The 70,810-nt window shown below is 43.7% G+C and overlaps 5 protein-coding genes across 7 annotated transcripts in view; 4 read left to right on the top strand and 1 right to left on the bottom strand.

Annotated features, from left to right (window-relative positions):
• The window catches only part of LOC142369348 (high affinity immunoglobulin gamma Fc receptor I-like), a 1,698-nt gene extending 321 nt beyond the window's left edge, over window positions 1–1,377 (top strand). The window contains exons 2-5 of the mRNA XM_075451683.1: window positions 19–63; window positions 231–488; window positions 573–818; window positions 1,010–1,377. Coding sequence (XP_075307798.1) covers window positions 19–63; window positions 231–488; window positions 573–818; window positions 1,010–1,164 — 704 coding nt within the window. The 3' untranslated portion in view covers window positions 1,165–1,377. The remainder of the gene's footprint in view (window positions 1–18; window positions 64–230; window positions 489–572; window positions 819–1,009) is intronic.
• Window positions 1,378–8,443: 7,066 nt separating this feature from the next.
• On the top strand, window positions 8,444–11,115 carry LOC142369349 (high affinity immunoglobulin gamma Fc receptor I-like). Its single transcript, XM_075451684.1, has 5 exons — window positions 8,444–8,497; window positions 8,786–8,830; window positions 8,962–9,207; window positions 10,433–10,678; window positions 10,870–11,115. Exons 1-5 carry the CDS (start codon window positions 8,467–8,469, stop codon window positions 11,022–11,024), a joined length of 723 nt encoding a protein of 240 aa, XP_075307799.1. The 5' UTR covers window positions 8,444–8,466; the 3' UTR covers window positions 11,025–11,115.
• A 3,450-nt stretch (window positions 11,116–14,565) lies between these two features.
• On the top strand, window positions 14,566–22,459 carry LOC142369344 (high affinity immunoglobulin gamma Fc receptor I-like). 3 transcript variants are annotated; one of them, XM_075451679.1, is made up of 11 exons: window positions 14,566–14,619; window positions 14,908–14,952; window positions 15,084–15,329; window positions 16,555–16,815; window positions 17,023–17,133; window positions 17,241–17,294; window positions 18,350–18,424; window positions 18,831–18,869; window positions 19,642–19,704; window positions 21,536–21,617; window positions 22,069–22,459. In XM_075451679.1, exons 1-11 carry the CDS (start codon window positions 14,589–14,591, stop codon window positions 22,085–22,087), a joined length of 1,026 nt encoding a protein of 341 aa, XP_075307794.1. In that variant the 5' UTR covers window positions 14,566–14,588; the 3' UTR covers window positions 22,088–22,459. The 3 variants fall into 3 exon arrangements, with proteins under 3 accessions (XP_075307794.1, XP_075307793.1, XP_075307795.1); XM_075451678.1 differs by having other exon boundaries at window positions 21,533–21,617; XM_075451680.1 differs by having other exon boundaries at window positions 21,533–21,621.
• A 7,365-nt stretch (window positions 22,460–29,824) lies between these two features.
• LOC142369342 (L-amino-acid oxidase-like) lies at window positions 29,825–67,492 on the top strand. Its single transcript, XM_075451676.1, has 8 exons — window positions 29,825–29,856; window positions 30,022–30,080; window positions 32,589–32,818; window positions 33,235–33,344; window positions 33,444–33,645; window positions 62,990–63,058; window positions 63,246–63,382; window positions 65,583–67,492. The coding sequence occupies exons 2-8, from the start codon at window positions 30,050–30,052 to the stop codon at window positions 66,376–66,378; spliced, it is 1,575 nt and encodes a 524-aa protein (XP_075307791.1). The 5' UTR covers window positions 29,825–29,856; window positions 30,022–30,049; the 3' UTR covers window positions 66,379–67,492.
• A 1,590-nt stretch (window positions 67,493–69,082) lies between these two features.
• LOC142369345 (endonuclease domain-containing 1 protein-like) lies at window positions 69,083–70,195 on the bottom strand. The gene is made up of 2 exons (XM_075451681.1): window positions 69,880–70,195; window positions 69,083–69,759 (listed from the first exon to the last, which is right to left on the bottom strand). The coding sequence occupies exons 1-2, from the start codon at window positions 70,183–70,185 to the stop codon at window positions 69,139–69,141; spliced, it is 927 nt and encodes a 308-aa protein (XP_075307796.1). The 5' UTR covers window positions 70,186–70,195; the 3' UTR covers window positions 69,083–69,138.
• Window positions 70,196–70,810: the final 615 nt, after the last annotated feature.

Raw genomic sequence — 70,810 nt, 5'->3', positions numbered from 1 at the left:
TTTCTTTTGTCTATTCAGTGATGGCTGTGATGATCCTGCAGTGTGAACATGCTCAGAGAGTCGGTCAGTACCAGCTAGCACGAACCTTATCTATTCACTGCTGTGTTTAGAAATGCTGACAAAGTTGTCAGAAAATGTTGAAAGGAATAGAATATGCTTTTAATGTTTTTCTGTAATTGTAGAGGCGTCATAAATGTCTCTCTGAACCATTCTCTTATTCTTTTTCTCAGATTCAGCTTCTCTTCATATCACTCCAGACAAACTGCAGTTCTTTAGCTATGAACAGGTAACTTTTCGTTGTGAGTCAGAGTTTAATGACGGAGTCATAAAAAAGCTTGAGGGGAAATTACAATCTTGTAGCAGCACTCATAAAACCCCAACAAGATCAATCTGCAGCATCAAAAATCTTTATTTGGAGGACAGTGGAGATTATGTGTGTGTGGCTGGAAGATGGGACGTGAGCAACATCATCAGTATCGATGTCACTGGTATGTTTGCACTGACACATCGATGTTTTTGATGAATTCATCAAGATCTTAACATGAGATGGATGTCAAACCCTTTTTGTTCAGATGGCTCTGTGATCCTGGAGAGTCCTGCTCATCCTGTGATGGAGGGAGAAGCTGTGACTCTGAGCTGCAGAAACAAGATGATGTCCTTCAATTTCACAACTGACTTCTATAAAGATGGAGTCCACATCAGCAGCAGCTCCGCAGGAAACGTGGCCATCGGCAGAGTTTCCAAGTCTGATGAAGGACTCTACAAATGTAACATCCCAGGAGTCGGAGAATCAGCAGAGAGCTGGCTGGCTGTCAGAGGTGAGACCCTGAAAAGGTTCAGTGATGACAGAGACTGTCAGTGATTACTAACCACAGTAATTGCTGCTATTGTTGTTGAGCCGTTTAAAATAATGTGTCTTGTCAGATTCTGATTAAAAATGGTTCAAAAAGCCTTTGAAACATTTCAGCTCAGTTGTGTTTCATGCACATTATCTGCATCCTCTTTGCAGAGCAACACCCACACACTCGTCCCTGTCACATCTACGTCGTCTTAAGGACCGTTTTCACCATTGTGATGGTGGCTCTACTGCTGCTGCTGGTCGGACTTCTTCAAAGTGAAAAACTCAGAGCCACCATACGGAACTCATTTCTTCCCAACAAGTGAATGGAAAAAATAAGTCAATCAAGTCAGTGATAAATAGAAGGTGGTTTCAGTATTGAGATAATGACTTAGGAAATACCATGTAAATATCATCAGTATCTACAAGTTGTTTTTCTTTTTAAATTCACTGCGCCTGTTGCTGTTAAAAGTAAGTTAACTGATACACTGATATATTCGTTGATATCTAGTTTTAGAGCTGCATGTAAGCTTGAAGAAGCACATGGGTCATGTCATGTGAAATAAAGATCTTAAAAATAAACTCGTGTATCACGAGAATGTTTTTTTTAAACTCAACTCTGAAAGAATACCACAGCCTGTCTGCGTCTCTGTGAACGGACTCTCTGCTGCTTTGAGAGAACACGTGAACGGTGACTTACACTGTGCTGAAATAAAATCTACTGAAACTAAGTTCAGTGGTTAATACAATGAGATAGTCCAGCACATGTACTTAATTTTGGCTCTAACACAGACACAGGAGGCAATAGTTGTGCTTGCTTGGTGCTGTTTCTGTCCGAGGGGCAGAAGCCTCAGCCGCAATCTAGGCACAAACTCCCCCTGCTGGTGCAACAGAACAATAGCGTCAACAAAAACTACAACTCCCAAACTGCACTATATTGCCAAAAAGTATTCTCTTACCCATCCAAATAATTAAACTCAGGTATTCCAATCACTTCCATGGCCACAAGTGTATAAATTCAAGCACCTAGGCATGCAGACTTCTTCTACAAACATCTGTGAAAGAATGGGTCGCTCTCAGGAGCTCAGTGAATTCCATCGTTGTGGCGTGATAGGAAACCTCCAAACTTCACGTGACCTTGAGATTAGCTCAAGAACAGTGTGTAGAGAGCTTCATGGAATGGGTATCCATGGCAGCTGCATCCAAGCATACATCACCAAGTGCAATGCAAAGCATCTGATGCAGCGGTGTAAAGCACGCCGCCACTGGACTCCAGAGCAGTGGAGACGCCTTCTCTGGAGTGACGAATCACGCTTTTCCATCTGGCAATCTGATGCACGGGTCTGGGATTGGCGGTTGCCAGGGGAACGGTACTTATCTGACTCAGGAGCTGGGCTTGGCCCCTTAGTTCCAGTGAAAAGAACTCTGAATGCTTCAGCATATCAAGAGATTTTAAACAATTTCATGCTCCCAACTTTTTGGAAACAGTTTGGGGAATAGCCCCTTGCTATTCCAACATGACTGCACACCAGTGTACAAATCAATGTCCATAAAGACATGGATGAGCCAGTTTGGTGTGGAAGAACCTCACTGGCCTGCACAGAGTCCTGACCTCAACCCGATAGAACACCTTTGTGATGAATTAGAGCAGAGACTGTGAGCCAGGCCTTCTGTCCAACATCAGTGTCTGACCTCACAAATGTGCTTCTGGAAGAACGGTCAAAAATTCCCATAAACACTCCTAAACCTTGTGGAAAGCTTGTCCAGAAGAGTTGAAGCTGTTGGAGCTGCAAAAGGTGGGCCGACGTCATATTAAACCCTCTGGATTAAGGATGGAATCTTCCTTTGGTTCATATGCGTGTAAAGGTAGATGAGCATCTACTTTTGGCAATATAGTGTATGATAGTAGCCTTTTTCCACAGATCAATTGTTATAGTACATTGAAAGATATCACATGATCAAATTCTCTCTGAATATTTTCTTAGAAAACAAAAAGAAATTAATGGATTGCGGATGGGATGATCAGTCTCTCCGAGCCTCTTAAATGATGACTTAAAGGAGGAGTTAGCGGTGCAGGATGAAACCAAGTAATTAGGGGATCTTATACAGTTGACCATTTGTTTAGATAAGAGGCTCAGGGAGAGACGTAGGGAGAGGGCAGAATTCTCGACGTTCCTCCCCAATGCCTGGTCATCACCCTGATAACAGAAGTCGCTTCACCGCTCCTCCTCCAGTGCCTGGGTTTTTCCCGCAGCTATCTACTACACCTCCACGGGAGGAACTCATGCAGCTAGGTTGCGCCTGATTAACCCCGACCGAACGACGTAGGCGAGACACAAACAGCCTTTGCATTTACTGCAACCAGGGAGGTCACATTCTTGCCTGGTGCCCATTGCTGCAGAACCGCCGGCCCCCCTTGCACTCCCAGAGGGCCCTGGTAAGCCGATCTTCCACTCCATGTACTGCTGCCTCTTCACATGTCCATCTCAAAGGTGCGTTACTCCGGCGTCACTATACCATCCCGGTTTCCGTGCTGGTGCACAGTGGGGCTGATGAGATTTTTATAGACTCGACATTTGTCAAGGAACAGAACTTAACCCTCCGGGAATTAGACATACCCAAGAAAGTGTTGGCTATAGATGGCTGACGAATCGACCTCATAACGCATAAGACTGAGCCTGTTAAGCTTCTCCTATCAGGCAACCACCAGGAGTATATTAAATTCTTTGCAATAAATTCTCCTGTGACTCAGGTGGTGATGGTGCTCCCCTGGCTGAAGACCCATAACCCACATGTGGACTGGGGGACCTCTACGATGCGAGGGTGGAGCTCTTACTGCAATGCTCACTGCCTTCGCTGAGCAGTCATAGGTCTACTCACCAGGTCCCCCAACAAAACGTAGAAAATAGACTTGAGTATTGTTACCCAGTAACACCATGACCTACAGTTTTTTTTTTAGAAAGGACCAGGACCAGTAAGGATCCCCAGGACCTCAGTAAACCTGAGAGGGAGACAATCGAAAATTACATGACGGAATCCCTAGACACATGATTAATTAGACCCTCATCGTCTCCACATGGAGCTGGGTTTTTCTTTATAGAGAAAAAGGACAAATCATTCTGCCCCTGCATCAACTACGCGGAATTAAATGACATAACAGTAAAGAACAAATACCTGCTTCCACTCTTGGTCTCTGCTTTTGGTCCTCTGCACGATGCTGTCATTTTTACCAAACTGGATCTTCGCAGTGCCTATCATTTAGTCAGAATCCATGAGGGCGACAAATGGAAGCGTTTAACCCTCTACACACCATAGCGGCCGCCGCCGGCCGGCATGAAAATACACGTCTTACTACGGGAAAATGATGTTGCTGAACTGTAACTACACACTTCACTAGTTCACAACAGCTTAATGAACAGATTGTTGTATTAAAATATATATGTTTGTATTCAATTATTTCGAGATATTGTCATGTTTTTGAGGGATTTCTTTTGGCCGCAGTTGAGACTGATATGAGAGCGGAGGTTCTGCGTTTGGGCGCAGCTTCACTAGCCGGCTAATTGTGCTATCTACTGTAGTTATGTTTGATATTGGTTCGCAGTGTGCTAAGTATTACTTTGTAGCTACCAGCTTCGTTCATTATTACTCGATTACCTCAGCCACTCAATTCAAGAAAATCAAGATCAAGAAAATGACAGCTCCGAAAAGACCGCGGATGTTTACCTGGCAATTTGCACCGGTTCGCAATTGTCCGACTCGGATTTCAGTGACACTAATGTAAGTTGTAAATGTGATTTAGATAGATATACAACCTAAATTTGAGACGTAGTGGCCAACCTTGTCACCTACAGCCGTTTTGATTAGCCATGCTAACTCCAGCTGATTTATCGTTAGTTATTTGCGAGCTTGCCGGTCAGTGTCCTTCAACGGAGCATACACCCGACTACACCTGCACCAGACTACACCTAAACTAATAGATAATAAAGCAAAGATGATGATGATCATTACCTTATCTGTTGGTTACCATTGAAGATCCCAAAATAGTAGTAATAGTTGAAGTAATTTCCAAATCCAAGTCCTTCCTTATTGTAGCGATGTAATCCAGTGACAGTGCTAGCAAGAGCAACTCGAAACGCTGAACTCCGGAGAGGAAATGTCTAACGAAACTGTAGATTTTTTTTTTTAAAAGTCTAACTCCTTGTTTGCTACTGGTAATCTAACTACCTGCCTGGTATAAGTAGCCTACACATGTTTCCCGGTTTATGTAAGGCGCCTATCAACAAACATTTCAAGTGATGTCGTGCCTGATTATAATGCGAGAATTTCAAACCGGACCTGTCCCCATCATTCGTCCACCGAGTGATAGCCCCAGCATTTAGGTTGCCAGAGTTAGACTACGATCAACTCGATCTTATAAATGTAATTGTGCAAACGTATTTGAAATACTTAATACATTTTGTGGAAAATTGTTTGTGGTAGTCTTGTCATGGTACTGTAGTGAAGTTCTGAAGTGGGCCCAAACTTTTTTCTCTGAGGAAGGTTACCAAATAGCTGCCCCTATTTCTCTGCATCATAGCCTATCGTCTATAATAATAATAACAATAATAATTTAGTTTTAAATAGCGCTTTTCAAGATACCCAAGGTCGCTTTACATTACATGTAGGCATGTGTGTAATTGTGTGTGTGTGTGTGTGTGTGTGTGTGTGTGTGTGTGTGTGTGTGTGTGTGTGTGTGTGTATGGCAGGGGGTGAGGGGGGAAATTACACTGAATTTCAATAAAAACAAATTTCATTACATTCACTTTACTTACATTTTATTATTACTGAGGTCGTTCAGAATCACCTGAGATGTTGATATGTTATGCAAAATAATACTTAAATATGCCTACAGTGCTATAACTATCAATTTCAAGTTAAAAAGAGGAGTGAATATTTGTTCAGTCTCAAAATATCCTTTTTGATACAGTTCAATGGTCGTCTATGGAATACATGAATGAATAATTCCTAATGGATCACATATCATTTGAAAGAGCCATTTCCAATCTTTAAATAGAAAGAAACTTACAATGAACACTTGTCATTAGTTTTCAAGTTATTCTTGGTTATATGAAATGTTTCTCAAATTGCCCATTTCTTTCAGAATTCTCAGGAATCTGGGGCATTGTTGTAAAATTCTGTTGGGGTCTAGAGGGTTAATACTCCCTTGGGTCATTTTGAATATTTAGTTGAGCCTTTTGGAATTACTAATGCCCCAGCAGTTTTTCAAGCCATGGTAAATGATGTACGGCGTGATTTTTTAAATAAGCATTTGTTTGTGTATTTGGATGACATTTTGATTTTCTCCCGCGCTCCCAGTGAGCACGTGGAGCACATCAGGGAGGTGCTTCACTGGCTATTAGAAAACAAACTTTTTGTCAAATCTGAGAAGTGTGATTTCCACAAGTCCACGGTTGCTTTTCTGGGCTATATCATTGAGAAGAGGCAGCTGCGTCCAGACCTTGCCAAAAATTAAAGCTGTGGCAGATTGGCCTACCCCTGATTCAAGAAAGCGGCTGCAGAATTTCTCATATTTGTTCATTTGTATCGCAGATTTATTAGAATTTTTTTGCAAGATTGCTGCTCCACTGACTCAGCTGACTTCTATTAAAGTGCCCTTAACCTGGAGTCAGGAGGCACAACAGGCTTTTAGAAAGTTAAAAATCTATGTTCAATACTGCTCCCGTTCTTGTCCACCCAGATCCCAAGAGACAGTTTGTCTTGGAAGTTGACGCCTCAGACTCAGGAGTGGGGGCCGTCCTCTCCCAGCGCCTTCCTGCGGACAATAAACTTCATCCTTGTGCTTTTTTCTCTCATCAACTCTCCCCTGCTGAAAGAAATCATGACGTGGGGAACCGAGAGTTGCTGGCGGTCGCCATTCATAGTATCGACTGACCACAAGAACCTGTCGTATCTCCGCTCTCCCCACCAGCTGAACTCCCGCCAGTCTCGTGGGTTCTATTCTTGGGCCATTTCAATTTCACCCTGACCTACCGACCTGGCCCCAAGAACGATAAGCCGGACGCTCTCTCTCGTCAGTTTACTCTCACAGATACAGATGAGGCCGCAATGGACCCCATCCTCCACCCCTCCTGTGTGGTGGGTGCCATCAGTGGCAGGTAAAACAGGAGGTCCTGGAGGCGCTTCAACAGCACCCGACACCCACAGACTGTCCACCGGGCCGACTCTTTGTTCTTCCACTGGTAAGAGCCTCAGTACTCCAGTGGGGGCATTTTTCTAAAATCGCCTGCCATCCGGGTATGCATCAGACCATTGCCCTGATTTGCCAGTGCTTCTGTTGGCCTTCCGTGACCGCTGACATCAGGGAATTTGTCATGGCTTGTGCTGTCTGTGCCCGCAACAAGCCCTCAGACAGCTCCCCGGCCGGACTCCTGCAGCCGCTGCCCATCCCACGCTGTCCCTGGTCCTGCATCTCTGTGTCACTGGTCATCCTCCATCTGAAGGTAACATGACTATACTTACTGTTATTGACCGTTTCACTAAAGCCATGCACCTGGTCAGTCTTCCCAAGCTTCCATCAGCCTTGGAGACCGCCGACCTTCTCATTCAGTACTCACTTGTAGTCTCACCTCTGGTTATCATCCTTAGTCTAATAGCCAGGCAGAACGGGTTAACCAGGCAGTGGAAGCCTCCCTGCGCTGCATGGCATCACGTCTCCCGGTCTCCTGGTCCACTCACCTGCCCTGGTTGGAGTATGCCCTTCATGGTCACTCATGGTTTCCAGTCTCCGCTGTTCCCAAGTCAGGAGGTGGAGGTGGCTGTACCCTCTGTTCAGGCCCAATTCCGTCGGGTGCGCGTGAGGCTCGGGCCGCATTGGAACGGAAAGCTGCCAAGAACCGACGTTTAGCAGACGGACACCGCCTCCCTGCCCCGGAGTATCAAGTAGGGCAGCGGGTCTGGCTGTCAGCCCGGGACCTTCCACTCCAGGTGGTCTCCAGGAAGCTGGCGTCACGCTACATCGGCCCCTATCCCATTGAACGTGTTATCAACCCCAGTGCCGGCAGCTCTAAAGGTTCACCCTGTGTTTCACGTTTCTCTCCTCAATCCAGTGGTGGACACCACCCTTCACTCCCTGGCCAACCCCCCTCCTCCCCCTCGTGTCATTGACGGCCACCAGGGAACTTTGGCCAGATGATTTCCATTACTGAGTTGGATTCTCTGACCTTTTATGTCCCTCCCAAAGTCGATTACCTTCATTCACTGAAATAACTTGCCTAGGAAAAGAATTGGCTTAACATGTTCAGCATATCTTTGGTTTCCCGATTATGAATATGAATAACTCTGATAAACATACTTAGTTTTCCTCTAGCGCCCCCATGGTGCTGACTGAGAAGTTGATCTGTTGCAATGTAACATAACAAAACACACAAAATAACAGTAAACATTAATTTGACATTTTCTACAGGCAGGATTTGTCCTCCTCTGTTCTTTGCCCCACTTAGTGATGACAATAAAACCCCTTTTACCGGCTGTGGTTCTATGAAAGCTGTTACAGAAATAAGCCACACAGGAAGAAACCCTGTTCAGTCACTTTCCACGCCCGCCTCACGTTCATTCAGCAGCAAGACGACATGGAGGTCACAGCTCTCTGCTTCAGACTGTGTGAGTACGCACATTTATCTCCATTTCCTGCTCATCCAGATAAAAAATAAGAGATAAAGAGGTTGTTTAAAGTTATGAAGGCTGTTTAAACGTCTGTGGCGTTTCAAAAGTTTCCTGTAGACGAACCTTTTGTTCATGTCTTTGATCTTACATATTAGACTTAAAGCTGAAATGCGACACTTTTTTCTAACAAATACACCTTCAGGAGTTCCTGTTGAAGTTGACAAACCTTATATTGTAATAAACATGTGTCTGTCATGTTTAATGTCATTTCTTTTGTCTATTCAGTGATGGCTGTGATGATCCTGCAGTGTGAACATGCTCAGAGAGTCGGTCAGTACCAGCTAGCACGAACCTTATCTATTCACTGCTGTGTTTAGAAACGCTGACAAAGTTGTAAGAAAATATTGAAAGGAATAGAATGCGCTTTTAATGTTTTTCTGTAATTCTCTTGTTTGTCTCAGATTCAGCTTCTCTTCATATCACTCCAGACAAACTGCAGTTCTTTAGCTATGAACAGGTAACTTTTCGTTGTGAGTCAGAGTTTAATGACGGAGTCATAAAAAAGCTTGAGGGGAAATTACAATCTTGTAAAACCCCAACAAGATCAACCTGCAGCATCAAAAATCTTTATCCGGAGGACAGTGGAGTTTATGTGTGTGTGGCTGGAAGATGGGACGTGAGCAACATCATCAGTATCAATGTCACTGGTACGTTCACTGGAAAAAATCAAAGTCTTACCAAGTATATTTATCTCATTTCTAGTTAAAATATCTCATTACGCTTAATACAAGACACAACTGCCTAAGTACTATTTCAGCCAGATATAGGGACTTGTTTTAATACAATACATTTTGAATATCCTGTTAAAGGGATACGCCACCCCCAGGCCAAATTAAGTGTATCCCCGCATTCCAGACATAAATAAGTGTGTGGGAGCGTTTTCCTGGCGACCCTGACATTGTCCGAATCTCACAGCACTGACCACTGCTTGGTTACGCGTAATCCCTCCATGCTAGCGTCGCCAATCGAAATATTTCGCCCAACGTGAATTAATTGACTTGATTTACCTTCTAATTACTGTGTGAGTGGTGTACTTTCACATCGAGTGCAAATGACTGTGTAAATCAACACGGAAGGCTTGGTTTGCTCATGTCGGTTTGGGAACTAGTTTCCGGTGCGGACAACACAGCCGACGCACACTCCCCGCTACCTCATTGGGAATCCCCACCCCCGACTTCCTCAAACAAACCAGCGTGAAGCAGCCAGGGAAAAAATATAAACCAATACCGTGTTTGCGAGGAGCATTTCAAGCCAGAAGACTATGACCAAAAAAATGACCCACGCTTCGCAAAGGATGGTGCCAAGACTGAAACGTACAGCTGTCCCATCTGAGTTCGAAACAGAGGTTGAGCGGAGTAATATTTCGATCGGCGACGCAAGCATGGAGGTATTACGCGAAACCAAGCAGTGGTCAGTGCTGTGAGATTCGGACAATGCCTGGGTCGCCAGGAAAACGCTCCCACACACTTATTTATGTCTCGGGAATGCAGGGATACACTTAATTTGGCCTGGGGGTGGCGTATCCCTTTAAGCGAAAAAGTCTTCAAAACAAATTGTTTTGAGTCGGATTTCATATGAAACAAGCTTTTTTTTACATTTGAATTGGTTTTAAAGCTAATTTCAAGATCACTTTTATCTAAAAAAAAGTCCTAGATATCACATCTTATTTCAGGAAATCTTGACAAGCCGATTTTCACTGGTTCCATTGGCAGATTTTTTTGCTTATTTCAAGCAAAAACGTCTTGTATTTGTTGTTTTTCTTACTTATTTTTGGAGGGGCATTTTTTCCAGTGTTTGCCCTGACACATCAATGTTTTTGATGAATTCATCAAGATCTTAACATGAGATGGATGTCAAACCCTTTTTGTTCAGATGGCTCTGTCATCCTGGAGAGTCCTGCTCATCCTGTGATGGAGGGAGAAGCTGTGACTCTGAGCTGCAGAAACAAGATGAAGTCCTTCAATTTCACAACTGACTTCTACAAAGATGGAGTCCACATCAGCAGCAGCTCCGCAGGAAACGTGGCCATCGGCAGAGTTTCCAAGTCTGATGAAGGACTCTACAAATGTAACATCCCAGGAGTCGGAGAATCAGCAGAGAGCTGGCTGGCTGTCAGAGGTGAGACCCTGAAAAGGTTCAGTGATGACAGAGACTGTCAGTGATTACTAACCACAGTAATTGCTGCTAATGTTGTTGAGCCGTTTAAAATAATGTGTCTTGTCAGATTCTGATTAAAAATGGTTCAAAAAGCCTTTAAAACATTTCAGCTCAGTTGTGTTTCATGCACATTTTCTGCGTCCTCTTTGCAGAGCAACACCCACACACTCGTCCCTGTCACATCTACGTCGTCTTAAGGACCGTTTTCACCATTGTGATGGTGGCTCTACTGCTGCTGCTGGTCGGACTTCTTCAAAGTGAAAAACTCAGAGCCACCATACGGAACTCATTTCCTCCCAACAAGTGAATGGAAAAAATAAGTCAATCAAGTCGGTGATAAATAGAAGGTGATTTCAGTATTGAGATAATGACTTAGGAAATACCATGTAAATATCATCAGTATCTACAAGTTGTTTTTCTTTTTAAATTCACTGCGCCTGTTGCTGTTAAAAGTAAGTTAACTGATACACTGATATATTCGTTGATATCTAGTTTTAGAGCTGCATGTAAGCTTGAAGAAGCACATGGGTCATGTCATGTGAATTAAAGATCTTAAAAATAAACTCGTGTATCACGAGAATGTTTTTTTTAAACTCAACTCTGAAAGAATACCACAGCCTGTCTGCGTCTCTGTGAACGGACTCTCTGCTGCTTCGAGAGAACACGTGAACGGTGACTTACACTGTGCTGAAATAAAATCTACTGAAACTCAGTTCAGTGGTTAATACAATGAGATAGTCCAGCACATGTACTTAATTTTGGCTCTAACACAGACACAGGAGGCAATAGTTGTGCTTGCTTGGTGCTGTTTCTGTCCGAGGGGCAGAAGCCTCAGCCGCAATCTAGGCACAAACTCCCCCTGCTGGTGCAACAGAACAATAGCGTCAACAAAAACTACAACTCCCAAACTGCACTATATTGGCAAAAAGTATTATTTTACCCATCCAAATAATAAAATGCAGGTATTGCAGTCACTTCCATGGCCACAAGTGTAAAAATTCAAGAACCTAGGCATGCAGACTTCTTCTACAAACATCTGTGAAAGAATGGGTCGCTCTCAGGAGCTCAGTGAATTCCATCGTGGTGGCGTGATAGGATGCCACCTGTGCAACAAGTCCAGTCGTGAAATTTCCTCACCACTAAATATTCCACAGTCAACTGTAAAATGACAGAGCGGGAACAGCGGATGCTGAAGCGTAAAGGTCGCCAACTTTCTGCAGAGTCAGTCGTTACAGACCTCCAAACTTCATGTGGCCTTCAGATTAGCTCAAGAACAGTGCGTAGAGAGCTTCATGGAATGGGTTTCCATGGCAACTGCATCCAAGCCACACGTCACCAAGTGCAATGCAAAGCACCTGATGCAGCGGTGTAAAGCACGCCGCCACTGGACTCTAGAGCAGTGGAGACGCTTTCTCTGGAGTAACCAATCAGGCTTTTCCATCTGGCAATCTGATGCACGAGTCTGGGTTTGGTGGTTGCCAGGGGAATGGTACTTATCTGACTGCATTGTGCCAAGTGTAAAGTTTGGTGGAGGGGGGATTATGGTGTGGGGTTGTTTTTCAGGAGCTGGGCTTGTTCCTTTAGTTCCAGTGAAAGGAACTCTGAATGCTTCAGCATACCAAGAGATTTTGGACCATTTCATGCTCCCAACTTTTTGGAAACAGTTTGGGGAATAGCCCCTTGCTATTCCAACATGACTGCACACCAGTGTACAAATCAATGTCCATAAAGACATGGATGAGCCAGTTTGGTGTGGAAGAACCTGACTGGCCTGCACAGAGTCCTGACCTCAACCCGATAGAACATCTTTGTGATGAATTAGAGCAGAGACTGTGAGCCAGGCCTTCTGTCCAACATTAGTGTCTGACCTCACAAATGTGCTTCTGGAAGAACGGTCAAAAATTCCCATAAACACTCCTAAACCTTGTGGAAAGCTTGTCCAGAAGAGTTGAAGCTGCTATAGCTGCAAAAGGTGGGCCGACGTCATATTAAATTAATATGGATTAAGGATGGAATCTTACTTTGGTTCATATGCGTGTAAAGGTAGATGAGCGTCTACTTTTGGCAATATAGTGTATGAAAGTAGCCTTTTTCCACAGATCAATTGTTATAGTACATTGAAAGATATCACATGATCAAATTCTCTCTGAATATTCTCTTAGAAAACAAAAAGAAATTAAATATTTTTGCAGCGATTTTAATATCAACAATCCATCCATCCATTATCTCCATGTTTCTAAGCCTTCTCCAAGTCCACAAAACACATGTAGACAAGATGGTGAAACTCTCATGACCCCCCCCCCAGTTTTTGACATGTGCACAATGTTTACATCAGCGTTCCTTAGTTTTTAACCAGCAGACGATGACACTCACTACCGACCATTAGTCCTAATAACAATGAGTCTGTTATTAGGACTAAACGCCTCATGGGCCACGGCTGTCTCAAGCCAGTGGCCTGAATTATTAGTTAACTATAGTCTTTTTACAAAGGTCTTTGACCACCCCATGAAAGACAGAGAAGCAGAGGGGCAGCTTCTTAGCATTCGTCAGGGAAACCAACCAGCATCTCAATTAGCTATTTCTTTCCGTATTTTAGCAGCAGAGTGCGGATGGGATGATCAGTCTCTCCGAGCCTCTTTGAGAAAAAGCTACTGTTATTGACCGTTTCTCTAAAGCCATGCACCTGGTCAGTCTTCCCAAGCTTCCATCAGCCTTGGAGACCGCCAACCTTCTCATTCAGCACGTGTTCCGTCTGCATGGCATCCCTGATGACATCGCGTCCGGGGTCCACAGTCCACCTCTCAGGTTTGGAGGGCTTGTTGTCAGTCTTTGGGTGCCACTTGTAGTCTCACCTCTGGTTATCATCCTTAGTCTAATAGCCAGGCAGAACGGGTTAACCAGGCAGTGGAAGCCTCCCTGCGCTGCATGGCATCACGTCTCCCGGTCTCCTGGTCCACTCACCTGCCCTGGTTGGAGTATGCCCTTCTTGGTCACTCATGGTTTCCAGTCTCCGCTGTTCCCAAGTCAGGAGGTGGAGGTGGCTGTACCCTCTGTTCAGGCCCAATTCCGTCGGGTGCCGCATGTCTGGCGTGAGGCTCGGGCCGCATTGGAACGGACAGCTGCCAAGAACCGACGTTTAGCTGACGGACATCGCCTCCCTGCTCCGGAGTATCAAGTAGGGCAGCGGGTCTGGCTGGGACCTTCCACTCCAGGTGGTCTCCAGGAAGCTGGCGTCACGCTACATCGGCCCCTATCCCATTGAACGTGTTATCAACCCCAGTGCCGGCAGCTCTAAAGGTTCACCCCGTGTTTCACGTTTCTCTCTTCAAACCAGTGGTGGACAGCACCCTTCACTCCCTGGCCAACCCCCCTCCTCCCCCTCGTGTCATTGACGGCCACCCAGCTTCTACAGTGAAGGCAATTTTGGCCAGATGATTTCCATTACTGAGTTGGATTCTCTGACCTTTTATGTCCCTCCCAAAGTCGATTACCTTCATTCACTGAAATAACTCGACTTGGAAAAGAATTGGCTTAAAATGTTCAGCATATCTTTGGTTTCCCGATTATGAATATGAATAACTCTGATAAACATACTTAGTTTTCCTCTAGCGCCCCCATGGTGCTGACTGAGAAGTTGATCTGTTGCAATGCAGCATAACAAAACACACAAAATAACAGTAAACATTAATTTGACATTTTCTACAGGCAGGATTTGTCCTCCTCTGTTCTTTGCTCCACTTAGTGATGACAATAAAACCCCTTTTACAGGCTGTGGTTCTATGAAAGCTGTTACAGAAATAAGCCACACAGGAAGAAACCCTGTTCAGTGACTTTCCACGCCCGCCTCACGTTCATTCAGCAGCAAGACGACATGGAGGTCACAGCTCTCTGCTTCAGACTGTGTGAGTACGCACATTTATCTCCATTTCCTGCTCATCCAGATAAAAAATAAGAGATAAAGAGGTTGTTTAAAGTTATGAAGGCTGTTTAAACGTCTGTGGCGTTTCAAAAGTTTCCTGTAGACGAACCTTTTGTTCATGTCTTTGATCTTACATATTAGACTTAAAGCTGAAATGCGACACTTTTTTCTAACAAATACACCTTCAGGAGTTCCTGTTGAAGTTGACAAACCTTATATTGTAATAAACATGTGTCTGTCATGTTTAATGTCATTTCTTTTGTCTATTCAGTGATGGCTGTGATGATCCTGCAGTGTGAACATGCTCAGAGAGTCGGTCAGTACCAGCTAGCACGAACCTTATCTATTCACTGCTGTGTTTAGAAACGCTGACAAAGTTGTAAGAAAATATTGAAAGGAATAGAATGCGCTTTTAATGTTTTTCTGTAATTCTCTTGTTTGTCTCAGATTCAGCTTCTCTTCATATCACTCCAGACAAACTGCAGTTCTTTAGCTATGAACAGGTAACTTTTCGTTGTGAGTCAGAGTTTAATGACGGAGTCATAAAAAAGCTTGAGGGGAAATTACAATCTTGTAAAACCCCAACAAGATCAACCTGCAGCATCAAAAATCTTTATCCGGAGGACAGTGGAGTTTATGTGTGTGTGGCTGGAAGATGGGACGTGAGCAACATCATCAGTATCAATGTCACTGGTACGTTCACTGGAAAAAATCAAAGTCTTACCAAGTATATTTATCTCATTTCTAGTTAAAATATCTCATTACGCTTAATACAAGACACAACTGCCTAAGTACTATTTCAGCCAGATATAGGGACTTGTTTTAATACAATACATTTTGAATATCCTGTTAAAGGGATACGCCACCCCCAGGCCAAATTAAGTGTATCCCCGCATTCCAGACATAAATAAGTGTGTGGGAGCGTTTTCCTGGCGACCCTGACATTGTCCGAATCTCACAGCACTGACCACTGCTTGGTTACGCGTAATCCCTCCATGCTAGCGTCGCCAATCGAAATATTTCGCCCAACGTGAATTAATTGACTTGATTTACCTTCTAATTACTGTGTGAGTGGTGTACTTTCACATCGAGTGCAAATGACTGTGTAAATCAACACGGAAGGCTTGGTTTGCTCATGTCGGTTTGGGAACTAGTTTCCGGTGCGGACAACACAGCCGACGCACACTCCCCGCTACCTCATTGGGAATCCCCACCCCCGACTTCCTCAAACAAACCAGCGTGAAGCAGCCAGGGAAAAAATATAAACCAATACCGTGTTTGCGAGGAGCATTTCAAGCCAGAAGACTATGACCAAAAAAATTACCCACGCTTCGCAAAGGATGGTGCCAAGACTGAAACGTACAGCTGTCCCATCTGAGTTCGAAACAGAGGTTGAGCGGAGTAATATTTCGATCGGCGACGCAAGCATGGAGGTATTACGCGAAACCAAGCAGTGGTCAGTGCTGTGAGATTCGGACAATGCCTGGGTCGCCAGGAAAACGCTCCCACACACTTATTTATGTCTCGGGAATGCGGGGATACACTTAATTTGGCCTGGGGGTGGCCTATCCCTTTAAGCAAAAAAGTCTTCAAAACAAATTGTTTTGAGTCGGATTTCATATGAAACAAGCTTTTTTTTACATTTGAAGAGGTTTTTAAGCTAATTTCAAGATCACTTTTATCTAAAAAAAAGTCCTAGATATCACATCTTATTTCAGGAAATCTTGACAAGCCGATTTTCACTGGTTCCATTGGCAGATTTTTTTGCTTATTTCAAGCAAAAACGTCTTGTATTTGTTGTTTTTCTTACTTATTTTTGGAGGGGCATTTTTTCCAGTGTTTGCCCTGACACATCAATGTTTGTGATGAATTCATCAAGATTTTAACATGAGATGAAAGTCAAACCCTTTTTGTTCAGATGGCTCTGTGATCCTGGAGAGTCCTGCTCATCCTGTGATGGAGGGAGAAGCTGTGACTCTGAGCTGCAGAAACAAGATGAAGTCCTTCAATTTCACAACTGACTTCTATAAAGATGGAGTCCACATCAGCAGCAGCTCCGCAGGAAACGTGGCCATCGGCAGAGTTTCCAAGTCTGATGAAGGACTCTACAAATGTAACATCCCAGGAGTCGGAGAATCAGCAGAGAGCTGGCTGGCTGTCGGTGGTTTTACACATTTAGGTGATACGCAGAAAGTAACAAAAAAATGTCAGAATGAAGCTGCTAAAACACAAGTTAATCACGGAAGTTTTAATCATTATCTTCCTATTTCAGTCTTTTAAGGCAACATTTGCACTTTCTAAACTTACTTTAAACACTTTAAGTCTTTTAATTGTAAAAAAAACTCAGATAAACAGAAAATATTGTAAATTATCATCCTTTTTATAGTCAGTCCTCCCTCCTGGGAAAGCACACCGTGGATCGTTGTGGCCGGTTTATTGATGCTTCTGTTGGTGATGGTGGGACTTCATCACTTTGGCAAATATTACTGGAGCAGAGGTAAAGTAAAAAAAGTGGACAATGCCTTCATGGCCTTCCCCATCACCATCATCACGTTGCATCCCGTATGTTTTGATGCAGATGTTTTTCCTTTTCCTGTACTGCAGTATCAACCTACCCGGGTACCGATGCTCATTCCCTCTCAGAGGACGACCAAACAGGTGAGAACACAAACCACATGACATAGTTACATCTTTACTCTGCAGACACCCTTTCAGTTCTTCATTTTTTTTACATACTAGGACATAATAAGAATCATCAGCTTGCTTGAACGGCCAATCAAAACGATTTTTGCCGCTGACAAACCCCCAGTACCAAATCCACATGCTGAATCGGCTGCAGACACTGTGTTGCGCACCAAATGGACAAAAGTAACAGATGTTCAGTGAGAGTCCAGATGTTCCCAACAGTTGATAGTTGGTCACATGATGCTCTGTTCAGACCAACATGAGCTGGTTCACTGGAAAAAATGCCCCTCCAAAAATAAATAAAAAAACCAACAAATACAAGACTTTTTTGCTTGAAATAAGCAAATAAATCTGCCAATGGAACTAGTGAAAATCGGCTTGTCAAGATTTCTTGAAATAAAATGTGATATTTAGGACTTTTGATATAAAAGTGATCTTGAAATTAGCTTAAAAAACTCTTCAAATGAATAAAAAGGCTTGTTTCATGTGAAATATGACTCGAAACAATTTGTTTTCAAGACTTTTTCACTTAACAAGATATTCCAGATGTATTGTCTTCAAACAAGTCCCTATATCTGGCTGAAATGGTACTTGTTAGGCAGTTGTGTCTTATATCAAGTGTAATGAGATACTCAATGAGACAAATATACTTGGTAAGATTTAGATATTTTCCAGTGTTTTATCCTGTCTATAGAGTACAGGTCCACATTTAAAGGTTCTGCCTGTAAAAAACAGCTGTATTGGTGTTTTAGTCAGCAGAAACCAGTTCTGTCTGCTCTGACAGAATCAAGAAGGACACGTTTCCCTCTCAGAAACCTAAGCCATCCACACTGGGTCTGTCCTTCCTTGTGTTTCTGAGAGCTGCAGGTATTTGGGGCCCTGTGGTTGCTGGAGTGGGGGTCTTACACTGAGTTGTAACAGGTGTTTCCTGTCAGTGGTTTCAGTGTCCTGGCTTATGTGTGTACGCACCTAAACGCACACATAAAAAATGCTTGTGTTGTGCTAATTGTGTCATATTTGCTTTTCAGTGTCTGGAGAGGCCGCTGCAGCTGATGAGGGGAGACCCACGTATTCTGCAGTGATGATGAATAACCGGAAGAACGGTATTTTCCTCTTTTTTTTAATCTATTTGTTTCTGATGTGAAGTTGTGTATAATATGGATGAAATTGGCCACTTACCAGAGTTTTTTTTAATGGCCACAGCACAGTCACTGGAGTGGAAACCACTTCTTTTTTTTTATAACTGATTTTTTTTTTATTTGACATATACATACATACAAACACAAACTCAACTAACACAGAGGGGGTGTATATTATCTACAGTTATACTTGCTTAAAGTTCTTTAAAAGTCCTTTCTCTCTCTTTTTTTTCTTCCACTGACTAGATCTTTGTAAATTTCAGTCACTGTTTTGCACCTTTACGTCATATTTCTGCTAATCTAATCCTCTTCTTCGCTCCATGTGCCCTAACGAGCATTCTGCGTTAATATGAGTTTATATACTTTACAGGTGAGAAAAACAACCAGACAGAGTACGAGTCATTTACAGGTGAGAGCAACAACAATACAAAAAGAAAAAGAAAGAACCTACACTCCTGTAATTAAGAAAAAATAAATAAATAATACAATTTTTAAAAATTTAAATAAAAAAATAAATAAGAGCAACTAGAATATAGAGGTAACTAGAGTCCCGGCATTGTTTGTACTAATAATGACCATTTTTTTATCAAACATGTCTGTTTTCAGCTGTAGTCTTGCTGTGATTTTTTTTTTTTTCTGTTATAGTCTTCTTTGCTCTCAGCAGCAGGATTCTCAGTAAATATTTAGAGCTCTTATCTGTCATACCGTCAGGAATTATACCCAAAATGTAAAGTGCTGGTTCCACATGGCGGTTAATGCCCATAATCTGTTTAATTTCCTTTTGAATATTCTTCCAAAAACCACTATATATATATATATTCTATGACGAGGCAAAGCTTAATAATTATGGCCGGTCCGCCTCCTCTCGCACATTCTCGGGTCATGCTCATTTTCATACTTGCCAAACTGTAAATGCAAACAGCCGTAGATACTGTAACGTGCACGGTTACTGGTTACTGATTCCCACTCAGTTATATATATTATCTTCCTGTGTATAAGAACAGCCTGTTTATTGCACTGTTCTGTTAGCTTGGTCAGTTTTTCAGCTTCTGTTTTGGGAGCTTTGACCGTACCTGTCCTGCAACCATTGAGATTTCACTCTTTTTGTTTTCCATTCGGGGGCCTTCTGATCCCCTGATGCTGGTCTGTTCATCTGGAACTGTACTCAAATTCTCTGTCAGATGGCGACCAACGGACTGGAGCCATTTACTGCAGTTTGAGCCCTGGTGACACTCTACAGCAAGGTGAGACTTTTGAGTGGCGACTGTCCTCACAAACATGACCGAATGGGTGGTTTGCTGAGGGAGGTGTGGTGGTCATAGGGTCAGTGTGTAATTCTGACGATGGGATGGAGAAGCACAACAAACAGTGATATTTTTAACTTTTACCCAATAGTTTTTTTTGGGGGGGGGGCTTTTATGCCATTAATGGATAGGACAGTTGAAGAGAAACAGGAAGCAGAGGGCAGAGAGAGGGGGAACGACATGCAGCAAACCATGCGGGACTCGAAGGGAGGACTATAGCCTCTTGTACATGGGGCACCTGCTGTACCCACTACGCCACGGACCACCCCTTGCCCAATAGACCCAATAGAACCAGAAAGGGCAAAGGTCGCCCCAACACACTGTAGAACATTGTATGCCAACCCTTACCGTTGTCATTCTCTAAACCCAAACAGGAAATAACAAAAAGAGTTTAAAGTGATAAATAATGCTTTGGTAAGGTGTTTTTGAACGAACATATCCAGGAAGAATAAAGTTATCCAGGCTCAAACTTGTCACGTTGAATTATTGTGCAGGCCGCCCCCCCCCCCTTACTCGTATAACTTGTAGTTCCCTCCTTTTAGGGACAACAAATCCCACTGTAGGAACCTTCTGCAGTTCCTATAACCTTTTCAGGAACGGGGCTGTTTTTTCACTCGGGACCATGGCCCTCAGTTCCTGGAACCATTTCAGCTCCTTTTTCTCAGCTGGGGCTGTTCTGGTTTCCATAGGAACACATCTGACGGAGGTGTTTGGTGGTCGGTAGCTCCGCCCATTGGTGGTTAGTAGCTCCGCCCCTTGTCATGTTGTCAGACTGAAATGTTTCCTCATACGACACGGACACAACCTTGGCGTGTTTAATAAGTTAAACCTCCAAGTGGTCTCCTTTGTCTGCGGCGCTCTGCTCTCCTTCCTTCATGAAACCAAGAAGTATGGCCTGCGCTCCATCCTTCGTCTCCTGACTCTCTCTGTGAGCTCTTCCAGCCTCCATGTTAGACGCCCGATGTGATCGTCCATGATTAATATCACCATCATGCAGACCATGAACACGGTGGCCTCCCTTATCCAGGGTCAAACTTGTCACGTTGAGTTATTGTGCAGGCCATACTTCTTGGTTTCATGAAGGAAGGAGAGCAGAGCGCTGCAGACAAAGGAGACCACGTGGAGTTTTAACTTATGAAACACGCCAAGGTTGTGTCCACCTGACAACATGACAAGGGGCGGAGCTACCAACCAGCAAACACCTCCGTCAGATGTGTTCCTATGGAAACCAGAACAGACCCAGCTGAGGAGAAGGAGCTGAAATGGTTCCAGGAACTGAGGGCCGTGGTCCCTAGTTCCTGTATGTCCGAAAGAGGGAAAAAACGGCCCCGTTCCTGAAAAGGTTATCGGAACTGCAGAAGGTTCCTACTGTGGGAATGCGGCTAACAATTCCCACTGTAGGAACCTTTTGCAGTTCCGGTAACCTTTTCAGGAACGGGGCCGTTTTCTCCCGCATTCGCACATACAGGAAAAGGAATGAGGGAATCCAGACTGAAACAGTTCCCCTGGGGAAGGGCAGTTATTAGAACAAAATTCGAGGTGGACCGTTCATAGAACGGCTCTCTCCGAATGCGGCTGATAGCTTCTAAACCACCGGTTTTAACTATTGTAATTAAGAGTATGAACAAACAGGTAGAAGGGCTTGTTCTTTTTTATCGTGAGTGGTGAAAATGAAATAGAACCCATGCGCTTGTAATGATTTGAACACGTGTTTTGATGGGTGAAGATTTCGGAAATGACCTAATGTAGTTTTGTCTGTTTTATAAAGCAGAACCTGGGATATCCAACGTCCAGGCCCCGTCAGCAGCCGCCCTCTCACATTTAACCGAGAATCCCTTCTATTCAACAATCCAGTAGGTAAGACTGAGGGCAATGCTGGATTTCTGCTGATTTTTAGGTAATATTGTGGATTTCTGAGGTTAAAAATCAACCCAGGACATCTGAAAGCCTGCAGGTTTTACTCTTTGGGGCGGGTATTTAAACATGAATAAGTTATCATGGCCATATATCTACATGGTGTGTCTTGGGGTACATAGAGTGAGCAGTGGGTATTGCTATGGTTGTGTTTACAGGCTGCTGTGCACAGGGGTAGGTTTCCTTTAACTTGTGGGAAACACCTTCAGGCCCACGTTTTCGTGCTCTAAGCTGCTGCGATGAGCACATGGACGCTGATGGAGACGAATGGAGAGTTTTACATGAAACACTTTCTTTTTTTTGGTCGGTTTGTTTATAGATCAGTGCATGCTTTGAGAAGTCAATCTTTACAGATTCATATCTATTCTGTTTATCTTGTGTGTCTTACAGGTTGCTGAGACAGCGCTGACTGAAGGAGGAGCTTTAAATATCCTGTTCATACACGAAATTATTAAAAGAATAAGATTACACAACCTGTACAGCTTCAGGGCTGAGCTGGAGGCCCTTTGTGCAAACAGGCCGATGTTCGTGTGAACCAAGAATAACGATGCATGGGGGGACAAATGAAGACGATGAGTGTTGTTTCGCTTGCAGAAAGGTAGACAGGTCAGTAACCAGAGCGTACTCAGTAACCACAGTGACAGCTTTGACTGCATGTGAAGCGCTCTGGATGTCAAAAGCGTCTATTTTTAAAAGTGTTAAACCGAATTGTTCCGTCTGCTGTTTGTTCTGAGGCGTGTGAACGTGTCTTGATGCTGCAGCTTTTAATAAAACACACCCACCGTGGTTATCTTCTCATCTGAGGGTGGCTTATTTACAACTGCCAGCAACAGTTAAAATAACCATGCGAAGTTTAGAGAAAGTCTAAAGGTTTCGGGTGAGAGCTCAAGCTTATTTTTATCACTATGTCTCTGTGACAGGCTGGTGGGAACAAAGTGCCTAAAGATCCAGTTTAAAATGGCTTCTTTGCTAAGTCGTCTGTTCTGTGTGGACACAACACTTTTTTTTGGGGGGGGGGTTTGTTTAATTTTGTGTTTAATTTAGTTTTTTTCTGTTTGTGTTTTTTTGTTTTATTTTGTGTTTTTTTCTGTTTGTTTTTGTTTTTTTTTTTCGTTTTTTCTGTTTTATTTTGTGTTTTTTCTGGATTTTTTTTGGTGTTTTTTGTTTTTTTGGTGACTTTGGGTCACTAGACTAAGTTGTCTGTTCTGTGTGGACACAGCACTGGTTCATCCCTTCAGTTAGGAGCCTTTTTCCTGCCTGAATGGTTCATAGGTCAGAGTTAAGTGGCTTAACAAAGAAAAAACACATTCCTCTGAAGATGCTCAGGTACAAGGACTGGACTGAAGATGAGGGAAGAAGCAGAAAAACTCTGAAAGAGCTTCAGGAAGCTGGAGAACTTTAAAATATTACAGGAAAGTCCGGCTGTTTGGAGTGTTTCTTTTTGTTCTACCTTTTATCTCCCATCCAGATTTATCATATTACCAACAAAACTACAACAAGAATGTGGTCGTGTCATTCAACCTAATTTTCCTCGACGTGATGTCATATCTGTGATGATGAAATGAGCTGGCGTTTCTGTTCCCAACATAGTTTTACAAATCTCACTGACTTTGGCGATCTGAATTTTCTATGATCATTATAATGGAATACTTTGATAGTAACAGAACATATCGATCTAACATTCTCCATGCAGCTTCATTACACTCTAACTGTACTCCATCAGCACGAAGGCCCTTAGCCAAAGGACCTAAAAAGTACAGATAGGAAATGTTGAATTTGAGAGTAAACAACAAAGTCTTATAGACTATACTGATGTATAGTTTTTATTTGACTGAAAATATTAGGTCTGGGCGCGTTAACTCGTTATTTTCGCATTAACTTGTTTATTATTTAACTTGGCAGGTTTTATTATTTATTTTATTTTGTAAAAGTCTGCTGCTCACAGGCTTTTATTTTGTAAAAGTCTGTTGCTCACAGGCTTTTATTTTGTTAAAGTCTGTTGCTCACAAGCTTTTATTATTGTAAATGTCTGTTGCTCACAGGCTTTTATTTTGTAAAAGTCTGTTGCTCACAGGCTTTTATTTTGTAAAAGTCTGTCGCTCACAGGCTTTTATTTTGTAAAAGTCTGTTGCTCACAGGCTTTTATTTTGTAAAAGTCTGTTGCTCACAGGCTTTTATTTTGTAAAAGTCTGCTGCTGTCTGCTGCGGAACCGGAAAACAAAAGTAATCGGCGGATCCACCAAACATGGAGAAGGGTACGGAACTTTTACTCGGCCATTTTCATTTTAAAGTTCTTCCAGACGGCGGAGTCGACAGAACCAAAGTCATCTGTAAACTCTGCCAATATGCCGCTCACTGATTGGATGCGAGACTCCGGTTCTCCTTACAGATGTTTATTAACGCCACATCAACACCGTAGAACTAAATGTTCCAGTAAACAAAGTAAAAGACGACATTAGTTGTTGTAAGCATTAAAGAAATAGCATTCTTAGCATTGTCGCTGGTACCAATAAATAATCAGAGTAATACTGGCCACTTTAGCCTTTAGCTTCTTAGCCAGCGGCAGAGTCATTCCCCAGAGGCAATCTTCAGGGTCAGAACTAGGATTCGTTAACTTCCACTTCTCCTCTGCATCACATTCACACAGTTACAGCAAACACCACGAAGCATGGAGTGATAAAATAAAGATAAACTATCAGGTAACATCACCTACAGGTGCTCCTCGGTCTCTGTGTGAAGCTCACGGAGCTAACCGGCGCTACTTCCTGTTTTACTGGTTTCAACATAAAAGCACGTATTTCAAAATAAATGTTAAAACTCCTGCATTAACAGCCAAGTTGAATTGTCTTCTCAGCGTAGTAGTTCCAGTCTAAAATATCACTTAAAGGCAAAACACACAACTGATAGCAGCAAGTCATTCAAGGAAACAGACAGTGGAGCGAGGCTTCTACATAAAAACTACAGAAAGATGCTGATGTTATAAGTGTGTTTGCACAGCAAATGTTATGGCACTTTCATTCATATGGCAGCACATTTAAAATAAAGCTAAATGCTAAAAGCTATACGCTACTTTTGAATTCATTTTTGGATTTTGCGTACAAATGCGATTAATCGTGATTAATCAGGGAAATCATGTGATTAATTAGATTAAACATTTTAATCGTTGCCCAGCCCTAGAAAATAAATATAGATGTTATATGTAACAAAAGAGTAATTTGACAGCATTAAAATATCCTTCCTCTTTTTGCATTCACCCCATATTCCCTTTAATTAGTGGCTGTGATGCCTTCCTTTTGAAATACAGTCAGGGTGTGGCTGCCGATCACTCATCACATCTTTATGACAGGTTCCACAAACCAAGCCTCCTTTCCATGGAATTCAGATGCAGTTTAGATCATAAAGTCACTCAAAGACCTGGTTCAGATCAACAACGTGTGAAAGGAGGGAAGGAATTATGAAAGGGTTAAAAGGCATTAGTCACAGCTTCTCTCTGTTTTTTGAGCTCCAGATTTCGACAGCCACAGCCCCGGGCTGAGGATGTGTCAGGGTGTGTGTGGCAACCCCTTTCTTTGGAAAACTCATAAATTACTTGTATGTTTGCCAGTTTATCTGTTCAACAAAAGCAGTTGGTGCGTTACTGTGAGTGGTAATCTGTAGCAGAGCTGAAAAGGCCTTAAGAGTGAGAAAATGCATGTTTCTCACATTTTGAGTTGTTGTTTTTATTTTTTTTTAAGTCTGGATGAAAGCAGAAGTTTTGTGCTGCTTCTTTTTGCCATCCTGCTTCACTTTGCAGATGTCCAATAAAAGAAATATGAATGAGATCACACACGCAATCAACAGGACAAAAGCATCCAAAGCTAACAAAGCAGCAAAGGACACGATAATGATCGATTTTCCATGTTGTGGCATAAACTCAGCAGAACGGAGACAAAGAAAAGTTGATACTTATTTGCATTTATTCTGGTAACTAAGACGAGTAATGTTAAGATAAAATCCTCTTTGTTTTGACAGCTGTTACGATTTGTGTCTTTTTTTGTGTTAATTTTATGCAAATTACAGTGTGCAGGTGCCAAGCTCTGATTGGCTAAGACTTCAAGAGCCCGTAGAGGATTGGCTATCAGGGAGCGGACTTTCCAGTGTACCCTCCTAAACGGGAGCAGCACCCACAGTGAGGCAGAGATTGCACAGAATTTGGGGCTCTGAAGATCTCTCCATATGTGATGCATCAATCTGTGATTCTGATGCCTGGTTGGCAGTAAAAGGTTTCTGCGTTCGACCAAGTCTGAGTCAGCAGAGCTCTTCCTGCACCATCTGCAGGTCGGCCTTTTGAAGGCGACCATCCCTCATTCACCACTGCAGAGGATTTAGTTTCCACACAATTGGAACTACGGTGTCGTTTATGTCAATTTCAATAACCTTTGGCATGCAAAAGGATTCAATAAAATATCAATTCTAACTACTCGCATATTTAATTACAGTTACAGGTGACAGTTTGTGGTCACGCCGTTCCCTTCACACTTCAGCATCACAGAACATGCACAAACATGCCAGATTAACAGAAACATTCAGGAGATAAAACCCAAGAGAGTGCGAGCCAAGGCCACCTGCCAAACTGATACAGTCGTTTTTTTATAACTTTTAAAGATGTCTAAAACGTATTTGGGTTGTGTGTAAATTGATAGAAAAATACAAATGTCTCAGTCGGCCACGTTATTGAGTGGCACGTGTTGGCCATTATCAGGCACATAAAATGACACCTACACACACTCTTTGTCATCAATGAATGTTTTTTATCATCAACTGAAAATGTGTTTTTTATGGATATCCTAAAACGTGATGAGAATATATTCAATTCAGTTTAGTTTTATTGATAAAGCGCCAACTCACAACAAATGTCATCTGAAGGCACTTCAATAACACAGTCCAATTCATTGTAATCATAATCCAATTAAATCCAGTTAATTAATTAAAAAAATAATCAAATTCTTTCATCTAGAGCACCGCTGGACTGATAGTAAGGCATAGCGGGCATTTGCCCGCTGGCCTGATGACTTACTGGCCTGCGCTTTTTTTTTTTTTTTTTTTTACGAAATATAATATAATAAAGATTTAAAACTAATGGTGGGCCGTTATCGGCGTTAACGTGCTGCGATAATTTGAGAGTCTTATCGGGCGATATAAAAAATATCGCCGTTAATCTATTCTCAAAGTTGGGTTGGGAACTGGGTCAAAATAGGTAAGCAAACTGTGATGACTTTTACCTTGATATTTTAGCTCGGGTGTGGGCTGATGTACTTTGTCTGCCGTTACGTGTGATGAAAACAGAAGATCGAACGCCACCTTGCAGAAGCCTGTGCTAGGCAGTTTATGGAGGTCGCTAATCTGTGGGGGACAGTTGACAAAATCTGCTCTTTTGGAACAGACAGCGCTCCTAATATGGTGGCCGCAGGGAGGATACTGCCCTTCGAGCATCTGCCGTGTGTTGCACATGTTGTACAGAGAGCGATTGTAATGTCACTGCGAGAAAGGGGTTTCGATGCTGCACTTGCCAAGTGTCGTAAAATGGTGGGACATTTCAAACACAGTCCGGCCAACGCAGACGAGCTGAAAGTCCAGCAAACCTCTCTGGGGCAAGTTCAGGAGCCGCTCGTGCAAGATGTTCCAACACGGTGGAATTCCACCCTCGAGATGATCAAGCGCGTGTGGCGCAACAGAGACGCACTGCACACAACGCTATCTCAACAGCAGCACCATCTGGCCCTCCCAACAAGTGCTGAATATGAGAAGTTGGCGAAGCTAGAGAAACTGCTGGAGCCATGCATGTGAATAAGCTGGGTTAGTGACTGGTGGAAGAAGGAAAAGTAGCGCTTGGACTGATTAACAAAAAGCTACTGATGTAAACCTTGTAGGCTTACCGTACTAATTTCCATGTTTAACTGAATAACCCGTTTAACACAAGTACATTTTATTGAGCATGTTTTTTTTTCTTCACCAAATGTCAAAGTAGAACAGCTTTCTCAAGCAATCAGTGATGGGTTTTGGAAACAGGAAATGAGCCCCCTGGTTTAATGCACCATTTAATGCACTGATTTTTAGTCATTACTTGGGTAGCACGCATATTCTGAATGAGCCATTTTAATCTAGATTAATCTAGATTAATTTCAAGATTTCAGTGAGATTAATCTAGATTAAAAACATTAATCTATGCCCTTCAGTATTTAAAACATAACGCAATATGTGGATAACGGTATATAAACCCTCCTATTGGTGCATAAACTGATAGATCGGCCCTTTGGTCATGATTGATTGAAGCCTGGCAGAGCGATAGCGGGCAATATGGATGTTAGTGGGAAGAAAAGGAAGGGTGGCGCTGAAAGAGCCAGGGGTCAAAAGAAAGCAGCCCTTCAGGCAGATGCTGCGAAATGCCTGAAAATATCGGATATGTTTACTGTAGTTTAGCCTACAGTATTACATTTATTATAATTATATTAACTAAAATGAATGAATTAATCTTTTAATATAACTCCTTAACTTAAATTTAAGTAACAAGGCTGAAAGAAATGACACATGTCTAAAAAGTAATGTGACCTACGGTCAATAGATCATAATTTTGATGAGCTTATAATAACAGTATTTTGGGAGAACTTTTCATAATGCTTCTCATAGTGTTAAAAATGTTTGTGTCTCCTGGTGCACATTGATCGTTTAAGGCAGTGATTCCCAACAAGGGGTTAGGGGTACGTATACCACCAGAGGTACGCAAGCACACTGCAGGGGGTATGTGGAAAAATGACCAAATGTGTGCAGCAATGAGTTTTAATATTACGATTGGCCTGTCTCCTATGCCCTTCGGGCGTCTGAGTTGGAAAAACTGCGCTATGTAACTTTGCTGGACCAGCCCGGGAGCTGAGCGGAAGTACTTCGACTTGCTTTCTGGCACACCTACCGCAAAAACAAATAGAGCCCTCTCATGCTCCCAGGTACATTTGATTACTCTTACCTTCTCGGCCGACATAGCTTGCACCTTCTGACTCCTCGCCGGTTCGTCAACAAACGTGAAACGTGAAAGCGAAAGGGTGTTGTATTTACGACAGTGTAACCGTACATTACCTCCAAGCCTGTAGGGGGAGCTCCATAGTGGGCTTTTTGAGAAGTTACATTGTATTACTTTAACTATGGGATGTTTCAGGATCACCTGAGTCATCCCTAACTATACACTGGAAAAAAATCAAAGTACCAAAATAATGTCACATGTACATAATGTAATTTGAGAAATTAAACGGGGGAAAAAGAGAGTAAAGTGAAGAAAGGTGTGACAGATGAGGCCCCCCAGCAGTCTGGGCCTATAGCAGCTTAAAGGGATACGCCACCCCCAGGCCAAATTAAGTGTATCCCCGCATTCCAGACATAAATAAGTGTGTGGGAGCGTTTTCCTGGTGACCCAGGCATTGTCCGAATCTCACAGCACTGACCACTGCTTGGTTTCGCGTAATACCTCCATGCTAGCGTCGCCAATCGAAATATTTCGCCCAACGTGAATTAATTGACTTGATTTACCTTCTAATTACTGTGTGAGTGGTGTACTTTCACATCGAGTGCAAATGACTGTGTAAATCAACACGGAATGTTTGAGAACTAGTTTCCGGTGCGGACAACACAGCCGACGCACACTCCCCGCTACGTCATTGGGAATTCCCCCCCCCCCCCCCCCCCACTGTCCCATCTGTGTTCGAAACAGAGGTTGAGCGGAGTAATATTTCGATTGGCGATGCAAGCATGGAGGTATTATGCGAAACCAAGCAGTGGTCAGTGCTGTGAGATTCGGACAATGCCTGGGTCGCCAGGAAAATGCTCCCACACACTTATTTATGTCTCGGGAATGCGGGGATACACTTAATTTGGCCTGGGGGTGGCGTATCCCTTTAACTATGGGATTTTTCGGGTCACCTGGGCCATCCCTAACTATACACTGGAAAAAATCAAAGTCTTATTTACTTAATTACAGTCTTACCAAACGTAAATTCCAGTGAAACTGATGTTGTGTTCCCACACAAAATGCAAACCTTTGCCAAGAATATTGCGTAAGTGGCCGATGGGCAAACTGATAAGCTATTCCCTCCTTGTATAAAAAGGGTGTCGATTCATATGCAGACACTGTGATTCCTGGTTCCTCAAACAGTAAGACTTGTTTCTTCATTCAGATTTAAAGCGACAGACCCTGTTGTCATTTCAATAGTTGAATTAAATGAATTCAGGTTATAAAAACAACCAAAGAACAGTTTAATGTTTTTGTAGCTGAGATGAAATATAATGTTACCGTTGTTTATGTGTCATTTTCTGCAGAGCCAGCAAACAGGACCCAGGTGACTAAATGGATCTCCACGCAGCTAAATGGATCTCATGTGAGTACTCTGCCCGTTGTGGGATTTTGTAAAGAATGTAGAGATGAAAGTTGAATTATTCCAAGATTCCTGCTGATATTACAGGTGAAACAGTTCAGAGAGAATAAGTGATGTGAAATGCTGTGCTGTTCCAGTTTTCTATAATCTTGAAGAACGTTTCAGGCCACCATTTGGAGGGATTCCCTTTTTCAGTTTGGCACAGATAGATGCACTGGAAAAAATCAAAGTCTTACCAAGTATATTTGTCTCATTTCTAGTCAAACTATCTCATTACACTTGATATAAGACACAACTGCCTAACAAGTACCATTTCAGCCAGATATAGGGACTGGTTTGAAGACAATACATCTGGAATATCTTGTTAAATGAAAAAGTCTTGAAAACAAATTGTTTTGAGTCGGATTTCATATGAAACAAGTTTTTTTATATACATTTGAAGAGGTTTTTAAGCTAATTTCAAGATCACTTTTATCTCTAAAGTTCCAAATATCACATCTTATTTCAAGAAATCTTGACAAGCCGATTTTCACTAGTTCCATTGGCAGATTTTTTTGCTTATTTCAAGCAGAAACGTCTTTTATTCGTTGTTTTTTTACTTATTTTTGGAGGGGCATTTTTTCCAGTGTGAGTTTGGTTCATGAAAAGCTTCAGTGCATGAACATAAAGATGAGACTTATTTTACTGAGTTTGCAGGTACATTGACTGACTCCCACATGTGAAATATATCAAGAATGAAATACAAAATAACCTCAAATACAAGTAAAAAAGTGAAGTTATAAATATCTACAAGTAAAAGTACACGATTACAAAGTGATATAAACAGGTTAATGATTTTGTTTGTGCTCCGACGTGACGTTAGCTTTGCTTCCTTCTTTAGTTTTGCCGCCTGTTTGCAGTCTGATCATTACTCATTTGTCTCCGTTTCCTTTGGAAGATCCTCTTTACATGAGCAGAAATCAGGCTTTGAAGCCTTTATCTGCAGCATCTGACTTGTTGTTTTATACTTGTACTTTAGAATAATTTTACTTGTATTATACAAAGTACTAATACTTAGTTTGTCTGTGGGGGGACTTTGTGGAACAGTCTGGAGGCAGAAATAAAACAAAGTGCAAATATAATTCTGTTTAAAAAAAGGAACAAAAAAAATCTTTAAACAAGTACATGGAAGAGGAAGTATGTTAACGGAGGACGATGAGGGATAAATATATGAATAGAATAGTGTTAAATGTTATATTGTAATTTAATTAGTATATGGTATATATGGTATATATTTATTTATGGGGATAGTTTTATATATATATATACATATATATATATATTCATATTTACATTTATATTTACAAGGATATGTGTGTAGTATATATTTATTTTGTGATTATATATTTATTTAGATATTTTCGAAGTGTATAGCATATATTTATATAGGTGTATTGTAGTTAGGATATTTACAAACTGAAGAGTAGTTAAAAAGGGGTGGGAAACTAAAAAAATGATTGTACTTCTTCCCATTCCTTTTTCGAACAATGTGCAGTGTTTTGTTATGTATTAGCACTTTATGTGATTGAATTTTTTTTCTTTCTTTTTTCTTTCTTTTGTATGTACAAATAGTTACATACATTTTCTTTTTTATACATTTGAAAATAAAAATCTATTTAATCTAATCTATCTTGATCCAGATAAATGAATGAATAAGGTCAAATCGTTGACTCAGCAAAGAAGGACTCTCTTTTTTAAATTAATCTTTATTGATTTAAGCAGCTATTTGTAAATACACTGAATGATATCTTTTAAAATGTTCTGTAAATATATCAAACGTGTTCTCAACATTTGTCAAATACATTGCAATCTAGTATACATTCAGTATGAGTTAACTCGAATTAAATCTATGAGTTAACTTGAGTTAACTTGGGTTAATTCTATGAGTTAACTGATAAGGGACTGGATAATGTCCAGTTCACCTTTCATGTGGGTGACCTGGGTTCAAATCCCCTGCATGAAAGATACTACCTCCAGCAGGGGTCCTTAGGCCAGCCTCTTACCCTACCCACCTACCCGTGGAAGTAGCTTTGGATTAAAGAGTCTGCCAAAAGCATAAACATAAACACTATGCTACAAGTAATATGCTGCGAAGTATACTTAAGTTATAACAACAAGTAAAATAGCAAAAAATAGTATAGTTTTAGTAATTCTAAGTTCATAAAAGTAAACTTAAAGTGTACTTGTACACTAGTAGTACATAGATGAGTACTTGATGTATACTTGAAAGTATACTTTTATAAACTTAAAATTGTTCCAATTTAGTCCGAAGAAGTATTAAATTAGTATACTTTCTAGTACACTACAAATACATGGTCCGTAGAAAACTTGCTATACTTTTACTTACACTCAAGCATGCTTAATAAAAATGAACCTCAAGAATACTACTTTTTGCCAAGGGACATGTCACTTATTCTGTACTTTATAGACAGATTTATTGGCTTTTTCTTTCTTCCCCTTTTGTGTTTCCAGTTGCTTTGGGCTTGCTGTTGCAGCTGTTCTCTCTGCACCACAGCATCACTGCTGAAATCACCCTGAGGAGCCAACTGGAGGATTGTTTGAATGACGCAGACTACGAAAAGCTGCTGCAGACAGCAAAGTCTGGTCTCCCAAATATAAAAGGAACTTACCATGTTGCCATTGTTGGAGCTGGCATGGCTGGACTAACAGCTGCGAAGCTACTGAAAGCTGCAGGACACACGGTACACAAAAGTATTACTTACAGAAGATTAAGTCATCTTTTGTTACATATATTTAGATTAGATTAGATTCAACTTTATTGTCATTACACATGTACAGAGCTACAAAATGCAGCTTAACATCTAAGCAATGAGTGCATGCAGCGTAAATAGTGTGGTTTATAAAGGTATGTACAGGTTGTTTTTATAGCATATGGACAGTATTTGCAGATGAAAATCTGTGATTTAATAAATACATATTGATTATATACAGGTAATTGAGCAAAATACACACAATGATTGATTGAGGTCTTGAAAACATATAATACAGATGGATAGACTATTCACAGGAACTATAGCATGATTTACAATAAAGGAAATAGGCCGAAAATAAGTTGTCATTAATACTTAAGGCCTGTATTTTGAAATATTTAAACAAGGTAACCATATTGGAGGCAAGTGAACGAGTTGGAGGACGGGTGGAGACCTACAGGGATAAAGACGGGTGGTACGTCGAACTGGGTGCCATGAGGATCCCAAGTACTCATCGGTGAGTGAATCGGAAAAAAAAGAGTCTTTCTCCTGCTCTTCATTCCAAATCTTATGGTTTTCTGGGACTGAACATCCCCCATCCTCAACCTGTTCACAGTATTCTTCACCACTATGTCAAAGAGCTGGGGCTCCAGCTGAATGAATTCATAATGGATGACGATGAAACCTTTGTCCTGGTGAACGGAAAGACACACAGAATGTCGGAAGTGAAAAACAATCCCAATATCCTGGATTACAACCTGAAAGAGAGTGAGAGAAATAAATCAGCCAGCCAGCTGCTGGAGGAAGCATTAAAGCCGGTACAGTATATGGGGGGGGCACTTCTACCTGAAACTTGTAACTTCTAACTGCTCACACAAAATTTTTCAAACACTTAGTTTGCTTTTATTTGAATGAAAAGTTACTTTGTTCAGAGCTAATTTACCCGTTGATGAACATCATTGTATCTCATCCCTACTTCGCTGTTGTTGCCAGAGCAAATGTTTAAGGACCAATCTGACATCCAACAAGAGTCGAATAACTTCTCAGTGGCCCATCTTCTCTAAATTCTCACTATGTGGATTTTTCCAGAGACTGTCTGCCTCCCCATAACTTACCCATGTGGCACAACTTACTTATGCAGGCACAAACATGCTGCCTAAAATTATTTTCAGGGAACATACACCCTCAAGTGGTCATAAGAGCAACTGCATGTGGAAGGGGGACAGTTGCATTGTAGAAATAATTAGGGACCGAGCAGTGAAACTGCAAGGACCCTATTGTATCTGTAAGGTTTATTATTAGGGACCGAGCAGTGAAACTGCAAGTTCCCTATTGTATCTGTAAGGTTTATTATTAGGGACCCAGCAGTGAAACTGCAAGGACCCTATTGTATCTGTAAGGTTTATTATTAGGGACCGAGCAGTGAAACTGCAAGGACCCTATTGTATCTGTAAGGTTTATTATTATTAGGGACCGAGCAGTGAAACTGCAAGGACCCTATTGTATCTGTAAGGTTTATTATTAGGGACCGAGCAGTGAAACTGCAAGGACCCTATTGTATCTGTAAGGTTTATTATTAGGGACCGAGCAGTGAAACTGCAAGGACCCTATTGTATCTGTAAGGTTTATTATTAGGGACCGAGCAGTGAAACTGCAAGTTCCCTATTGTATCTGTAAGGTTTATTATTAGGGACCCAGCAGTGAAACTGCAAGGACCCTATTGTATCTGTAAGGTTTATTATTAGGGACCGAGCAGTGAAACTGCAAGGACCCTATTGTATCTGTAAGGTTTATTATTATTAGGGACCGAGCAGTGAAACTGCAAGGACCCTATTGTATCTGTAAGGTTTATTATTAGGGACCGAGCAGTGAAACTGCAAGGACCCTATTGTATCTGTAAGGTTTATTATTAGGGACCGAGCAGTGAAACTGCAAGGACCCTATTGTATCTGTAAGGTTTATTATTAGGGACCGAGCAGTGAAACTGCAAGGACCCTATTGTATCTGTAAGGTTTATTATTAGGGATCGAGCAGGAACTGCAAGGACCCTATTGTATCTGTAAGGTTTATTAGGGACCAAGCAGTGAAACTGCAAGGACCCTATTGTATCTGTAAGGTTTATTATTAGGGACCGAGCAGTGAAACTGCAAGGACCCTATTGTATCTGTAAGGTTTATTATTAGGGACCGAGCAGTGAAACTGCAAGGACCCTATTGTATCTGTAAGGTTTATTATTAGGGACCGAGCAGTGAAACTGCAAGGACCCTATTGTATCTGTAAGGTTTATTATTAGGGACCGAGCAGTGAAACTGCAAGGACCCTATTGTATCTGTAAGGTTTATTATTAGGGACCGAGCAGTGAAACTACAAGGACCCTATTGTATCTGTAAGGTTTATTATTAGGGATCGAGCAGGAACTGCAAGGACCCTATTGTATCTGTAAGGTTTATTAGGGACCGAGCAGTGAAACTGCAAGGACCCTATTGTATCTGTAAGGTTTATTATTAGGAACCGAGCAGTGAAACTGCAAGGACCCTATTGTATCTGTAAGGTTTATTATTAGGGACCGAGCAGTGAAACTACAAGGACCCTATTGTATCTGTAAGGTTTATTAGGGACCGAGCAGGAACTGCAAGGACCCTATTGTATCTGTAAGGATTATTATTATTTATTATTATTATTCTTTACAAAAGGTATGCGAAAACTCACGAAATTTTGCGAGCGCCACCTGCCAGTCGACGACATGAAAGAATCTAAACTTTATATTTTTGGGAGTCGCTCACTGACTCTGTAGCACCCCCTACGATGCTTAAAAATGGTCCCCGCAATGGGGTTAGTTTCGTGTGGGACGCCGAAATTCGGTACACTCATTCATCATGCCCAGACGCACCAAAAAGTCTCATGCCATCACGGTGCCACGTCCACAGGAAGGCGGCCATATTGGATGGAAAGTGAGTTTTCGTGCCATTTTTGACCGATTCCACACCTTGCTTGAGATCGAACTCGTCCTACAGATTTCATGCTACAGACTTCAAACTTGGCCAGGTTACTCTTAGGACATGGGGGGAAATTCATTGGCCAACTTTTTCAAAACTTAAAGGGCGTGGGCGTGGCGACGCCTCAAAGTTTGATGAGTCGCCATCACTCGCCACAAAAAATTAAGTTGCTTACAACTCCCACATACATTATCCATACTGTCCCAAACTCCATACGATGAATGCTGGACCCAGCCTGAAAGCGTACATATTAACATAGTGAAATCTTCCTATAGCGCCACCTGCTGGTGGTTAGAAATGTCTTTTTTTTTCCACACCTCGCATTTGATTGAACTCCTCCTACAGATTTAATGCTACAGACTTCAAAATTGGCCAGACATGGGGGGAAAGAATCATGGAGAAACTTTTTCAAACCTCAAACGGCTTGGCTGTGGCGACGCCTCAAATTTATGACTCGCCATAAAAACTTAAATCGCTTATAACTTCCACATACATTATCCAATCTGTCCCAAACTTCATACGGTGATTGCTGGACCCAGCCTGAACGCGCACATATAAGATAGTGATATACACCTACAGCACCACCTACTGGTGATCGGAAACGTCTTTTTTTTTCAACAACTCGCATTTTATCGAACTCCTCCTACAGATTTTATGGTAACAGCTCCAAACTTGGCCAGATTACTCTTTAGCTAGGGGGAAAAAAACTCTTGAGAAACTTTTACAAGCTCTTAACGGTGGGGGCGTGGCCAGGCGGTGACAATCTTGTGATAGCATTTGTGATTTGAAAGACTTCATCATCATCATCTCAAGGTCATGAAACTTGGCACACACGTCCACCCTGACGACCTCGTATGTATGTAAGTAAAGGGTATCGTCTGTGGGCGGAGCAAAATTGCTCAGTGGCGCCCCCTAGAATTTTTCCAAAAACCCCTCCGCATTTGGGTTATTCTGGGCTCGTAAGTACGCAGAGGGCATCGTGCGTGTGGGCAGAGCTGCGCATCTACGGCGTCCAGCGCATGCCCAACGTGCGCACATCCAACGTTCACACACCTCGGTCCCGCTCACAGCTGCTTGCAGCTTTCTAGTTAGGGACCGAGCAGGAACGGCAAGGACCCTATTGTATCTGTAAGGTTTATTAGGGACCTAGCAGTGAAACTGCAAGGACCCTATTGTATCTGTAAGGATTATTATTAGGGGCCGAGCAGTGAAACTGCAAGGACCCTATTGTATCTGTAAGGTTTATTATTAGGGACCGAGCAGTGAAACTGCAAGGACCCTATTGTATCTGTAAGGTTTATTATTATTAGGGACCGAGCAGTGAAACTGCAAGGACCCTATTGTATCTGTAAGGTTTATTATTATTAGGGACCGAGCAGTGAAACTGCATGACCCTATTGTATCTGTAAGGTTTATTAGGGACAGAGCAGTGAAACTGCAAGGACCCTATTGTATCTGTAAGGTTTATTAGGGACCGAGCAGTGAAACTGCAAGGACCCTATTGTATCTGTAAGGTTTATTATTATTTCCGATTATTTGCAAAAGGTATGCGAAAACTCACGAAATTTTGCGAGCGCCACCTGCCAGTCGACGACATGAAAGAATCTAAACTTTATATTTTTAGGAGTCGCTCATTGGCTCTGTAGCGCCCCCTACGGTGCATAAAAATGGTCCCCTTAATAGGATTAGTTTCGCGTGGGACGACGAAATTCGGTACACTCATTCATCATGCCCAGACGCACCAAAAAGTCTCATGCCATCACGGTGCCACGTACACAGGAAGGCGGCCATTTTGGATGGAAAGTGCGTTTTCGTGCCATTTTTGGCCGATTCCACGCCTTGCATAAGATCGAACTTGTCCTACAGATTTCATGCTACAGACTTCAAACTTGGCCAGGTTACTCTTAAGACATGGAGGGAAAAATTCATTGGCCAACTTTTTCAAAACTTAAAGGGCGTGGCCGTGGCGACGCCTCAAAGTTTGATGACTCGCCATCACTCGCCACAAAAAATTAAGTCGCTTATAACTTCCACATACATTATCCAATCTTTCCCAAAGTTCAACCGGTGATTGCTGGACCCAGCCTGAACGCGCACATGTAAAATAGTGACATCCACCTATAGCGCCACCTGCTGGTGGTTGGAAATGTCTTTTTTTTTCCACACCTCGCATTTGATCAAACTCCTCCTACAGATTTCATGCTACAAGCTTCAAACTTGGCCAGGTTACTCTTAAGACATGGGGGGAAAAAATCATTGGACAACTTTTTCAAACCTCAAAGGGCGTGGCCGTGGCGACGCCTCAAATTTATGACTCGCCATAAAAAATTAAGTCGCCTATAACTCCCACATACATTATCCAATCTGTCCCAAACTTCATACGGTGATTGTTAGACCAAGCCTGAATGCGCACATATAAGATTGTAATATACACCTACAGCGCCACCTACTGGTGATCGGAAACGTCTTCTTTTTCAACAACTCGCATTTGATCGAACTCCTCCTACAGATTTTATGGTAACAGCTCCAAACTTGGCCAGATTACTCTTTAGCAAGGGGGGAAGAAAAATCTTGAGAAACTTTTCCAAACTGAACGATGTGGGCGTGTTCAGGCGGTGAAAATCGTGTGATGGCGTTTGTGATTTGAAAGCCTTATCATCATCGCAAAGTCATGAAACTTGGTACACACGTCCGCCTTGTCGACCTCGTACGTATGTAAAGAGTATTGTGTGTGGGCGGTGCTAAATGGCTCAGTGGCGCCCCCTAGAAATTTTCATAAAACCCCTCCGCATTTGGGTTTTTATGCGCTTGTAAGTATGCAGAGGGTATCGTGCGTGTGGGCAGAGCTGCAGCTCAAGCGTCCAGCGCATGCCCCAACATGCGTACATCCCAACGTACGCACACCTCGGTCCCGCTCACAGCTGCTTGCAGCTTTCTAGTTCTTTCTTTCTTTCTTTCTTATTCTTTGCAAAAGGTATGCGAAAACTCAGGAAATTTTGCGAGCGCCACCTGCCGGTCGACGACATGAAAGAATCTAAACTTTATATTTTTGGGAGTCGCTCATTGGCTCTGTAGCGCCCCCTACGATGCTTAAAATTTGTCCCCGCAATAGGATTAGTTTCGCGTGGGACGACGAAATTCGGTACACTCATTCATCATGCCAAGACGCACAAAAAAGTCTCATGCCGCCATGGTCCCACGTCCACAGGAAGTCAGCCATTTTGGATGGAAAGTGCGTTTTCGTGCCATTTTTGACCGATTCCACACCTTGTATAAGATCGAACTTGTCCTACAGATTTAATGCTACAGACTTCAAACTTGGCCAGGTTACTCTTAAGACATGGAGGGAAAAATTCGTTGGCCAGCTTTTTCAAAACTTAAAGGGCGTGGCCGTGGCGACGCCTCAAAGTTCGATGACTCGCCATCACTCGCCACGAAAAATGAAGTCGCTTATAACTCCCACATACATTATCCAATCTGTCCCAAACTTCATACGTTGAATGCTGGACCCAGACTGAAAGCTCACATATAAAATAGTGACATCCACCTATAGCGCCACCTGCTGGTGGATGGAAACATCTTTTTTTTTCCACACCTCGCATGTGATCGAACTCCTCCTACATATTTAATGCAAAAACCTTCAAACTTGGCCAGGTTGCTCTTAAGACATGGGCCGAAAAAATCATCGGCCAACTTTTTCAAAACTTAAAGGGCGTGGCTGTGGCGACACCTCAAATTTATGACTCGCCATAAAAAATCAAGTCGCTTATAACTCCCACAAACATTATCCAATCTGTCCCAAACTTCATACGGTGACTGCTGGACCCAGCCTGAATGTGTACATACAAAAAAGTGATATCCACCTATAGCGCCACCTGCTGGTGGTTGGAAATTTCTTTTTTTTTTCCACACCTCTTATTTGATCAAACTCCTCCTACAGATTTCATGTTACAAGCTTCAAACTTGGCCAGGTTACTCTTAAGACATGAGGGCAAAACTTCATGGAGAAACTTTTCCAAACTCTGAACGGTGTGGGAGTGGCCAGAGGTGAAAATCGTGTGATGGCGTTTGCAATATGAAAGCCTTATCATCATCGCAAAGTCATGAAACTTGGTACTCACGTCCACCCTGACGACCTCGTACGTATGTAAAGGGTATTGTGTGTGGGCGGTGCTAAATGGCTCAGTGGCGCCCCCTAGAAATTTTCAAAAACCCCTATGCATTGGGGTTATTATGTGCTCGTACGTACGCAGAGGGTATCGTGCGTGTGGGCAGAGCTACAGCCCCAGCGTCCAGCGCATGCCCCAACATACGCACATCCCAACGTACGCACACTCGGTCCCGCTCACAGCTGCTTGCAGCTTTCTAGTTATTATTAGGGACCGAGCAGTGAAACTGCAAGGACCCTATTGTATCTGTAAGGTTTATTATTAGGGACCGAGCAGTGAAACTGCAAGGACCCTATTGTATCTGTAAGGTTTATTATTATTAGGGACCGAGCAGTGAAACTGCAAGGACCCTATTGTATCTGTAAGGTTTATTATTATTATTATTATTCTTATTCTTTGCAAAAGGTATGCGAAAACTCAGGAAATTTTGCAAGCGCCACGTGCCAGTCGACGACATGAAAGAATCTAAACATTATATCTTTGGGAGTTGCTCATTGGCTCTGTAGCGCCCCCTACGGTGCATAAAAATGGTCCCCTTAATAGGATTAGTTTCGCGTGGGACGACGAAATTCGGTACACTCATTCATCATGCCCAGACGCACCAAAAAGTCTCTTGCCATCACGGTGCCACGTACACAGGAAGGCGGCCATTTTGGATGGAAAGTGCGTTTTCGTGCCATTTTTGGCCGATTCCACGCCTTGCATAAGATCGAACTTGTCCTACAGATTTCATGCTACAGACTTCAAACTTGGCCAGGTTACTCTCAAGACATGGGGGGAGAAATTCATGGAGAAACTTTTTCAAAACTTAAAGGGCGTGGGCGTGGCAACTCCTCAAAGTTCGATGACTCGCCATCACTCGCCACAACAAATGAAGTCGCTTATAACTCCCACATACATTATCCAATCTGTCCCAAACTTCATACGGTGAATGCTGGACCCAGCCTGAACGCGTACATATTATCATAACGACATCCACCTATAGCGCCACCTGCTGGTGGTCGGAAACATCTCTTTTTTTCCACATCTCGCATTTGATCGAACTCGTCCTACAGATTTAATGCTACAAGCTTCAAACTTGGCCAGGTTACTCTTAAGACATGGGGGGAAAGAGTCATGGAGAAACTTTTTCAAACCTCAAAGGGCGTGGCCGTGGCGACGCCTCAAAGTTATGACTCATCATGAAAAATTAAGTCGCTTATAACTTCCACATACATTATCCAATCTGTCCCAAACTTCATACGGTGATAGCTGGACCCAGCCTGAATGCGCATAGATAAAATAGTGACATCCACCAACAGCGCCACCTGCTGGTGGTCAGAAACGTCTTTTTTTTCCATACCTCACATTTTATCAAACTCCTCCCACAGATTTAATGCTACAAGCTTCAAACTTAGCCAAGTTACTCTTAAGACATGGAGGCAACAATTCATGGAGAAACTTTTCCAAACTCTGAACGGTGTGGGCGTGGCCATGCGGTGAAAATCGTGTGATGGCGTTTGTGATTTGAAAGCCTTATCATCATCTCAAGGTAATGAAACTTGGTACACACGTCCACCCTGACGACCTCGTACGTATGTAAAGGGTATCGTGTGTGGGCGGAGAAAAATGGCTCAGTGGCGCCCCCTAGAAATTTTCAAAAACCCCTCCGCATTGGGGTTATGCTGTGCTCGTAAGTACACAGCGGGTATCGTGCGTGTGGGCAGAGCTGCAGCTCCAGCGTCCAGCGCATGCCCAACGTACGCACATCCCAACGTACGCACACCTCGGTCCCGCTCACAGCTGCTTGCAGCTTTCTAGTTATTATTCTTATTCTTTGCAAAAGGTATGCGAAAACTCAGGAAATTTTGCGAGCGCCACGTGCCGGTCGACGACATGAAAGAATCTAAACTTTATATTTTTGGTAGTCGCTCATTGGCTCTGTAGCGCCCCCTACGATGGTTAAAAATTGTCCCCGCAATAGGATTAGTTTCGCGTGGGATGACGAAATTCGGTACACTCGTTCATCATGCCAAGACGCACAAAAAAGTCTCAGGCCGCCATGGTCCCACGTACACAGGAAGGCGGCCATTTTGGATGGAAAGTGCGTTTTCGTGCCATTTTTGGCCGATTCCACGCCTTGCTTAAGATCGAACTTGTCCTACAGATTTCATGCTACAGACTTCAAACTTGGCCAGGTTACTCTTAAGACATGGGGGGGGAAATTCATGGAGAAACTTTTTCAAAACTTAAAGGGCGTGGGCGTGGCAACTCCTCAAAGTTTGATGACTCGCCATCACTCGCCACAACAAATTAAGTCGCTTATAACTCCCACATACATTATCCAATCTGTCCCAAACTTCATACGGTGAATGCTGGACCCAGCCTGAACGCATACATATTATCATAACGACATCCACCTATAGCGCCACCTGCTGGTGGTCGGAAACATCTCTTTTTTTCCACATCTCGCATTTGATCGAACTCGTCCTACAGATTTAATGCTACAAGCTTGAAACTTGGCCAGATTACTCTTAAGACATGGGGGGAAAGAGTCATGGAGAAACTTTTTCAAACCTCAAAGGGCTTGGCCGTGGCGACGCCTCAAAGTTATGACTCGCCATGAAGAATTAAGTCGCTTATAACTTCCACACTCATTATCCAATCTGTCCCAAACTTCACACGGTGAATGCTGGACCCGGCCTGAACGCGTACATATTATCATAGTGACATCCTCCTATAGCGCCACCTGCTGGTGGTCGGAAATGTCATTTTTTGCCACACCTCACATTTTATAAAACTCCTCCTACAGATTTAATGCTACAAGCTTCAAACTTAGCCAGGTTACTCTTAAGACATGGGGGCAAATATTCATGGAGAAACTTTTCCAAACTCTGAACAATTCGGCTGTGGTCAGGCGGTGAAAAACGTGTGATGGTGTTTGTGATTTGAAAGCCTTATCATCATCACAACGTCATGAAACTTGGCACACACGTCCATCCTGAACACCTCGTACGTATTTGAAGGGTATCGTGTGTGGGCGGAGCAAAGTGGCTCAGTGGCGCCCCCTAGGGTGCTTAAAAATGGTCCGCACTTTGGGGTTAGTTTTGCGTGGGACAACGAAATTCGGTACACTCATTCATCATGCCCAGACGCACAAAAAAGTCTCATGCCGCCATGGTCCCACGTCCACAGGAAGTCGGCCATTTTGGATGGAAAGTGCGTTTTCGTGCCATTTTTGACCGATTCTACACCTTGTATAAGATCGAACTTGTCCTACAGATTTAATGCTACAGACTTCAAACTTGGCCAGGCTACTCTTAAGACATGGGGGGAAAAATTCATGGAGAAACTTTTTCAAACCTCAAAGGGCGTGGGCGTGGCGACGCTTCAAAGTTTGATGACTCGCCATCACTCGCCACAACAAATTAAGTTGCTTATAACTCCCACATACATTATCCAATCTGTCCCAAACTTCATACGGTGAATGCTGGACCCAGCCTGAATGCGTACATATTATCATAACGACATCCACCTATAGCGCCACCTGCTGGGGATTGGTAACATCTCTTTTTTTCCACATCTCGCATTTGATCGAACTCGTCCTACAGATTTAATGCTACAAGCTTGAAACTTGGCCAGATTACTCTTAAGACATGGGGGGAAAGAGTCATGGAGAAACTTTTTCAAACCTCAAAGGGCGTGGTCGTGGCGACGCCTCAAAGTTATGACTCGCCATGAAGAATTAATTCGCTTATAACTTCCACACTCATTATCCAATCTGTCCCAAACTTCATACAGTGAATGCTGGACCCAGCTTGAACGCGTACATATTATCATAGTGACATCCTCCTATAGCGCCACCTGCTGGTGGTCGGAAATGTCTTTTTTTGCCACACCTCACATTTTATAAAACTCCTCCTACAGATTTAATGCTACAAGCTTCAAACTTGGCCAGATTACTCTTAAGACAAGGGGGAAAAGAGTCATGGAGAAACTTTTTCAAACCTCAAAAGGCGTGGCCGTGGCGACGCCTCAAAGTTATGACTCGCCATGAAGAATTAAGTCGCTTATAACTTCCACACTCATTATCCAATCTGTCCCAAACTTCATACGGTGAATGCTGGACCAAGCCTGAACGCGTACATATTATCATAGTGACATCCTCCTATAGCGCCACCTGCTGGTGGTCGGAAATGTCATTTTTTGCCACACCTCACATTTTATAAAACTCCTCCTACAGATTTAATGCTACAAGCTTCAAACTTAGCCAGGTTACTCTTAAGACATGGGGGCAAAAAATTCATGGAGAAACTTTTCCAAACTCTGAACAATTCGGGCAGGGTCAGGCGGTGAAAATCGTGTGATGGTGTTTGTGATTTGAAAGCCTTATCATCATCACAACGTCATGAAACTTGGCACACACGTCCATCCTGAACACCTCGTACGTATGTGAAGGGTATCGTGTGTGGGCGGAGCAAAGTGGCTCAGTGGCGCCCCCTAGGGTAATTAAAAATGGTCCACACATTGGGGTTAGTTTTGCGTGGGACGACGAAATTCGGTACACTCATTCATCATGCCCAGACGCACAAAAAAGTCTCATGCCGCCATGGTCCCACGTCCACAGGAAGTCGGCCATTTTGGATGGAAAGTGCGTTTTCGTGCCATTTTTGACCGATTCTACACCTTGTATAAGATCGAACTTGTCCTACAGATTTAATGCTACAGACTTCAAACTTGGTCAGGTTACTCTTAAGACATGGGGGGAAAAATTCATGGAGAAACTTTTTCAAACCTCAAAGGGCGTGGGCGTGGCGACGCCTCAAAGTTTGATGACTCGCCATCACTCGCCACAACAAATTAAGTTGCTTATAACTCCCACATACATTATCCAATCTGTCCCAAACTTCATACGGTGAATGCTGGACCCAGCCTGAACGCGTACATATTATCATAGTGACATCCACCCATAGCGCCACCTGCTGGTGGTTGGAAACATCTTTTTTTTTCACACCTCGCATTTGATCAAACTCCTCCTACATATTTAATGCTAAAATCTTCAAACTTGGCCAGGTTACTCTTAAGCTAGGGGGGAAGAAAACTCTTGAGAAGCTTTTCCAAACTCTGAACGGTGTGGGCGTGGCCAGGCGGTGACAATCGTGTGATGGCGTTTGTGATTTGAAAGCCTTATCATCATCGCAACTTAATGAAACTTGGCACACACGTCCACCCTGATGACCTCGTTCGTATGTGAAGGGTATCGTGTGTGGGGTGAGCAAAATGGCTCAGTGGCGCCCCCTAGAAATTTTCAAAAACCCCTCCGCATTGGAGTTATTATGTGCTCGTACGTACGCAGAGGGTATCGTGTGTGTGGGCAGAGCTGCGGCTCCAGCGTCCAGCGCATGCCCCTACGTGCGCACATCCCAACGTACGCACACCTCGGTCCCGCTCACAGCTGCTTGCAGCTTTCTAGTTAGGGACCGAGCAGTGAAACTGCAAGGACCCTATTGTATCTGTAAGGTTTATTAGGGACCGAGCAGTGAAACTGCAAGGACCCTATTGTATCTGTAAGGTTTATTAGGGACCGAGCAGTGAAACTGCAAGGACCCTATTGTATCTGTAAGGTTTATTATTATTATTCTTTCTTTCTTTCTTTCTTTCTTTCTTTCTTTCTTTCTTTCTTTCTTTCTTTCTTTCTTTCTTTCTTTCTTTCTTTCTTATTCTTTGCAAAAGGTATGCGAAAACTCAGGACATTTTGCGAGCGCCACGTGCCGGTCGACGACATGAAAGAATCTAAACTTTATATTTTTGGTAGTCGCTCATTGGCTCTGTAGCGCCCCCTACGATGGTTAAAAATTGTCCCCTCAATAGGATTAGTTTCGCGTGGGATGACGAAATTCGGTACACTCGTTCATCATGCCAAGACGCACAAAAAAGTCTCAGGCCGCCATGGTCCCCCGTACACAGGAAGGCGGCCATTTTGGATGGAAAGTGCGTTTTCGTGCCATTTTTGGCCGATTCCACGCCTTGCTTAAGATCGAACTTGTCCTACAGATTTCATGCTACAGACTTCAAACTTGGCCAGGTTACTCTTAAGACATGGGGGGGGAAATTCATGGAGAAACTTTTTCAAAACTTAAAGGGCGTGGGCGTGGCAACTCCTCAAAGTTTGATGACTCGCCATCACTCGCCACAACAAATTAAGTCGCTTATAACTCCCACATACATTATCCAATCTGTCCCAAACTTCATACGGTGAATGCTGGACCCAGCCTGAACGCATACATATTATCATAACGACATCCACCTATAGCGCCACCTGCTGGTGGTCGGAAACATCTCTTTTTTTCCACATCTCGCATTTGATCGAACTCGTCCTACAGATTTAATGCTACAAGCTTGAAACTTGGCCAGATTACTCTTAAGACATGGGGGGAAAGAGTCATGGAGAAACTTTTTCAAACCTCAAAGGGCGTGGTCGTGGCGACGCCTCAAAGTTATGACTCGCCATGAAGAATTAAGTCGCTTATAACTTCCACACTCATTATCCAATCTGTCCCAAACTTCACACGGTGAATGCTGGACTCAGCCTGAACGCGTACATATTATCATAGTGACATCCTCCTATAGCGCCACCTGCTGGTGGTCGGAAATGTCATTTTTTGCCACACCTCACATTTTATAAAACTCCTCCTACAGATTTAATGCTACAAGCTTCAAACTTAGCCAGGTTACTCTTAAGACATGGGGGCAAATATTCATGGAGAAACTTTTCCAAACTCTGAACAATTCGGGCGTGGTCAGGCGGTGAAAAACGTGTGATGGTGTTTGTGATTTGAAAGCCTTATCATCATCACAACGTCATGAAACTTGGCACACACGTCCATCCTGAACACCTCGTACGTATGTGAAGGGTATCGTGTGTGGGCGGAGCAAAGTGGCTCAGTGGCGCCCCCTAGGGTACTTAAAAATGGTCCACACATTGGGGTTAGTTTTGCGTGGGACGACGAAATTCGGTACACTCATTCATCATGCCCAGACGCACAAAAAAGTCTCATGCCGCCATGGTCCCACGTCCACAGGAAGTCGGCCATTTTGGATGGAAAGTGCGTTTTCGTGCCATTTTTGACCGATTCTACACCTTGTATAAGATCGAACTTGTCCTACAGATTTAATGCTACAGACTTCAAACTTGGCCAGGCTACTCTTAAGACATGGGGGGAAAAATTCATGGAGAAACTTTTTCAAACCTCAAAGGGCGTGGGCGTGGCGACGCCTCAAAGTTCGATGACTCGCCATCACTCGCCACAACAAATTAAGTTGCTTATAACTCCCACATACATTATCCAATCTGTCCCAAACTTTATACGGTGAATGCTGGACCCAGCCTGAACGCGCACATATAACATAGTGACATCGACCCATAGCGCCACCTGCTGGTGGTTGGAAACATCTTTTTTTTTCACACCTCGCATTTGATCAAACTCCTCCTACATATTTCATGCTAAAATCTTCAAACTTGGCCAGGTTACTCTTAAGCTAGGGGGGAAGAAAACCCTTGAGAAGCTTTTCCAAACTCTGAACGGTGTGAGCGTGGCCAGGCGGTGACAATCGTGTGATGGCGATTGTGATTTGAAAGCCTTATCATCATCGCAACTTAATGAAACTTGGCACACACGTCCACCCTGATGACCTCGTTCGTATGTGAAGGGTATCGTGTGTGGGCTGAGCAAAATGGCTCAGTGGCGCCCCCTAGAAATTTTCAAAAACCCCTCCGCATTGGAGTTATTATGTCCTCGTACGTACGCAGAGGGTATCGTGCGTGTGGGCAGAGCTGCGGCTCCAGCGTCCAGCGCATGCCCCAACGTGCGCATATCCCAACGTACGCACACCTCGGTCCCGCTCACAGCTGCTTGCAGCTTTCTAGTTATTATTATTCTTTCTTATTCTTTGCAAAAGGTATGAGAAAACTCAGGAAATTTTGCGAGCGCCACGTGCCGGTCGACGACATGAAAGAATCTAAACTTTATATTTTTGGTAGTCGCTCATTGGCTCTGTAGCGCCCCCTACGATGCTTAAAAATTGTCCCCGCAATAGGATTAGTTTCGCGTGGGATGACGAAATTCGGTACACTCGTTCATCATGCCAAGACGCACAAAAAAGTCTCATGCCGCCATGGTCCCACGTACACAGGAAGGCGGCCATTTTGGATGGAAAGTGCGTTTTCGTGCCATTTTTGGCCGATTCCACGCCTTGCTTAAGATCGAACTTGTCCTACAGATTTCATGCTACAGACTTCAAACTTGGCCAGGTTACTCTTAAGACATGGGGGGGGAAATTCATGGAGAAACTTTTTCAAAACTTAAAGGGCGTGGGCGTGGCAACTCCTCAAAGTTCGATGACTCGCCATCACTCGCCACAAAAAATTAAGTCGCTTATAACTCCCACATACATTATCCAATCTGTCCCAAACTTCATACGGTGAATGCTGGACCTAGCCTGAACGCATACATATTATCATAACGACATCCACCTATAGCGCCACCTGCTGGTGGTCGGAAACATCTCTTTTTTTCCACATCTCGCATTTGATCGAACTCGTCCTACAGATTTAATGCTACAAGCTTCAAACTTGGCCAGATTACTCTTAAGACATGGGGGGAAAGAGTCATGGAGAAACTTTTTCAAACCTCAAAGGGCGTGGCCGTGGCGACGCCTCAAAGTTATGACTCGCCATGAAGAATTAAGTCGCTTATAACTTCCACACTCATTATCCAATCTGTCCCAAACTTCACACGGTGAATGCTGGACTCAGCCTGAACGCGTACATATTATCATAGTGACATCCTCCTATAGCGCCACCTGCTGGTGGTCGGAAATGTCATTTTTTGCCACACCTCACATTTTATAAAACTCCTCCTACAGATTTAATGCTACAAGCTTCAAACTTAGCCAGGTTACTCTTAAGACATGGGGGCAAATATTCATGGAGAAACTTTTCCAAACTCTGAACAATTCGGGCGTGGTCAGGCGGTGAAAAACGTGTGATGGTGTTTGTGATTTGAAAGCCTTATCATCATCACAACGTCATGAAACTTGGCACACACGTCCATCCTGAACACCTCGTACGTATGTGAAGGGTATCGTGTGTGGGCGGAGCAAAGTGGCTCAGTGGCGCCCCCTAGGGTACTTAAAAATGGTCCACACATTGGGGTTAGTTTTGCGTGGGACGACGAAATTCGGTACACTCATTCATCATGCCCAGACGCACAAAAAAGTCTCATGCCGCCATGGTCCCACGTCCACAGGAAGTCGGCCATTTTGGATGGAAAGTGCGTTTTCGTGCCATTTTTGACCGATTCTACACCTTGTATAAGATCGAACTTGTCCTACAGATTTAATGCTACAGACTTCAAACTTGGCCAGGCTACTCTTAAGACATGGGGGGAAAAATTCATGGAGAAACTTTTTCAAACCTCAAAGGGCGTGGGCGTGGCGACGCCTCAAAGTTCTATGACTCGCCATCACTCGCCACAACAAATTAAGTTGCTTATAACTCCCACATACATTATCCAATCTGTCCCAAACTTCATACGGTGAATGCTGGACCCAGCCTGAACGCGTACATATTATCATAGTGACATCCACCCATAGCGCCACCTGCTGGTGGTTGGAAACATCTTTTTTTTTCACACCTCGCATTTGATCAAACTCCTCCTACATATTTCATGCTAAAATCTTCAAACTTGGCCAGGTTACTCTTAAGCTAGGGGGGAAGAAAACTCTTGAGAAGCTTTTCCAAACTCTGAACGGTGTGGGCGTGGCCAGGCGGTGACAATCGTGTGATGGCGATTGTGATTTGAAAGCCTTATCATCATCGCAACTTAATGAAACTTGGCACACACGTCCACCCTGATGACCTCGTTCGTATGTGAAGGGTATCGTGTGTGGGCTGAGCAAAATGGCTCAGTGGCGCCCCCTAGAAATTTTCAAAAACCCCTCCGCATTGGAGTTATTATGTCCTCGTACGTACGCAGAGGGTATCGTGTGTGTGGGCAGAGCTGCGGCTCCAGCGTCCAGCGCATGCCCCAACGTGCGCATATCCCAACGTACGCACACCTCGGTCCCGCTCACAGCTGCTTGCAGCTTTCTAGTTCTTCTTATTCTTTGCAAAAGGTATGCGAAAACTCAGGAAATTTTGCAAGCGCCACGTGCCAGTCGACGACATGAAAGAATCTAAACATTATATCTTTGGGAGTTGCTCATTGGCTCTGTAGCGCCCCCTACGGTGCATAAAAATGGTCCCCTTAATAGGATTAGTTTCGCGTGGGACGACGAAATTCGGTACACTCATTCATCATGCCCAGACGCACCAAAAAGTCTCTTGCCATCACGGTGCCACGTACACAGGAAGGCGGCCATTTTGGATGGAAAGTGCGTTTTCGTGCCATTTTTGGCCGATTCCACGCCTTGCATAAGATCGAACTTGTCCTACAGATTTCATGCTACAGACTTCAAACTTGGCCAGGTTACTCTTAAGACATGGGGGGAGAAATTCATGGAGAAACTTTTTCAAAACTTAAAGGGCGTGGGCGTGGCAACTCCTCAAAGTTCGATGACTCGCCATCACTCGCCACAACAAATGAAGTCGCTTATAACTCCCACATACATTATCCAATCTGTCCCAAACTTCATACGGTGAATGCTGGACCCAGCCTGAACGCGTACATATTATCATAACGACATCCACCTATAGCGCCACCTGCTGGTGGTCGGAAACATCTCTTTTTTTCCACATCTCGCATTTGATCGAACTCGTCCTACAGATTTAATGCTACAAGCTTCAAACTTGGCCAGGTTACTCTTAAGACATGGGGGGAAAGAGTCATGGAGAAACTTTTTCAAACCTCAAAGGGCGTGGCCGTGGCGACGCCTCAAAGTTATGACTCACCATGAAAAATTAAGTCGCTTATAACTTCCACATACATTATCCAATCTGTCCCAAACTTCATACGGTGATAGCTGGACCCAGCCTGAATGCGCATAGATAAAATAGTGACATCCACCAACAGCGCCACCTGCTGGTGGTCAGAAACGTCTTTTTTTTCCATACCTCACATTTTATCAAACTCCTCCCACAGATTTAATGCTACAAGCTTCAAACTTAGCCAAGTTACTCTTAAGACATGGAGGCAACAATTCATGGAGAAACTTTTCCAAACTCTGAACGGTGTGGGCGTGGCCATGCGGTGAAAATCGTGTGATGGCGTTTGTGATTTGAAAGCCTTATCATCATCTCAAGGTAATGAAACTTGGTACACACGTCCACCCTGACGACCTCGTACGTATGTAAAGGGTATCGTGTGTGGGCGGAGAAAAATGGCTCAGTGGCGCCCCCTAGAAATTTTCAAAAACCCCTCCGCATTGGGGTTATGCTGTGCTCGTAAGTACACAGCGGGTATCGTGCGTGTGGGCAGAGCTGCAGCTCCAGCGTCCAGCGCATGCCCAACGTACGCACATCCCAACGTACGCACACCTCGGTCCCGCTCACAGCTGCTTGCAGCTTTCTAGTTATTCTTTCTTTCTTTCTTATTCTTTGCAAAAGGTATGCGAAAACTCAGGAAATTTTGCAAGCGCCACGTGCCAGTCGACGACATGAAAGAATCTAAACATTATATCTTTGGGAGTTGCTCATTGGCTCTGTAGCGCCCCCTACGGTGCATAAAAATGGTCCCCTTAATAGGATTAGTTTCGCGTGGGACGACGAAATTCGGTACACTCATTCATCATGCCCAGACGCACCAAAAAGTCTCTTGCCATCACGGTGCCACGTACACAGGAAGGCGGCCATTTTGGATGGAAAGTGCGTTTTCGTGCCATTTTTGGCCGATTCCACGCCTTGCATAAGATCGAACTTGTCCTACAGATTTCATGCTACAGACTTCAAACTTGGCCAGGTTACTCTTAAGACATGGGGGGAGAAATTCATGGAGAAACTTTTTCAAAACTTAAAGGGCGTGGGCGTGGCAACTCCTCAAAGTTCGATGACTCGCCATCACTCGCCACAACAAATGAAGTCGCTTATAACTCCCACATACATTATCCAATCTGTCCCAAACTTCATACGGTGAATGCTGGACCCAGCCTGAACGCGTACATATTATCATAACGACATCCACCTATAGCGCCACCTGCTGGTGGTCGGAAACATCTTTTTTTTTCACACCTCGCATTTGATCAAACTCCTCCTACATATTTCATGCTAAAATCTTCAAACTTGGCCAGGTTACTCTTAAGCTAGGGGGGAAGAAAACTCTTGAGAAGCTTTTCCAAACTCTGAACGGTGTGGGCGTGGCCAGGCGGTGACAATCGTGTGATGGCGATTGTGATTTGAAAGCCTTATCATCATCGCAACTTAATGAAACTTGGCACACACGTCCACCCTGATGACCTCGTTCGTATGTGAAGGGTATCGTGTGTGGGCTGAGCAAAATGGCTCAGTGGCGCCCCCTAGAAATTTTCAAAAACCCCTCCGCATTGGAGTTATTATGTCCTCGTACGTACGCAGAGGGTATCGTGTGTGTGGGCAGAGCTGCGGCTCCAGCGTCCAGCGCATGCCCCAACGTGCGCATATCCCAACGTACGCACACCTCGGTCCCGCTCACAGCTGCTTGCAGCTTTCTAGTTCTTCTTATTCTTTGCAAAAGGTATGCGAAAACTCAGGAAATTTTGCAAGCGCCACGTGCCAGTCGACGACATGAAAGAATCTAAACATTATATCTTTGGGAGTTGCTCATTGGCTCTGTAGCGCCCCCTACGGTGCATAAAAATGGTCCCCTTAATAGGATTAGTTTCGCGTGGGACGACGAAATTCGGTACACTCATTCATCATGCCCAGACGCACCAAAAAGTCTCTTGCCATCACGGTGCCACGTACACAGGAAGGCGGCCATTTTGGATGGAAAGTGCGTTTTCGTGCCATTTTTGGCCGATTCCACGCCTTGCATAAGATCGAACTTGTCCTACAGATTTCATGCTACAGACTTCAAACTTGGCCAGGTTACTCTTAAGACATGGGGGGAGAAATTCATGGAGAAACTTTTTCAAAACTTAAAGGGCGTGGGCGTGGCAACTCCTCAAAGTTCGATGACTCGCCATCACTCGCCACAACAAATGAAGTCGCTTATAACTCCCACATACATTATCCAATCTGTCCCAAACTTCATACGGTGAATGCTGGACCCAGCCTGAACGCGTACATATTATCATAACGACATCCACCTATAGCGCCACCTGCTGGTGGTCGGAAACATCTCTTTTTTTCCACATCTCGCATTTGATCGAACTCGTCCTACAGATTTAATGCTACAAGCTTCAAACTTGGCCAGGTTACTCTTAAGACATGGGGGGAAAGAGTCATGGAGAAACTTTTTCAAACCTCAAAGGGCGTGGCCGTGGCGACGCCTCAAAGTTATGACTCACCATGAAAAATTAAGTCGCTTATAACTTCCACATACATTATCCAATCTGTCCCAAACTTCATACGGTGATAGCTGGACCCAGCCTGAATGCGCATAGATAAAATAGTGACATCCACCAACAGCGCCACCTGCTGGTGGTCAGAAACGTCTTTTTTTTCCATACCTCACATTTTATCAAACTCCTCCCACAGATTTAATGCTACAAGCTTCAAACTTAGCCAAGTTACTCTTAAGACATGGAGGCAACAATTCATGGAGAAACTTTTCCAAACTCTGAACGGTGTGGGCGTGGCCATGCGGTGAAAATCGTGTGATGGCGTTTGTGATTTGAAAGCCTTATCATCATCTCAAGGTAATGAAACTTGGTACACACGTCCACCCTGACGACCTCGTACGTATGTAAAGGGTATCGTGTGTGGGCGGAGAAAAATGGCTCAGTGGCGCCCCCTAGAAATTTTCAAAAACCCCTCCGCATTGGGGTTATGCTGTGCTCGTAAGTACACAGCGGGTATCGTGCGTGTGGGCAGAGCTGCAGCTCCAGCGTCCAGCGCATGCCCAACGTACGCACATCCCAACGTACGCACACCTCGGTCCCGCTCACAGCTGCTTGCAGCTTTCTAGTTATTCTTTCTTTCTTTCTTATTCTTTGCAAAAGGTATGCGAAAACTCAGGAAATTTTGCAAGCGCCACGTGCCAGTCGACGACATGAAAGAATCTAAACATTATATCTTTGGGAGTTGCTCATTGGCTCTGTAGCGCCCCCTACGGTGCATAAAAATGGTCCCCTTAATAGGATTAGTTTCGCGTAGGACGACGAAATTCGGTACACTCATTCATCATGCCCAGACGCACCAAAAAGTCTCTTGCCATCACGGTGCCACGTACACAGGAAGGCGGCCATTTTGGATGGAAAGTGCGTTTTCGTGCCATTTTTGGCCGATTCCACGCCTTGCATAAGATCGAACTTGTCCTACAGATTTCATGCTACAGACTTCAAACTTGGCCAGGTTACTCTTAAGACATGGGGGGAGAAATTCATGGAGAAACTTTTTCAAAACTTAAAGGGCGTGGGCGTGGCAACTCCTCAAAGTTCGATGACTCGCCATCACTCGCCACAACAAATGAAGTCGCTTATAACTCCCACATACATTATCCAATCTGTCCCAAACTTCATACGGTGAATGCTGGACCCAGCCTGAACGCGTACATATTATCATAACGACATCCACCTATAGCGCCACCTGCTGGTGGTCGGAAACATCTTTTTTTTTCACACCTCGCATTTGATCAAACTCCTCCTACATATTTCATGCTAAAATCTTCAAACTTGGCCAGGTTACTCTTAAGCTAGGGGGGAAGAAAACTCTTGAGAAGCTTTTCCAAACTCTGAACGGTGTGGGCGTGGCCAGGCGGTGACAATCGTGTGATGGCGATTGTGATTTGAAAGCCTTATCATCATCGCAACTTAATGAAACTTGGCACACACGTCCACCCTGATGACCTCGTTCGTATGTGAAGGGTATCGTGTGTGGGCTGAGCAAAATGGCTCAGTGGCGCCCCCTAGAAATTTTCAAAAACCCCTCCGCATTGGAGTTATTATGTCCTCGTACGTACGCAGAGGGTATCGTGTGTGTGGGCAGAGCTGCGGCTCCAGCGTCCAGCGCATGCCCCAACGTGCGCATATCCCAACGTACGCACACCTCGGTCCCGCTCACAGCTGCTTGCAGCTTTCTAGTTCTTCTTATTCTTTGCAAAAGGTATGCGAAAACTCAGGAAATTTTGCAAGCGCCACGTGCCAGTCGACGACATGAAAGAATCTAAACATTATATCTTTGGGAGTTGCTCATTGGCTCTGTAGCGCCCCCTACGGTGCATAAAAATGGTCCCCTTAATAGGATTAGTTTCGCGTGGGACGACGAAATTCGGTACACTCATTCATCATGCCCAGACGCACCAAAAAGTCTCTTGCCATCACGGTGCCACGTACACAGGAAGGCGGCCATTTTGGATGGAAAGTGCGTTTTCGTGCCATTTTTGGCCGATTCCACGCCTTGCATAAGATCGAACTTGTCCTACAGATTTCATGCTACAGACTTCAAACTTGGCCAGGTTACTCTTAAGACATGGGGGGAGAAATTCATGGAGAAACTTTTTCAAAACTTAAAGGGCGTGGCCGTGGCAACTCCTCAAAGTTCGATGACTCGCCATCACTCGCCACAACAAATGAAGTCGCTTATAACTCCCACATACATTATCCAATCTGTCCCAAACTTCATACGGTGAATGCTGGACCCAGCCTGAACGCGTACATATTATCATAACGACATCCACCTATAGCGCCACCTGCTGGTGGTCGGAAACATCTCTTTTTTTCCACATCTCGCATTTGATCGAACTCGTCCTACAGATTTAATGCTACAAGCTTCAAACTTGGCCAGGTTACTCTTAAGACATGGGGGGAAAGAGTCATGGAGAAACTTTTTCAAACCTCAAAGGGCGTGGCCGTGGCGACGCCTCAAAGTTATGACTCACCATGAAAAATTAAGTCGCTTATAACTTCCACATACATTATCCAATCTGTCCCAAACTTCATACGGTGATAGCTGGACCCAGCCTGAATGCGCATAGATAAAATAGTGACATCCACCAACAGCGCCACCTGCTGGTGGTCAGAAACGTCTTTTTTTTCCATACCTCACATTTTATCAAACTCCTCCCACAGATTTAATGCTACAAGCTTCAAACTTAGCCAAGTTACTCTTAAGACATGGAGGCAACAATTCATGGAGAAACTTTTCCAAACTCTGAACGGTGTGGGCGTGGCCATGCGGTGAAAATCGTGTGATGGCGTTTGTGATTTGAAAGCCTTATCATCATCTCAAGGTAATGAAACTTGGTACACACGTCCACCCTGACGACCTCGTACGTATGTAAAGGGTATCGTGTGTGGGCGGAGAAAAATGGCTCAGTGGCGCCCCCTAGAAATTTTCAAAAACCCCTCCGCATTGGGGTTATGCTGTGCTCGTAAGTACACAGCGGGTATCGTGCGTGTGGGCAGAGCTGCAGCTCCAGCGTCCAGCGCATGCCCAACGTACGCACATCCCAACGTACGCACACCTCGGTCCCGCTCACAGCTGCTTGCAGCTTTCTAGTTATTCTTTCTTTCTTTCTTATTCTTTGCAAAAGGTATGCGAAAACTCAGGAAATTTTGCGAGCGCCACGTGCCGGTCGACGACATGAAAGAATCTAAACTTTATATTTTTGGGAGTCGCTCATTGACTCTGTAGCGCCCCCTACAATGCTTAAAAATGGTCCCCTTAATAGGATTAGTTTCGTGTGGGACGACGAAATTCGGTACACTCATTCATCATGCCCAGACGCACAAAAAAGTCTCATGCCGCCATGGTCCCACGTCCACAGGAAGGCGGCCATTTTGGATGGAAAGTGCGTTTTCGTGCCATTTTTGACCAATTCCACGCCTTGCATAAGATCGAACTTGTCCTACAGATTTAATGCTACAGACTTCAAACTTGGCCAGGTTACTCTTAAGACATGGAGGGAAAAATTCATTGGCCAACTTTTTCAAAACTTAAAGGGCGTGGCCGTGGCGACGCCTCAAAGTTTGATGACTCGCCATCACTCGCCACGAAAAATGAAGTCGCTTATAACTCCCACATACATTATCCAATCTGTCCCAAACTTCATACGGTGAATGCTGGACCCAGACTGAAAGCTCACATATAAAATAGTGACATCCACCTATAGCGCCACCTGCTGGTGGTTGGAAGTGTCTTTTTTTTTCCACACCTCGCATTTGATCGAAGTCCTCCTACATATTTAATGCAAAAACCTTCAAACTTGGCCAGGTTGCTCTTAAGACATGGGCCGAAAAAATCATTGGCCAACTTTTTCAAACCTCAAAGGGCGTGGCCGTGGCGACGCCTCAAATTTATGACGCGCCATAAAAAATTAAGTCGCTTATAACTCCCACATACATTATCCAATCTGTCCCAAACTTCATACGGTGAATGCTGGACCCAGCCTGAACGTGCACATATAAAAAATTGATATCCACCTACAGCGCCACCTAATGGTGGTTGGAAACTTCATTTTTTTCCTCACCTCTTATTTGATCAAACTCCTCCTACATATTTCATGCTAAAATCTTCAAACTTGGCCAGGTTACTCTGAAGACATGAGGGCAAAACTTCATGGAGAAACTTTTCCAAACTCTGAAAGGTGTGGGCTTGGCCAGAGGTGAAAATCGTGTGATGGCGTTTACAATATGAAAGCCTTATCATCATCGCAAAGTCATGAAACTTGGTACTCACGTCCACCCTGACGACCTCGTACGTATGTAAAGGGAATTGTGTGTTGGCGGAGCAAAATGGCTCAGTGGCGCCCCCTAGAAATTTTCAAAAACCCCTATGCATTGGGGTTATTGTGTGCTCGTATGTAGGCAATGGGAATCGTGCGTGTGGGTAGAGCTGCGCGACTACGGCGTCCAGCGCATGCCCAACGTGCGCACATCCCAACGTGCGCACATCCCAACGTACGCACACTCGGTCCCGCTCACAGCTGCTTGCAGCTTTCTAGTTCTTCTTATTCTTTGCAAAAGGTATGCGAAAACTCAGGAAATTTTGCGAGCGCCACGTGCCAGTCGACGACATGAAAGAATCTAAACATTATATCTTTGGGAGTTGCTCATTGGCTCTGTAGCGCCCCCTACGATGCTTAAAAATGGTGCCCGCAATGGGGTTAGTTTCGCGTAGGACAATGAAATTCGGTACACTCATTCACCATGCCCAGACGCACAAAAAAGTCTCTTGCCACCATGGTCCCACGTACACAGGAAGGCGGCCATTTTGGATGGAAAGTGCGTTTTCGTGCCATTTTTGGCCGATTCCACGCCTTGCTTAAGATCGAACTTGTCCTACAGATTTAATGCTACAGACTTCAAACTTTGCCAGGTTACTCTTAAGACATGGGGGGGGAATTCATGGAGAAACTTTTTCAAAACTTAAAGGGCGTGGGCGTGGCAACTCCTCAAAGTTCGATGACTCGCCATCACTCGCCACAAAAAATGAAGTCGCTTATAACTCCCACATACATTATCCAATCTGTCCCAAACTTCATACGGTGAATGCTGGACCCAGCCTGAACGCGTACATATTATCATAACGACATCCACCTATAGCGCCACCTGCTGGGGGTTGGAAACATCTCTTTTTTTCCACATCTCGCATTTGATCGAACTCGTCCTACAGATTTAATGCTACAAGCTTCAAACTTGGCCAGATTACTCTTAAGACATGGGGGGAAAGAGTCATGGAGAAACTTTTTCAAACCTCAAAGGGCGTGGCCGTGGCGACGCCTCAAAGTTATGACTCGCCATGAAGAATTAAGTCGCTTATAACTTCCACACTCATTATCCAATCTGTCCCAAACTTCATACGGTGAATGCTGGACCAAGCCTGAACGCGTACATATTATCATAGTGACATCCTCCTACAGCGCCACCTGCTGGTCGTCGGAAATTTCATTTTTTGCCACACCTCACATTTTATAAAACTCCTCCTACAGATTTAATGCTACAAGCTTCAAACTTAGCCAGGTTACTCTTAAGACATGGGGGCAAAAATTCATGGAGAAACTTTTCCAAACTCTGAACAATTCGGGCGTGGTCAGGCGGTGAAAATCGTGTGATGGTGTTTATGATTTGAAAGCCTTATCATCATCACAACGTCATGAAACTTGGCACACACATCCATCCTGACAACCTCGTACGTATGTGAAGGGTATCGTATGTGGGCGGAGCAATGTGGCTCAGTGGCGCCCCCTAGGGTACTTAAAAATGGTCCACACATTGGGGTTAGTTTTGCGTGGGACGACGAAATTCGGTACACTCATTCACCATGCCCAGACGCACAAAAAAGTCTCTCGCCGCCATGGTCCCACGTACACAGGAAGGCGGCCATTTTGGATGGAAAGTGCGTTTTCGTGCCATTTTTGGCCGATTCCACGCCTTGCTTAAGATCGAACTTGTCCTACAGATTTAATGCTACAGACTTCAAACTTGGCCAGGTTACTCTTAAGACATGGGGGGGGGAATTCATGGAGAAACTTTTTCAAAACTTAAAGGGCGTGGGCGTGGCAACTCCTCAAATTTCGATGACTCGCCATCACTCGCCACAAAAAATGAAGTCGCTTATAACTCCCACATACATTATCCAATCTGTCCCAAACTTCATACGGTGAATGCTGGACCCAGCCTGAACGCGTACATATTATCATAACGACATCCACCTATAGCGCCACCTGCTGGGGGTTGGAAACATCTCTTTTTTTCCACATCTCGCATTTGATCGAACTCGTCCTACAGATTTAATGCTACAAGCTTCAAACTTGGCCAGATTACTCTTAAGACATGGGGGGAAAGAGTCATGGAGAAACTTTTTCAAACCTCAAAGGGCGTGGCCGTGGCGACGCCTCAAAGTTATGACTCGCAATGAAGAATTAAGTCGCTTATAACTTCCACACTCATTATCCAATCTGTCCCAAACTTCATACGGTGAATGCTGGACCAAGCCTGAACGCGTACATATTATCATAGTGACATCCTCCTATTGCGCCACCTGCTGGTGGTCGGAAATGTCATTTTTTGCCACACCTCACATTTTATAAAACTCCTCCTACAGATTTAATGCTACAAGCTTCAAACTTAGCCAGGTTACTCTTAAGACATGGGGGCAAAAATTCATGGAGAAACTTTTCCAAACTCTGAACAATTCGGGCGTGGTCAGGCGGTGAAAATCGTGTGATGGTGTTTGTGATTTGAAAGCCTTATCATCATCACAACGTCATGAAACTTGGCACACACGTCCATCCTGAACACCTCGTACGTATGTGAAGGGTATCGTGTGTGGGTGGAGCAAAGTGGCTCAGTGGCGCCCCCTAGAAATTTTCAAAAACCCCTCCGCATTGGAGTTATTATGTGCTCGTACGTACGCAGAGGGTATCGTGTGTGTGGGCAGAGCTGCGGCTCCAGCGTCCAGCGCATGCCCCAACGTGCGCACATCCCAACGTACGCACACCTCGGTCCCGCTCACAGCTGCTTGCAGCTTTCTAGTTCTTTCTTTCTTTCTTTCTTATTCTTTGCAAAATGTATGCGAAAACTCAGGAAATTTTGCGAGCGCCACATGCCGGTCGACGACATGAAAGAATCTAAACTTTATATTTTTGGGAGTCGCTCATTGGCTCTGTAGCGCCCCCTACGATGCTTAAAAATTGTCTTCGCAATAGGATTAGTTTCGCGTGGGACGACGAAATTCGGTACACTCATTCATCATGCCAAGACGCACAAAAAAGTCTCAGGCCGCCATGGTCCCACGTCCACAGGAAGTCGGCCATTTTGGATGGAAAGTGCGTTTTCGTGCCATTTTTGACCGATTCCACGCCTTGTATAAGATCGAACTTGTCCTACAGATTTAATGCTACAGACTTCAAACTTGGCCAGGTTACTCTTAAGACATGGGGGGAAAAATTAATTGGCCAACTTTTTCAAAACTTAAAGGGCGTGGCCGTGGCGACGCCTCAAAGTTTGATGACTCGCCATCACTCGCCAAAAAAAATGAAGTCGCTTATAACTCCCACATACATTATCCAATCTTTCCCAAACTTCATACGGTGAATGCTGGACCCAGCCTGAACGTGCACATATTATCATAGTGACATCCACATATAGCGCCACCTGCTGGGGGTTGGAAACATCTCTTTTTTTCCACATCTCGCATTTTATCGACCTCGTCCTACAGATTTAATGCTACAGACTTCAAACTTGGCCAGATTACTCTTAAGACACGGGGGCAAATTTTCATGGAGAAACTTTTTCAAACCTCAAAGGGCGTGGCCGTGGCGACGCCTCAAAGTTATGACTCGCCATGAAGAATTAAGTCGCTTATAACTTCCACATACATTATCCAATCAGTCCCAAACTTCATACGGTGATTGCTGGACCCAGCCTGAACGCGTACATATTATCATAGTGACATCCAACTATAGCGCCACCTGCTGGGGGTTGGAAAAATCTCTTTTTTTCCACATCTCGCATTTGATTTAACTCCTCCTACAGATTTAATGCTACAGACTTCAAACTTGGCCAGGTTACTCTTAAGACATGGGGGGAAAGAATCATGGAGAAACTTTTTCAAACCTCAAAGGGCGTGGCCTTGGCGACGCCTCAAAGTTATGACTCGCCATGAAAAATTAAGTCGCTCATAACTTCCACATACATTATCCAATCAGTCCCAAACTTCATACGGTGATTGCTGGACCCAGCTTGAACGCGCACATATAAAATAGTGATATCCACCTACAGCGCCACCTGCTGGTGGTCGGAAACATCTTTTTTTCCACACCTCACATTTGATCAAACTCCTCCTACAGATTTAATGCTAAAATCTTCAAACTTGGCCAGGTTACTCTTAAGACACGGTAGGAAAAATTAATTGAAAATTTTTCAAAACTCTGAACGGTGTGGGCGTGGCCAGGCGGTGAAAATCTTGTAATGGCGTTTGTGATTTGAAAGCCTTATCATCATCTCAAGGTCATGAAACTTGGCACACACGTCCACCCTGACGACCTCGTACGTAAGTAAAGGGTATCGTGTGTGGGTGGAGCAAAATGGCTCAGTGGCAGAAATTTTCAAAAACCCCTCCGCATTGGGGTTTTTATGTGCTTGTACGTATTCAGAGGGTATCGTGCATGTGGGCAGAGCTGCGCGACTGCGGCGTCCAGCGCATGCCCCAACTTGCGCACATCCCAACGTACGCACATCTCGGTCCCGCCGCAGCTGCTTGCAGCTTTCTAGTATATTTTTGTCTTGACAATCATTCTTTCTTAAACCTAACAAAGAAGTTTTGGATTTTAAAGGTAAGGCAAGTTTATAATCATTCCATAAAACATGAAAATAATCAATAATTAATCAAATTAAAAGTGAAGAGTGCATAAGATACTTGATTTCTAACTTGATTATCAAGTTTTGGAAAGAGAGTCTCATGGTGACTGATAACACTTTCTCTTTGTTTCTGTTCAGACAATGATTTCACTTTTGTCTGAGTTCTGAGTGACACGTAGATCTGAGTGTCTTCTGCATAGTTGTGGTAGGATACATTATAGCTTCGTATTACCTGGCCTAATGGGAGTATGTACAGATTGAACAATAGGGGTCCCAGGATTGACCCCTGGGGAACTTGTATGCTCCGACTGGAGCAGAACAGAAGCTAGCTGTCCACCATGACACAGAACACATCCTGTCTTTGTTCTCATCAGTGATTTATCAAGTTCGCTGGCTAACCACATGAGCATCTGTCTGTAGGTGCTTCACGTATGATTAAATGAATGCTTGTTGAGACATGCCAAAAAGCCGACAATTTCCATGTGTGCACACTCTTTCATGTCTGATTTTTGGGTGACTGGAGGATTCAGTCCATTGTCAGTAAAAGTGGCGAATCTCAGTACAAATCCTGCTTTCTGTAGGTGAGAGATGAAGTGAAAGCACATGGATGTCTGGCCGCGCTGAAGAAGTTCGACCGATATTCTGTCCTGGTAAGATTCTCATGTTTTATTGATATTAAATGAGATTAATCTAAAGTTAATTTACCACAAATATGATTGGACTCAGACCCATAATTTAATTCCATTCACTATGTATAAGGAGTTGAGTTATTTGTTTTGTTGACTTTTTTCAGTTACTCAGCGCCAGAATGAAAAAGTTTTTTTTTCTGTTGAGCAGGGATTTCTACAGCAACAAACCAGTTTGAGTTCAGAGGCGATTAGGATGATGGGAGACTTGCTGAACCAAGACAGCCTCATGTCCCTGGCGCTGTCAGAGATGATTTACCTTGAGAGTGATATCAACGACGCAACAAAGTAAGGGCTAACACTGCACCATTTAAAGTTTATGGGGAGAAACTACATATCAATACACACATGGTAAAACATTTAGGCGAGTTCAGTTTATTCCAGCAGAAAAACAAAGTCTCATAGCTTATTTGTATGCCACCCTTTGCTCATCATTGCTCATCACGAGTGAACGTTACATATCTCACACCACCTGTGATTTTTTTTTATTTTTACCAGGAAGTTCCACTCAGGTCAGAAACCTTGTGGCAAGATTTGTAGTTTCTGGTGGAAGCCACAGACTGCAGTAATATTCAAGTCAACAGTAGGTGGCAGCAGTGTACCGTACAATCTGACTCAAAATAGTAAAGAAGGCAAGCAGAAACTAATCTGATTAGCAATGACATGCTAGTAAGCAAAGCTGTAGACTGTTTTGTACATTGACGCCTTCGGTATGATGGTTGACAGTCTCCAGGCTAATGTCCAACCGAAGCAGTGACCAATCCAGTGGGTCACCAGCATTGGAGAAGCTACCTTTTAGCTACTTGTTAGCTTATCTAATGCAATTAGACAATAGATGATCCAATGAGCAGCTACATTGGACGCTTGAATGACCATCCATGTAGAATCAGTAGAAAACTGTTCATTTGCAATTAACCAGACTGAGGAAGGGTGGCCGTCCGCCTCAACCAGCTGCGGTTTGAGATGACAGGAAAGAGGGGACAACAAACACCGTAACACCATTCAAAGGAAACCTTTTGAGATAGGGAAACACAAGTTAATGACAACAGTAATGTCACAGGAAATAAAGGGGAAAAAAGAGAGAAAAGTGAGGAAAGGTGTGACAGATGAGGCCCCCCCGCAGTCTGGGCCTATAGCAGCTTAACTATGGGATGTTTCAGGATCACCTGAGCCATCCCTAACGATAAGCTTTATCAAAAAGGAAAGTTTTAAGCCTTATCGTAAAGGTAGAGAGGGTGTCTGCTTCCCGAAGCCAAACTGGCAGCTGGTTCCACAGAGAGGGGCCTGATAACTGAAGGCTCTGCCTCCCAAACTGGCAGCTGTTTCCACAGAGAGGGGCCTGATAACTGAAGGCTCTGCGTCCGAAATTGGCAGCTGGTTCCACAGAGAGGGACCGGATAACTGAAGGCTCTGCCTCATAAACTGGCAGCTGGTTCCACAGAGAGGGGCCTGATAACTGAAGGCTCTGCCTCCCAACTGGCAGCTGGTTCCACAGAGAGGGGCCTGATAACTGAAGGCTCTGCCTCCCAACTGGCAGCTGGTTCCACAGAGAGGGGCCTGATAACTGAAGGCTCTGCCTCCCAAACTGGCAGCTGGTTCCACAGAGAGGGGCCTGATAACTGAAGGCTCTGCCTCCCAAATTGGCAGCTGGTTCCACAGAGAGGGGCCTGATAACTGAAGGCTCTGCTTCTCAAACTGGCAGCTGCTTCCACAGAGAGGGGCCTGATAACTGAAGGCTCTGCCTCCCAAACTGGCAGCTGCTTCCGCAGAGAGGGGCCTGATAACTGAAGGCTCTGCCCCCCAAACTGGCAGCTGGTTCCACAGAGAGGGGCCTGATAACTGAAGGCTCTGCCCCCCAAACTGGCAGCTGGTTCCACAGAGAGGGGCCTGATAACTGAAGGCTCTGCTTCTCAAACTGGCAGCTGGTTCCACAGAGAGGGGCCTGATAACTGAAGGCTCTGCCTCCCAAACTGGCAGCTGGTTCCACAGAGAGGGGCCTGATAACTGAAGGCTCTGCCCCCCAAACTGGCAGCTGGTTCCACAGAGAGGGGCCTGATAACTGAAGGCTCTGCCTCCCAAACTGGCAGCTGGTTCCACAGAGAGGGGCCTGATAACTGAAGGCTCTGCCTCCCAAACTGGCAGCTGGTTCCACAGAGAGGCGCCTGATAACTGAAGGCTCTGCCTCCCAAACTGGCAGCTGGTTCCACAGAGAGGGGCCTGATAACCGAAGGCTCTGCCTCCCAAACTGCTTTTAGAAACTTTGGGAACCACAAGTAAAGCTGCAGTCTGAGAGCAAAGTGCTCTGTTGGGAAAATATCCAACTCTAAGATATCTCAGATGTGATGGAGCTCGGTCATTAAGAGCTTTATATGTGAGGAGAAGAATCTTAAATTTTATTCTGAATTTAACAGGGAGCCAAATTAAGGGAAGCTAAAACTACAAAGCTACAAGAACGTATGGTAACAGTTGGAATTTTTCTGTTCTCTAGATACACTGAAGTGACTGGCGGAACAGAACTTATCGCTGATGGTTTTAATGAAATCCTCAAGGACCAGATCAAGCTCAACTCACCTGTCAAACGCATCAGCCAATCACATGATGGTGTCAAAGTGTCATATCAGAAAGATCAACAGCTTCTAGACCTTGATGCTGATGTTGTCCTGGTAACAACCACCACCAAAGCAGCTCTCTTCATGGACTTTCATCCACCTCTATCCATCCAAAAGATGGAGGCCCTGAGGTCAGTCCACTATGGGGGCTCCACTAAAATCATCCTCACATTTAGTGAAAAGTTCTGGGAAAAAGACGGCATCAAAGGTGGAAAGAGCATCACAGACAGGCCTTCTCGTTTCATCTACTACCCCAGCCATAGTTTCCCAACAAATGAGAACATCGGCGTCCTCCTGGCCTCCTACACCTGGGCCGAAGACTCCCACATCTTCTTAGGATTGAGTGACGAAGACCTGAAAGAGGCGATGCTGAAAGATTTGGCACTGATCCACGGGGATCACATCAGGTCTCTCTGCACAGGCGTCAAAGTGAAAAAGTGGATGCTGGATCCGCACAGCTTCGGTGCCTTCGCTCTGTTCGCACCATATCAGCACTTAGAGCACTCCAAGGAGCTCTTCAGAAGCGAAGGCCGAGTGCACTTTGCTGGAGAACACACAGCCTTCCCTCACGCTTGGATCGAGACGGCTATGAAATCTGCAATCAGGGCGGCGACAAATATTAACGAAGAGGCACAGAGGGAGTTAGCCAGAGGTACGGTCAGAGATGAGTTCTGAGGTCTTGGAGTTGGAGTTGGTCACAGGTTCCAGAACTGTTTCCTCTTCCTTTTTTCATCTTATTTGGTCGTTCCAACCAGTAGAGTGAACACTTATCTCGAGTTCCAGTTTTAGCTTCCTTTGTTAATGTTTGTAGCTGTAAGATGCTAATAAGATGCTAATGGTTTTGGTGTGTGAATGATTACTACAACACAAATATCATCCTCCTCCTATCATCCCCATAACTTTAGACTGCAAGATATTTCAATGTTCTTTCATTTGAGTTTCAGACTTTTTTTGTCTATGGCTGTGTTCGAAACCGCATACTACATACTACATACTTGCATACGGCATACTCATCGATCAGACAAGTATACAGAGCGTTTACCCACAATGCATTTTGCTCCTGCCCGAGCTGAAATCAGCCGGCCTGAAGCTGATTTCACTTAAGCTCTAAACTCTGTAAACTTTAGCAACATTTGAAACATTTTCAGGTGAGAAAGTAGTCGTTTAGATCCCCAACGTGTTGAAAACCTGACAAAATACCGGCTATTTACAATTTTGTTCCCACGAATTCGGCGCTACTAAAGCTAGCCGCAGTGAGCAACACACTTCTGGTTATTTTCACAAAATAAAATACCCGTTGCCTTTTATCATAGGGAAAGCCATTATGATACAATTGGTGCTTTTGTTTTGAAAACAGGAAGTGAACCTACCCTCGTTGTAGCTAGCTTAAAACTGCCGTTTTGACAAGAAATGACGATCGGCGACGTCACGTTACGTTGCATCTTGGGTAGTTTGAGAATGAGTAGTAACCTCATGATGCATACCCAACATTTTGGCAAATCTAGTATGCATCCGGGAACTTCTCGCTTACTCAAACTCGCATACTAACTCAAAAGGTTATTAGGAGTAGTAGGAGAATTAGGAGAAGTATGCGGTTTCGAACACAGCCTTTGTCTATGTTTTTATCTCAATGTATCTCGCAGTTTGATTCAGTTTCTTCCTGTACTAAACATTTATAGGTTGAAATGTACTTCCTATGATTTATTCTCTTTGTTCACTTCATGACTTCAAAAATGCACATTTTAGTTGTACAATATATTAATCAATAAACCTTCAAATCTAAAAGTCACCTACTGTGATGAGTAGTTTATTTAACCTCAATTAACTGACTTGTTTCTTCCCCTGGATGTCAGCCATCAAGTCTAAATCCAGTTTAAATATATCAATGAAACAAACAAAACAACACCTGTTGCCAATCATTTAATAAATGTCATATGTTGCACACAAACAGTCCTTAACAATCCATAAAACTGTCTTTTATAAAGAAGCAGCTCAAAGCACAAAGCAATAGCAACTGTTGTTCAGCTTCTTTTAACAATAAGTGTGTATTAGGCCTTGTTGAGACCCAGAGAAACATGGCAGGACCAATGAGAGTCCTGCTCATTTGCTGATTACATCATGTGACTGCATCACGATTATATTGCATCATGTCACACCACTGATATATTCTACACATAAATTGATCACAAGCAAATAAAATATCAAACAATAAAAGGACATCATTCTGATTTAGGTCATTTTGGGTGACTGCAGCCCCTGTGAAGAAGGTATTCGTGAGTAAGACACAAAATCGTCTTATATATGATACACAACACTTTAGGAGTCCTGATGTATGGAATAAGAAATTCTTTTGTCTTCTTTTGCTGAAGGAATAAAGGTTCTCAATGTCTTTAAACATTGAGAACATAAACACAGGCTGCAGCACATGTGGGAATAGATGGTGCAACTTGTGTGGCTCTCCCAGTCGCCCAGATGGCATCCCCAGGATGGGGGGACAGGACCCCCCCCCCCCCCCTCCCCCCCCACCCCCCATAGAACTCATGCTATCTGCCACTCACATGAAAAGTAGTTACGTAGTACTTACAAATCTGTATGTCTATACATATATATCTGTATCAACTTTGGGGTCACATTGTTTCTGAGTTTCATTGTAAATGGAGCACACCAAAAGGACGACCGTGACTCCCCAGGGTCCTAAAGAGGAACGGGTTCCTGCACATGTCAACGACGGAGCGGATAGTTTCAATTCAAGAGAAAAAAAAAAGAATGAAGAAACAAAAGACAGTCGGAGCGTTTTTCTTAAAACAAACAATGTAAGGTTTTGGTGGGTTATTGGTATTCCAGAACGTTTCATAACATATGGCTGGTGTTAATCAGGCAGGCCTTTATTTAACAATGTTCATTGTTGTTTATCCATGATTTCAAATTATTATAATATGATATTGTAATATAACATCATATTATAATATATTATAATAATGTTTTTTTTTAGTGCAAACCGTTTGCCCATAGGATAATACAAAAGTAACTACTTGAGCGCCAGTTAATGCCCAAATTACTTGTTGATGTCATTTGTTGACAGCTTGGTCCCCCCCAGTTCAAAAATCCCATCTGCGCCCCTGCCCACTGGAACAGCTTCCAGCTTCTGTGGTCACAAACTCATCAATAACACTGTCTGGGAACAAAAAGCCTGCTCATATTCTCTGTAGTTAAGCAAATATCTAAATTTGGTATGCAGCCATATTGCTTTTATGGTAAATACGTTCAAAGCTGGAATGTAGGGTTAGCCATGAAGTATCAGCTTTGGCATTGTGCTCAGCAAAGCCTAAACGCGCTTTATGCTGCCTCTCCGTTACCAGCAGCACCTCTTTTTTTTTTTTTTTTTTGGAATGCTGACTTTTTACTAAACTAACTTGTGTTTTTCACTGGGAAAAATCAAAAATGGTTGTTTGTTTGAACTATACTGTGGTTGAAACCCTTCGGTGGGCATTGACATCTAGCTTCTAATTTTGGATAAAACACAGCAACAGTTGAGTGGTGAGGACACCGTTTTCCAGGGAACGCCTCAAACCTCGAGCCACTTGTGCTCAGTTCTTTACTGAGTTCTTCCAAAGTCTTCGTCTGGAGATATTGTTTCTCTTTAGATCCAGAAACGTTGCTGCCCCAGTGTGCACTCGCTATCCACTCCTCCATCTGGGAACTTTTACAGCAAAATGCTGACCAGAGCACGGAAGGTATGTTTACCTTGTCTTTTAGTTTGTTCTGGCCAGGTTGTGCTCCAGTCACTACGTAGCCTTCGGTCATGCCGTTGTTGACGCAGTATTTTTCCATTACACATTTGATGCATTCCTCCATTTTTTGCCAGCTGCCACTGTTAAAAGAGATCGCTTGTGGAACAATGTTAGTCAGGGTGAACGTTGAGATTTTATCTTCTTTTTCAAATGCATGACAAGTGGGATATAAATGGCCCCTGTTGTATTTTTTGGGCTTTAAATAATCACTGTTAATGGCTTGGTGCTTGTATTGGCCATCCCACATGTTGTTGGTGCCTTCAAGCTGTAAACATTGAAAGCTTCCGTCAGTGCCGCTGATACAGAATCATTACAATTAAATTATTAGCTTACAGTATTGTATGGTATTGTTGAAGGTGCTTCCATAAATTTAAGATACACATACCTGTGGCTCTATCATCCAAGGCACATTTGGTTTTTTTCCTTTGCTCCCTCGGTACTTGTATGCAGAAAACACTGGAATCTTGTTCTCGATGTCGTAGAGCGTCAAAAACCTTCTCTTGTTCCCGTAAGTCTGGCAGATGGGTTGGTACCGGTTCTGCTTGAGGATGATGCCCTTTTCTAAGATACCTGGGACCCGTGGAGGAGTTTTATCCAGAAGGAACTCGGAGCAGTCGGACACCGCACTCACCACTTCAGTCACAGTGGGCACGATGGGCAGGAGCGCAGCGAAGAACAGGAAACGCCTCATCCTCGGTGACGATGCCATGACAAGCTCTAGATGGTTTTAAGAGAAAATATATCACAAGTAGAGGGACAGGTTGAGGACCCAAATGCAGGATTCCGCATTATGCCACGACCAACACACAGCCTGCTACAAGGCAAAGGAACACAGCGCTTTGATGCCTGTCACAGAACAAACAAAAAATATATATAAAAATAGTGATTCGGTTCTGGCACAACCACGTACATCTGGGTCTCATGTGTTGTCATGCCTAAAATTGTAGTTTTACATTACATTACGGTCATTTTACAGACTTACTTTTATCCAAAGTATGTGTTCCACATTGGTAGGCAAAAGAACTTCACGTCACTAGAAATCATAAGTGCATTTCCTTCCAAAACCAAACAGCTCAGAGCATCACTAGTGCTAGAATAGGTGCGGTAAGTTAGGTACCGAGACAAATGGGAAGACAATTTAGAAAACAAAGATAATTTAGGAAACAAATAAGTGCCTAAGGAGCAGGGACGAAGCAGGTGAGGTCCTCAGAGGGCGGATCTGGGTAGTGTTTCCTGAAGATATGGGTTTTCAGCCTGCGACCAAAGATGGGCAGCGACTCAGTTTCTCAAAGTTTTATCTTGTTTATGTGCCGCCG

The sequence above is a fragment of the Odontesthes bonariensis genome, chromosome 19, assembly GCF_027942865.1.
Source record: "Odontesthes bonariensis isolate fOdoBon6 chromosome 19, fOdoBon6.hap1, whole genome shotgun sequence".
NCBI lineage: Eukaryota > Metazoa > Chordata > Actinopteri > Atheriniformes > Atherinopsidae > Odontesthes > Odontesthes bonariensis.
Note: the sequence above shows the minus strand (reverse complement) of the source record. Positions and strands in the feature narration are given on the sequence as shown.

Bases quoted from the DNA above. Each gene is read 5' to 3' on its own strand.
- LOC142369349 (XM_075451684.1), top strand. From the start codon at position 8,467: ATGGAGGTCACAGCTCTCTGCTTCAGACTGT. The intron at 8,498-8,785 runs GTGAGTACGCAC...TTGTCTATTCAG, and splicing joins AGCTCTCTGCTTCAGACTGT to TGATGGCTGTGATGATCCTG. The intron at 8,831-8,961 runs GTCAGTACCAGC...TGTTTGTCTCAG, and splicing joins TGAACATGCTCAGAGAGTCG to ATTCAGCTTCTCTTCATATC.
- LOC142369344 (XM_075451678.1), top strand. From the start codon at position 14,589: ATGGAGGTCACAGCTCTCTGCTTCAGACTGT. The intron at 14,953-15,083 runs GTCAGTACCAGC...TGTTTGTCTCAG, and splicing joins TGAACATGCTCAGAGAGTCG to ATTCAGCTTCTCTTCATATC. The intron at 19,705-21,532 runs GTGAGACTTTTG...TGTTTTATAAAG, and splicing joins TGGTGACACTCTACAGCAAG to CAGAACCTGGGATATCCAAC.
- LOC142369342 (XM_075451676.1), top strand. From the start codon at position 30,050: ATGGATCTCCACGCAGCTAAATGGATCTCAT. The intron at 32,819-33,234 runs GTACACAAAAGT...TATTTAAACAAG, and splicing joins TGAAAGCTGCAGGACACACG to GTAACCATATTGGAGGCAAG. The intron at 33,646-62,989 runs GTACAGTATATG...TGCTTTCTGTAG, and splicing joins TGGAGGAAGCATTAAAGCCG to GTGAGAGATGAAGTGAAAGC.
- LOC142369345 (XM_075451681.1), bottom strand. From the start codon at position 70,185: ATGAGGCGTTTCCTGTTCTTCGCTGCGCTCCTGCCCATCGTGCCCACT. The intron at 69,760-69,879 runs GTATGTGTATCT...CAATGTTTACAG, and splicing joins CTTGGATGATAGAGCCACAG to CTTGAAGGCACCAACAACAT.